The sequence below is a fragment of the Arvicanthis niloticus genome, chromosome 3, assembly GCF_011762505.2.
Source record: "Arvicanthis niloticus isolate mArvNil1 chromosome 3, mArvNil1.pat.X, whole genome shotgun sequence".
Lineage (NCBI taxonomy): Eukaryota > Metazoa > Chordata > Mammalia > Rodentia > Muridae > Arvicanthis > Arvicanthis niloticus.
In genome coordinates, this window is record NC_047660.1 from 17,636,057 (window position 1) to 17,708,145 (window position 72,089).

General features: G+C 39.1%; 1 protein-coding gene across 1 annotated transcript; it reads right to left on the reverse strand.

Moving 5' to 3' along the window:
- Positions 1-10,738: 10,738 nt before the first annotated feature.
- Positions 10,739-52,002, reverse strand: Ndfip2 (Nedd4 family interacting protein 2). The gene is made up of 8 exons (XM_034498899.2): positions 51,612-52,002; positions 26,372-26,543; positions 23,662-23,795; positions 21,631-21,724; positions 19,456-19,580; positions 15,849-15,915; positions 13,065-13,170; positions 10,739-11,727 (listed from the first exon to the last, which is right to left on the reverse strand). Exons 1-7 carry the CDS (start codon positions 51,933-51,935, stop codon positions 13,067-13,069), a joined length of 1,020 nt encoding a protein of 339 aa, XP_034354790.1. The 5' UTR covers positions 51,936-52,002; the 3' UTR covers positions 10,739-11,727; positions 13,065-13,066.
- Between the last annotated feature and the right edge of the window lie 20,087 nt (positions 52,003-72,089).

Consider the following 72,089-nt stretch of genomic DNA (forward strand, 5'->3'; position numbering starts at 1 on the left):
ACAGGCAGGAGGAATCTACGTCTGAAGGACTTCACCATGTCTTCTGCCCTCACTCCTCTCTGAACATAAACTATCCTTGTGAAACAGACTCTTCAGTGGGTAAACATGTTATTTCAAACTTCCATTAAGGAGAGCAAAGCAGCACACGCTGTGGTGGTCATGGCTACCCTTCCGAGAAGCATCGATGTCATACCTCCCAGGTAGGACCTCCACTGAGTCTCAAGGTCATTAATCCTGCAAGGGAGCACGAGGCTTTGGGGACAGGTTTAAGTGGAGGCTGGAGGAGTGAGAGGATGGAAGGGAAAATCCCCCTACTAATAGCAGGGCCTTCACATGGGACCGTCCTTGGTTTAAAGAAACCAAACTTGGTTTTACTTCTGAAAATGAAAACCAAATCTTGTATCTGAGCTGGATTACTATGCAAAGGAGAGTCCATTTCACTCAGCAGAGATTTGAAATGCCATCTATTTATTTGGAAGTGTTTTACTGGTGGTCAGGGTCAGTAGCCCTTTTTTGGAAGCAGGAACTTAGTCATCTGTAGACTTACAGTTGGAGAATAGAAAGCGTCAAACAGGCAAAGCCATAACTTACACACGGCTCATGTAATAAATCATCCGACATGAACCTGGTCCCAGGAATCTGAGTGGTCAGGAAGTCTGAGCGCGTCTACTGTGACATACTCTGATGGCTAGGGAAAGAGCATTATAGTAGCGTCTCTAACACCCTTACTAAGAGTTCCCATGGCATTGTTAGTCATCTACTTGGCCATGGAGATTTTACCTTCAAGCATATCGAAAGAATTCTAAGAGTCAGTATATTTAGTCCACAGCACCCAAACTTGGGCTACAGACGTCACTGAACTCAGGATGGAAGAACTCAGGAAGAAAGCAGCAGGGTGGATTACTTGAGCTAAGGCTTACTTTTCCGGTTCCCTTTCTGTTGTTGTGGTGGTTTAATGAGAATGTCCCCAACAGGCTCTGATATATGAATACCTGGTCCCCAGTTAATGGTACTGTTTGAGTTTTTAAAAAAAAAATGGTACTGCATTATCATTTAGGGTGGGATTTGAGGTCTCAAAACTCATGCCATCCCTAGTTTGTTCTTTCAGCTTCCTACTTGAAGCACAAGATACAAGGTCTTAGGTGTTGTTCCAGCCACTATGCCTGCTTCTGGCAGCCTCTGCTTCACCATCATGGTATTTAACTCATTATCCCAAATAAATTCTCTTTTTACTACATTGCCTTGCATATGGCATTTTTATCCCAGAAATAGAAAGATAACAAATACAGCTTTTATTTCCCGGTCATAGTCCATCAGTGAGGGAAATCAGAGCAAGAACGTAAGCAAGAACTCAAAGCACAAACCAGGGACGAACACTGTTTGCAGCCTCATTCTCTGGCTTTGGTTTACATAGCTTTCCTAGACAGGCCAGGACTATGTGTTGAGGGATGGTGTCACCCAAAGGGCTAGACAATTAATAATCAAGATAGTTCCCCCACAGACAAGCCCATAGGCCCATCTGATCTAAGCAATTCCTCAACTGAGGCTTTCCTCTAAGATGTCTCTAAGCTATGTCACTTTGACAGTTAAAGCTGAGTACCACAGACGCCCAGAGAACCGAGTTCATGATGTGCCTGTAATGATGGTGCATCCAGAAGACATGCACTGAACAAACAGGATGGGTAAACATATGCTCTTCACCCTCCACAATGCCCTCCAACCCTTGGGGTATAGACTGGGAGTTACACCATCATTTCCTTGGTTTTAGGCCATGGAACTCAGGAAGTTACAGCATAGGGCTTTCCTGTTTTTCTAGCCTGTCAATCAATGGGGGACTTTTGATCTTAAAGCAAAAGTAATTCATTTAAATCCAGAATCATTTTGGTCTTTTTTTTTTCCATCAGTATTGAGCTCCTTCTTTCTAACAAGCTGGTTCTAGCAGACTTCTCACCAAATAGAATTCTAACATCATAACGTAGAATACTCGAATGCTGCAAACAGGATCTTCGAATAGTGCTGCGCTCAAAGACTCTGAAACTAGAAGTCCGCCTCTCTAGAGACAAAAGGTGAAAAGGACGCCTGGGTTCTCAGCAGAAGAAAACTATGCAGAAAGAAGCACCGAGACCTTCTAGAATACAAAGAAAAAGGAAGACACTGTAACTGGGATCCTCTCACATGGATGCGGAAACCAAAAGTTATGCCGACAGCATAGAACACAGATCCAATCATCCTAGTAAAACGTTTATGGAGGAAAAAGTCTGTAAAGGTCTGTAATTGTTCCCAGGAGTTAACTCAGGGCAAAGAGGTGGCATTCGGAGATGGGTGAAGGAGTGGCTTGCAATTACTGTTTCTTGTATTAGTGTATTTAGGATAGAGAGATGCCTGTATCAGTGATGACATGTGCAGTTAGGGTTACTGCAGTGGTAAAGACAAGTCACTTCCAAGAATATGGGGACCATCTTGATTTTACTATAATAGATATTTCTTTATATGTATGAAGGTTTCATCTGCATATATAGATATGTACCCTGTGCAGGCCTTGTCAGAAGGCATTTGAGCCCCTGGAACTGGAATTACAGATGGCTGAGAGACATCTTGTAGGTGCTGAGAATCGAAATTAGATCCTCTGCAAGAGCAGTAAGTGTTCTAAACTGCTGGGCCATGTCTCTGGCCCCTTGATTTGATCTTTAAAGATACTGTCTACTAGAAATGTCAGACAGGCTACAATCACGAAATCCAATCAGCATGGTTGCCTAAGTAAGACCTGAACGATGACAACACTAAGGTCATGCTGACATGGAAGGAAGGACCTCAGCCCTAGAAAAGGACTGTAGGCAACTGGGCAATGCTGAGAGTGTGGAAATGGCCTCCCCAAGGAAGAGTCCACAACTGGTTATCCAAGTGGTCAGCACTGAGATTGCATACATACAGGTAACATTATACACATTCAGCAGGCTGTCTTTATATATTTTGGCAACAGTATGTGTGTATATATATATATATATATATATATATATATATATATATATTTATATATTATATATTATATATAATATAATATATATAAATATATATTATATATAATATATATAAATATATATAATATATATTTATAATATATTATATATATTTATATATTTGGCAACAGTATGTATATATACACATACACACACACACTTGTGTAACAACTAAAGAAAAGGGTTATGGATTTGAGAGATCAAGAGAGGTGCATGGGAGCACTGGAGTGAGGAAAAAGCAGGAGGAATGATACAAAATTTCAAAAATAAATTATTAACATTTTTAAAAAGAGAAGACACTATGTTCCAGACACACAGAGGCTATGCTTATACCAGACATCTGACCCCAAGCAAAGTAATGAAGCATAGATATAATGACTGGGACACACGGTGAGGCTCAAGTGAAGTGTGATGAGAATTGGAAAGGTAACTACTTCCTTCTGAAGAAGATCAAGAGAGGCAAACACAAGAGTCTGAAAACTCCTAAAGGGAAAGGGGTGCCATGGATGGGAAGAAGAGGGAAGAGCAACAAAAACAAGCTCTGCATGAAAATGCCAGAATGAAACCTTCTGCTTTGTAAGCAAACTAAAAAAACACTCAAGGGACTGGAGAAACAGCTCGGCTGTTAAGAGGACCTGCTGCTCTTTCAGAGGCCTGGCGTTTAGACCCTAGCACCCTCAGCGGGCAGTAGCTCATAAACACCTGTAACTCCAGCTCCAGGGACTCCAACCCCTCTGCTGGCCTCTGTAGACACTCTCACACACATGTACACACACACACACACACACACACACACACACACACACACACTCATGTAAACATAAAATCTAAAAATGATACCTTTCAAAACTAGAAACATAGGGAAAAGATTTAATGGTTAATAAGCCTCCCACGTATTTCTTTTTACTCTTTAAGACCTAATTTGAGCCCTATTTCAAAAAAGCAAAATGCACCTGAAAATTTCAAGTTCAATTGTTCTAACCCATATATAAACATATAATATAAATAATGTATAAATATTACTTCTACCTTAACATAAACACATTTTCCTGTTTATAAATCTTCCTCTTTTAGATTCAAGAGCTAAAGGTCAGAAAACATCTTTGTATCCACAGGCCTCAGTAGCAGAATTGATTCTACCCATGTATTTGTTGAGTTTTCTGAGCTCTGTAGTAAGCATTGATAGTTGATAATCAAAGCACTATCTTAATCAGACCTTGACAGAAATGATATTTGAACTGAAAGTATCAAGATAGGATGAAAGAGAAGGACTTCCCCCAAAGATACAGTACAGAAACTTCTTTTCTAATGGGTGGGTGTATGTATAAGCACGTGTGTATGGAGATGTGTATGAACATGTTGAATTATTTTTAAAGGTAAAACAGAGGATAGAGTATAAGATAGATTTATACACAAGTAAAAACATCATTCCTCCAAATACCATAAGCAGGTACACGTGCCCGTATTTATAAGACTTGGAGACCAAGGGACTTACCCTCTCATTTCAATGTTTCCTTTTTGACATAAAAACATTCTTGAGGATAAATCCAAAGTTAACCCTCAGTTACAGAAGCTGCAAAGGAAATCCAGCTTGGAATCAGAAACAACCAGTTAATGTCTGTCCTCTTCACCCCTCTAACCAGGACTTCAGGGCACCGTCTCCTTTGTACATAAGAGAGTTACATCGGCATCTACACGAAGTCCCCAGGCTGGCCAGAGGGCCCTCTTTTGAGAAGTATCTGTCAGCTTCCTAATAGCTGAAGCTGGAATGCCCTGTTGCCTCCATGTGTAACTGCAACAAAGCAAAAATGTGACAAGCAACTTCTGCTCTAACTGCTCTTGTAACAAAGAGAAATAAACACTACTTTAACATGATCCTAGGTACCTCGATTTTCAAAAGGACATAAAGATATGATGGTGTCACGCAATAGCTTATTTCAGCTTCTGAGGCCATCTGTTAAGTTAACAGGCAGCTCAGAAAGGTCAGACATTGGATGTACTGATGCGGATCTTGGGTCTCAGGAATCCTCAGGTACCTGACTGTGCTTCCCAATAAACAGGCAAGAAAACGGAGGCTTCGGTTAAGCAATGTGTCTGAACATGTTTGGGAGAACTAAATCCTTTCGGTAACACACAGCTGCCTCTTTATGTGAACTACAAGGATGGGGAAGGGAAGTTGCTAGTAGAAAGGAATCCTATTTGTTCAGTCAGAAAAATCACCGGCGTGAGGGAGATAGACACTCACGTTCTTCTTATCACGATGGAGAAAGTAACTGACATTCTGTCCCAATACTGCCACACTCTGGTCATCTGGCCCTGCAGTCATGTCATAGGTAGTAAGGTATCAAAATCAGAAAGGTGTTCAACACATAAGTCATAAGGCAAGGCCTCAAAAAATGCCTAATTTCTATGACCTGATTTTATATGCCTTGAAATCTTAACATACATGTGCTAATGTTTCCAATTTTCCATTGTATGTGTGCAAAGAGCAAGGGCTGGCAGCAACACGTCAGTTCACAACTTCAACTCAGGAAATCACTGGGGCAGACTTACTGTGCTGAAGCTTCTAGATATTGGGTCTGGGGTGTTAACTTTCCAAAACCTCCAACTGATTATGTATAACACATCACATTGATAGTAACCTCTGCCCTGGAGAGAGGTCCCAGAAGAATCATTCAAACAAGGTTTCATCCCTGGAGTTTCTAAAGATAAGAGAAATGTCTTTTCAGAGACCCCAACTCTTCATAGGCCAATCAATAAAACCTTTTAAGTGTAAAAATGTAAATTGAAAATATCTTTAAGTATTTTAAACACTACTTTTAAAGTTCACAGCTTTTGGTGATGGAGAAACGGCTCAGTCATTGCTGCTCTTCCAGAGAACATGTGTTCAAAAGGTAGCTCACAACCACCTATCAACCACAGCTCCAGAGCGTCCAGCACCTCTGGCCTCTGCAGGCACCTGTATTTATGCAGACTACACATAACTCAAGATAAAATAAATTTTTTTTTATGTTCATAGCTTTCAGTGAACTGATATTATTTTTGTAGTTAAAGTCTTCATCAAACCCCTCTTTTTAGGGCTCAGGAGGCAAAAAAAAAAAAAAAAAAAAAAAAAAAGTAAGATCCAGCAGTGATGGAAGACAGGAAGAAAACAAGGCCTTCTAAACACAGCAGGACTGATGCGTATGCAAACTGGAGAGACCATGACAGCACGCACAGGGTCTGCCCAGAGTCTGCCCAGGGGTCTGCCCAGGGTCCGCCCAAGGGTCTGCCCAGGGGTCTACCCAGGGTCTGCCCAGAATCTGCACAGGGTCTGTACAGGTCCAAGCCACATGTGGTCCAGGTGCTGAGAAGGAAGTGAACACAGCCCTCATCCACACCCCAGAAGCTGACTCCAAATGTCAACCACTTCTCCAATGGAGTCTCACTAGGGTATACTAAATGCACTTAAGGGCAGCCCCATGCTGGTCAACACAAAATGAACTCAATGGTATTTTTGTAGACGTTTTGTTTTAGATTGCTTTGACTGGGCTTTTTTTTTTTTCACCTTACAGGGTTTTTGCTTATATAGTATGGTTTTGGATTTTCTTTTTACAGCGTGTAATGTGTGTGTATCTGTGCATACACATGTTGTTTGTCCTGCTTTTTCTTTTTTCCCCCCATTTATTTTATCTTATTGTTAGGTTTTGCCTGTTTGTTTTCTAAACAGAGGAAAAGGCATGGAGTTGAGTGGGTGGAAGAAAAGACAGAGCTAGATACAGAAGAGAGAGGGGAAACTGACCAGAATACATCACATGAAAATGAAATTATTTTCAATTAAAAAATCTGGACCTAGGACATGATATGTCATACTCCATCACAACGTATTTTGCCATGATGACTGAATACCAATGCTTGCAGCAACAGAGAGTCTTTGGACCTCAATGAAATGAACAGGAATTAGAATTTTACAGCCCAAATCACACAGCCCAACCAAACCACTACTCTAGAATTCAGATGGCTGACAACCTATTTTGTGAGAAATACATTTCCACACATGGCATGTATCTCTGCAGAATCCACATTTCCCAGTATGGTTATTTGCTACTTGCCATATTCTACATGAAGTGGCTGCTCTCCAGACTTCATCTAAGCTCTGCAGGCTAATTTGTTGAACTTACAACTCTTTGGTAAAGGCAAGAGAAGAAACTAGGCCTCTGCATGTCCCAAAGTGATAATTTAATTAAGGTGAACACAGGAGAGGGGTGAGGTGGGAAATGGAAATATGAGAGATGGGGGCATATATGTGTGTGTGACAGAGACAGAGAGACAGACACAGAGAGATGGAGAGTACTAAAGTAGCCCTCTGTAAACAGAACAGCCTCTAGTCCCTGCCTGTCTCCTTTAGTTTCTTGCATGGTTTTCTCTGTTTTCAGGCTTTATTTCCTGGGTGGCAGAGCACATGCAGGTGACTGGCATGCCTCTGCATGCATGTGGAAGTCAGGAGACTATAGCTTATAAAGTGTGGTTCTCTCTCTTTCCACCATGTGGGTTCAGGAGATCAAACCCAAGTCATCAGGCACGACTACCATCAGAGACATCTTGCCAGCGCCTAGACTGGAGTTTTACAAGTGGTTTTCATTGAAATCTGGTGGATTTATTTTTAAGCAGATGGCACAACCCTTCAAAATAAAAGCAAACAAAAACCTACCTAAGCTGAAAGCATCAAGACAGTGGAGCATGGGACTGGAGCTCAATTAGGGCTTGCCCTGCGTATGAAGTGCTGAGTCTCGCTCGACCCAATACTGACAAAAGGAAGGGATGAGGGGCACAGAGAGGGAGAGAAGGGTAGAGAGGCGGGGATGGGAGGGTGTCAATACATGTGTTGAGTTGAAAAATCAACACTTTGCACTTTTATCTGTTGCAATGTAAAAACAAAAACATTACCTTCAAGGTAAGTTGCTTGTATGTACTAAACATCTATGTCCTAGAAAAATAAAGCCTGCAAGTTTAAATAACACTGCACATGCCAACCTCGTTCCGTAGTGGAGTTGTTTCTGTCTCAAATCTTGAAGTCTGGTATATAAACATGTCAGAGAGATCAAGATGATCGTACTTAGACCCCTAACTGGTTTTCAAAAGGATGACATTTCCTTCCATACATTTTATTAACAAACTACACACCATTATGTTTCCTTATATAGGGAAGGACACTGTTGAAATAACGAATGGCAGAATCTCATCTGATGGCTGAAATTTATCAAGAAAGATATCTTACAATGTTAATATTTCATGACTACTTAATGACCAATTCAAATGACACAATTAAACACTAAGTTCCACTGTTTATTAAATATTATAAACTATAATCAAATATAACTTATTTTAAATATAACTATGGCTCTTTTTGTTCAAGAATCTAACACCCTTGGGGCTGGAGAGAAGGCTCAGTGGTTAAGAACACTGACTGACTGCACTTGTGTTTCATTCCTTCCCAGCACCCACATGGCAGCTCCTAACTGTCTGTAACTCCAAGATCTGATACCCTCACACAGACAAAACATCAATGCATATAAAAATATTTTAAAATAATTTTATTTTAAGTAAATATTTTAAAAAATGAAATTGAAAAAAAGAATTTAACCTTTTAGTTCCTGCTCCTTCCCCAGTTCTTTTTCTGACAGGTAGCGAGCTACAGTACCCAGGACATGGAGAGTGAGAGGAAGCACTATCAAGGCTAAACAAAACTGATAACAGCTGTTCTGAGCAGACTCCAGACAGAGGTCAGGAGAGCATCTATCAGTCACTCACACCATGCTTACTACTTTTAAAACAGCAAATACCATTTTGGGGAAAAGTATTAAGAAAATCTGACTTTTTCACCAGACATACTGAAGTCTACTTTCCAGTTAACAAAGGCTTAACTGGAATCTATATGTGGTATAGCTGTGTGATTTCAGCTGTGTGAGCAGCCGAGGCAGGAGGCTGGCCATTCATGGGTTGCTCTGAACTGCAGGGTAAGTTCTGGGACAAGCCTGGGGTACTCTATCTTAGAATAAAAAGAAGAGGGCTGGAGGTATAACCCAGCGATAGATGCTTACCTAGCTTTTACGAGGCCCTAGATGAAAAAAAAATGGGGAGGGGGTAGTAAGAGAAGCAGAAAAAATACTTGTGATTATCACTTTAACAACTGAAATTTATGAACTACTTCAAAGACATATCACAAGGGAGATTTATTTGACAGGCTTAAAGTAATTGGTTAAAGATTAGTGGTTTTCTTTTTTATGAAGTAGAGACTTTCACTTTAAAACTTAGTATAAGAGGACTCATATTTTAACTTTCAATTTTTAGACTCCATCCTAATGCACTACATAAAAATACAAATTTTGCTATAAAAGTCTATTGCATAACTACATCAAAATGGATTATTCAACCCATAACAAGGTTATTTCAAACATAAAAATCCCTTAAGGTATTTTTACATTAATATCTAAGCCCTTGGTCATATTCACTCAAATGGCTTAGGCACTGTGCATTTTGACTGTCTTTAAGGCATCATGTAAAGGTGGTCAAGGGTTCTCCAAAACACACAGCTGTCCAAGCTCACAGGACACATGTGGGGCTCCACACACCCGAAAAGGCATGCGCAGGTTTTTAAATAACACTTCTGTTGGTCCTGCTTGGATGACGCGATGTATGGCTACCATTAAACTATTACAATCACAGAGGGTTGGGTACATTTGTACTTTATAGATTTAAGAGAGAAATAAAAATGAAGTTCTATGTTGAATCCAACGTAGTCCATACATATGCAGCAATAAAGTACGGATTTCTCAAAAGCTAAGATGAAATGTTAACAAGTTGATGTTTGGTAGCCCAGCTTCCTAATATCTTAAGTTACTTCACTCAATCGGCAACATCAATGAACAGTTTATAAAAGGACTTCCCGTAGGAAACGAAGAGAACACTGAACCCAGCATGAGCCCTCTGTGCTAATGCGCTCTCCCAGTGGGGCAATGACGCTCACCACACTGCATTCACCCACACATGTGGGTTACTTCAAGGGGGACAGTGCTGTGTACTCCAATCAACAGGAACGACTCTAGGAAGGAGAGGAGGAGAGTGAACTAGGAAAAACAAGTTAGGAGGCTCAATTAGCAAACAAAACTATATGTTTTGGTTATTAAAACATCAAGAAAAGCATAAAATACAAGAAATACAAGAGGTAATAAAATAATAAATTTTATTTTTCCTTAATATGGGAAAAACGGCCCTGAAGGGTTAAATGTGCTTTTTAGCCATAGTGTCGCAATCAATTTTATATGTTCTTTAGGGCTATGTTAAATTTTTTTTTATGTGTAAGCAGTAATGTAATTACCGTCATCTTTACTATTAGCTTTCATAAGCTAAGATAAAATGAAAACCACAAAAGTCAAAAATGACCTGTAAGATGGCAAGCATTGCAGCTTCTGATGTAAGAGCAGATCCAGCTGGAGTAATGGTATTACGCGCACGCGCTCACACACACACACACGCACGCACGCACACACACACACACACACGCACGCACGCACGCACGCACACGCACACGCACACACACGCACGCACGCACGCACGCACGCACGCACGCACGCACGCACACTCCGCAGCATATATTCATTCCATAGGTGCATTTCAACAACATGAAACCAAGTATTCTGAGTACCTCAATTCAGGTCTTGCAATCACTAAACAAGGCACTATTAACAGAACAAGATTTTATTTGCTAAGCTTAACAAATTAAACATTTAAAGAAAAAATGATTACAGTAATACTGAAAGATACTTTTATTGGCTTTTTAAAAGGCAAATGCAAATGAGAATATTTGGTAAATTAATTTTTTAAATTGTCTTAGATGTAAATAAATATAAGATCTAAAGCAATCTCTTCTTGTAAGAACTGTAAGGTGAGTAATCTTAAAATCTGAGGTTCTCATTTGAAAACCCCCAAAACTGTTGTGGCCCAAGCTTGTTCTTTAAACGGCATTTGGTATACTCAGATCTTCTTAAAGTTCATCCTAAACCACTCCATCTTTAATGAAGTTTATTTCTATGTATTTAGTTTACTTAATTTAAAATTAATGAAAAGATATCTAGACACAATTTAAGAAAACAATGTAAAAAGCAACTTATGCATGGTTATTTACAGATTTCCTAAACAATATCATATTCAAAAATCTGACAAATTCTTTCTAATAATCACGCCGCAAGATTTAATAAACATCATATATAACAAAGAATATTTCATGTGTGGAATTACTAGGTGAATCTAAGAGTCAGAAACTAAAGCATTTGACAAGATTAATAATGTAATTTTTATTACGCTAATGGTCACATCAGAAGCATTTACATGCTGGAAGAGTGTTTATTACTCAATTCTTCCAATTGTATCAAACACTGATTAACCGAGTATGACTGGACTTTGCTGCTACAACTTTACAGATTCTTTCAAGTATATGCATACCCTTAAGACAGGCACATATGCAAATGTGCAAAATAAACGAAATACAGAGAATAAGGAATGAACAGAAATGGCTTTAGCACAAACCACCCTGTCATTTCACTCCGAAGCTCCACCCTTCACTACAGTTCCTTCTGCTCTCAGTAGTCTTCTGTCTTAGCAAAGTTGTAGGTTTACAGATGGTGTGGACATTTCACATTGGGGTAAGAAAGGAATGCTGGGCTGATGCCACCTAGAGACAAAGAAAGGAAGTAGTCTTTAAAAGTACTAAGCTATACTTGTAATTATAATACAATAAAAACACATTTTACAACTCCATTTCACTAACTACATAACAGTAAGTCACATAAGCTACAAGTCTAAACAGCCAAATCAGAAGCCACACAGGCTACTTACAGGAAGGAGTGTAATCTCTCAATAGCTACGGTGGGTGGTTTCAGGGCCTCTCTGCAATCTCACTCCTCAGATGCACATGATGACATGGTGTGGCATGTACACATAACAGCCAAACATCCAGAGTGCATCACCTCAGTTACATCCAATACTTAATACAACTTGAAGCCACACAAAGGATTGCTATACAGAATTGTTTCTGAATAGTGGCAAGAAAAAAAAGTGTACATCTTCGGTATGGACGTAATTCTTTGTCAACTATTTAAAACTCCATGGTTGGTCAGGCACAGAGACACAGGACCCATAAACACAAAGAGCTAAGTAAGAAGACAGGCGTTTATGTGACGATTCCTTGGCTGTTTAATAAATGCAACTACAGTCAGTGTCCAGAAACTCCCCGGGAACTAGAGTTCTCTCCGCTCATTTCCTTCTTCTCTTACCACGGGACAAAGAATTTCTCAATCACAAATCTGTGCTCTTTCTATTTTTTTACTGGATATCTGCATGGACTTTGCATTACCTTTTCAGAATATTCATTCTTCCTAATGTAAGTATTTTGTTATAAAAAAAATCATGCTTTTTAAAGTCTTCAAGTTTTGTGCTACCAATTACTTCAAATGTGCCTGTGGCAAATCATTAAAAAGAAGTTGAAAAGTAGGGTTTAAGTTTCTCTGAGTATAGCCGTGCACACCTGTAATCCCAGCACTTAGGAGGGTCCCAGGTGTGAAGCTAGCTAGGGCTGCATAGCACAAGTCTGTCTCAGAAACATCAAGGACGGAGGTTAAAGTGCTTGCTTGTTCCACATGCAAAGTTCTGGGCTCAATCCCAACACCACAAAAAATGAAGGGGTAACTGGGAAGTGAGATATCATTTGAGATGTAAAGGAATGGAATGATTAATAATTTTAAAAAGATAAAAAAATTAAAAATCACAAAAAATAAATACAGCTTTTGTTTATAATTTTGTATTTTAAATTTTAACTTCATAAAATTCTACTTAAAATGTTTTATCTAAATTATCTAAAAAGGTCAGCAACTTATTAAATTTCAATAAGCTATTAACAGTACAGCCATAATATACTAAGTAAAACTTAGAAGTACATACTAAATATTGAATATGTATCTGGAAAATATGACTGTAACACGAATATACAACCATCACATTACCATTCCTTACCTCTATAGCAGGAAGAAGTATCTTGTTCTATGCGCAGCAGCCATACTTTCTGACATGTTTCTGACTTTTAGGTAATTAACAAATCCTCTGAAGAAAAGGAGCAGACCTGAGAAGAGTGAAATGACAGATACATTCTTACTGTGAGAGAGCAGGACACAATAAGCAAGGATGAATGCGACCCTTCTGCTCAAGGTGTAAATATGCAGATCCCATTTACTCTACAGTATATCTTAAACTACGATGATAGCCCCATCATGATAAAATATGACTTCATTGACATTCTTTCAATTTCTTAATCCTAACTGTAACAAAGTTAAAGCAAATGTAAGCTACAGAAATCCAAAGCTACACAGAAGAGTACAGGCAGTGATAAGTCACACAGCACGGCTAGCACACTCACATGGAGGCAGTGATAAGTCACACAGCACGGCTAGCACACTCACATGGAGGCAGTGATCAGCACACAGCACGGCTAGCACACTCACATGGAGGCAGTGATCAGCACACAGCACGGCTAGCACACTCACATGGAGGCAGTGATCAGCACACAGCACGGCTAGCACACTTACATGGGCCCACTCCTACAAGTCACACAGCACGGCTAGCACACTCACATGGGCCCACTCCTACAAGTCACACAGCACGGCTAGCACACTCACATGGAGGCAGTGATCAGCACACAGCACGGCTAGCACACTTACATGGGCCCACTCCTACAAGTCTCACCTTTTCCCACACTCTCCAATGATTGTAAATACCGAGAAATGAAGGTGTTGGTTTTTAAAGGAATCAGACAAAATGAGTGCACACAGATGTTAGCAGTACAGATAAAAAGATACGACTGTCTGGCAACATAAAGTGCCTGCCACTCATGAAATCTATATAAAGATGGACAAGTTTTTAAGTTTTTATTTTTAACTAATAAAAGACTAGTATCAAAATCTAAGCTGAGTCGGGATGTTCTTTGGGAAGCGGTCCCTCTAGTGAGCTCTCTGAGATTAGACAGCCGATGGAGCTCTCCACGCAAAACCCTGTTCTTAAATAACACCCATTTACACCACATACATCTTTAATAATTTAAAAAGCAATGCCTGTGAAATACTTCAGAGTTTCAGATAAAAAACACTCGGTAAGTTCAGAAACATTAACACTATTAGTATTAGTGCAAGCCTTTAGAATATTTAAGCATACAGTTTTCTGGGAAGCACTTATTAATTCCAGTAAATTTATAACCAGAAATAGTGGGGAGAAGACAAGAGCAGAGGCACGTGTGTGTGTGACTTCTTTCACTGGAGATGAAGCGCTGTGAATAGGAACTAATCCTTACTCCACTATCAGAAAGTAATCCGAGCACACAGAAGAGCCCGTAACAGTCTGGAGAAGAGGAACGCACACGAGAACTAAATGAAGGATTTAGATGTCAGTTAAGTCTCAACCCACCTGCTATCATACCTCAGTCTCTCCATCTGTGAGCCTGTCTCTCCCAAGTCTACCCTCATTCCCTACCAGACACAAGGCAAAAACATAAACACTGTTTTTGTTTTTCAAATACAAAAAGCACTATTGAAAAACAGCAGACATTTTATGAGATCCCTTCTTCTGTCTATGGTGGCTGGTTCTTAGATACAGTTTGTTCTACTTAGGCATTTTCTACATTAAGCCAATTCATCTCTAAAGGCTACTCAGTGGCTCCAGTCTTAGCATCCTACTGGCATTCAGCATTGTGCTACGTATGTGGCAGCAACATTTTTAGTGCTGATGATGTCTGCATATTCCTGTCAGTAAATGCTAGACCTCGGCTCTCTTGTGGAACCAGGATCATCGTGGGCACTGTGCCCCACAGTTACCTTCCTCCAACTGCACTCACCCTAATAAATGGGCATAAAAGCAAATACACGCCCAAGTGTGTTTAAATGCTCTATAGAATTCATAGGGTCTTTTTCTCAACTTTTAAGGTAAGAGACTCAATAAAAAGCAAAGAATTCAAGAAGTTAGGATATAATTAATAATATATAAGCCCATCTTAACCCTTATATAATTATGACTCTTCAACCTAGTTACAACACTAAGGTAATTTTATCACAGTATTATATTAAAAATTTAGTGACCTTAACTGGCCATCAATAATATATTTTCCAAGAAATCTTCAAAGTCCAACAGCATGACTAAAAACCTAGAGAGAAGACTGCCACCTACTGAAATCTAAGAGAATTAAAACGAGTTGACAGTCAAGACATTTGAAATACGGGCCAAGAGTATAATATGATGCTAAAATTAACTTAATCACCACATACTATTGAAAACTCAGAAATGTCACCAACATAATTAAAAACTATGCCTTACAAAAGAGACAACTCAACAGAAGTACTGTGATCATTGGGCATAAAGCCTTTCCCTGCACTGGCGTGTTAATGATTAATAAAAGGCACATTTCCAAAGCACAAAGAATGTTTCTGTGATCCAAGACAAGGGCTACCTTGGCTGCGGAGGCTCCTACATGCTGCATTACCATTATAATTATGCACGTGTGCTTCCTAAGGTAACTAATAAAGAGAACTACGTCAGACGGTAGAAAACTCAAATTCTGTAGCAGGGACTTATCATCCCACCACGTCTGTCCCCCACGGTGATGAGGAGACAGTGGCTGCAAACCTCTCCATTAGCAACTCACTTCTGCACCACTAGTAACACAACTTACTTGCACTTTATGGTTTTAGAAACACCAGTTAAACTGAGTAATAAACTAAAATTACTTAAATTGAACTGCATTAAGAATAAACTTACCAAGTACAAGAAATATCCACCAAAGCCAATACTGTCCATTAAAATAGCCAGTAAAATAGTCGGAAAACTGTGGGGTAAACACAAATATATTAATCATATTTGTATAATTAATGTGAATATTCATATTATCCTAGGTTTCAGAATTATCTCTTTAAATAATCTTTAACGCTTAAAAACAGCAAATAAAAACAGCACAAAAGGAAAGCACAGGAACAATACTCAATGGTAAACACACATATCTGAGAAAAAACCCTTATGTGATTACAAACTTCTGTAAAATACTTTATAAACAGAAACTCTAAATCGCCTGCAGGAAGATAAATGCCTGAATGTTATATATTGGAATTAAACATTGTTTTTCATTGAAAAGTCTGCGTCAGTTTCTTATACTCTCCCCAACCACAACTACAACCCAGCCGGGCTAGCGCAACTTGCTGCTTTGGATATTAACACAAAAGCCATATTAGTTTAATCTTATCAGATGGGGATGTTCTGGTGACCTCTAAAATGAAGAGTTTTTGACCTTCTGTTACACCCCCTACTGTTAATCACTGCCAAAAATACTAGGCACATAAAGACCCCCCAACTCATTAGAGACTTTTTATTTTCAAACTAGATGCCTGGCATTCAGCTCCCAACAGTGAGCTGAGAATAGCTAAATGAACCTTGAAGTGCCATTTCAACAGTTGTTATTTCTGTGTGAGGTGGGAATTCTGCAGGCAGCTGGAGGCAGGGCCTCACAGCAGAGAACTGGTACCTTCTCTAGAGCAGACAGACACTGCACTCATGGAGCCTGACAATTTATCAATCCAGTGTTCTTAAACTATTATGGAAAATTCTTCCCAATTTACTAAGCATCTTAAACTGCCTCAAAATAATTATTTTTAAGTGTTTCACATAACATATTCTAAAAGTTAAAAACAAAAAAGTAAAGATTGTTGTAATTGATTTCTTTCTACTGATTTCCAAATTGAATCTAATTTACCTAAAAATTGTGAAAAATGTAGAATAATGCTTGAATCTGAAATTAACTGAAAGTATTTCCAACTGTTAGGAACTTCCATGAGTGCTCTGGTAATGGTGAAAATACACACTATGCGTGGTGTTGCAGCCTGGGGGGGCAGGTAAGTGAAGCTTACCAAAATCAACATTATCATGTTTTTAAAACCTCTGAAGTACTTTCTTTGGAATAATTTTAAATTAATAAAGAACTATTATCTATATTCTAAGCTAAAAGTTGTAGAAATTCACAAGATTTAGAATATTCCAGCCCTTTGGAATATACTAAAACTGTCATTGCTGCAGACTTCTACACATAAAAGATACACAATGAGAAAAAAATTGATAACTAAAAAATTACTTTTTATTTAAGAGAAGTTTCATAAGAGACCTAATAGCTATAGGAAATAAAAATGAAAGAACCAAAACAACATATCTTCAACACTCTGCATATGTTACCCAATAAGCAGCGAGCAGAAACTCCAATGAGAGACTGCGGTTCTAACACCCTCAAGGTACAGGCTACACAGAATGGATTGACGTTCTTCTTACGTATCAGGAAGGACTCTAGTAAACTATCAACTTACGAAATCGTTTACCATGATGCTCTATGATTTCAATGAGAAATTCCGTGTGAGTAATAGCATCAGTTCTGTTAGCAATACAGCTAAGTCTGGACAAACTTAACTCCAACTCTTGTCAGTTTCTCTGGCAAGAAAATCTGCAAGGGCAGGATTGTAGCTTTATCTTTATGTGTATACAACATCTTGATGATTTAAGCTCATGGTAGAAACTCACAGGACATTATTTGAAGCAAACTTAAAGCAAAAAACTATCAGAGGACCGTTCTAACAATGGTTTAGCCTTCAATCATTTTATAATAGACCCCAATGAATAGTCAAACCCTATAATCTGATATGTACCAGTATAGGATCTGTTAAAAGAATCAAAATCCTGCAAAGCTATAAAACAAATTCAAAACTAAAAAAAAAAAAAAAATCATTCAGAGTATTAATATTTGTACAATGGCTACTTTTAATAAATTAATAAAACAGATAAACTATCAAAACATCTGAAGCATTTAACAGAAGCAAACATTTAGACTTGTGATTCTACTGAAAACTTTAGCAAGATTTAGCTCTTTCAATCAGAATGCAATGTTTAAGTAAATACTGTTTGCATAATTTACATACTCTAACTTAGTAACCGTATAACAACATTTAAAATTCTGTGAATAGACTTGTGACCTCAGTTTCTGCAAACACACAGAACTGTTCTTACAATATGTTTTGTGCTCCTCCCAAGTGTAGTGAATAGGCGTGAGTTTACCTCAGCTGTGGTATTTATATGCCTCTCTGCAGAACCATGCAGCTTGTCTTTGTGACTGTACTTTACTCATCTGACTTTTCTTAATCCTCATAGAAACTGTGTGGTGCACTGAATGACGTTGGCTACTGCATTAAGACTTTCATCACCCTCATGTTCAGGCTCCATTCTCCAGTGTCCACTGGCTTTAGAGTGGTAGACAGACAGCTTCTCAGAAAACTTGACACAATGAATAAAACTACCCTTGATCATCCTTCTAGGGCCATCACATTTGTGAAAAAAAAAAAAGCCCAAAGAAAACCTTCAAGAGGTAAAAGTAAGAAACAAGCTAGATGAATTTGCCTGATAAGAAAAGTTGTTGAGACAGGAGCAAGAAAAGGTTATTTTGTTTTCCCCTAAACACCATCTCGTAAATGATGCAAAGTACAGAAAGTTGTTTTCAGGAACAGGAAATTAAGAAAGGCTTAAAAAGGACACGTGGGACAAGGGATGAGGGTTTTCCAATAAGCCTTCCCCTACCCTCTCTCTCTAATAGGGTCTTAAAATGTACCCTATCTAGCATCAAAATCTTACTGGCTTGACCTCACAGGCCGGGCCGTGGGCGTGACCATATACCCGGCAAGAGTGAGTATTGACAACTGTTTCACAGGCCTTTACTTTTGAGCTTTCAAAGCTTTAAAAAGGGAGAAACTATTTAGTTACTATTTGAAACAGGATTTGTCCAAGACTCTTCTCTTCTTGTATTTTTAAATGCCAGAGTTCTCAGTCAGATTTGAATATAAGTTTTAAAAGTCCTTGGTAACCTCTACATTAGTCTTGGTGCCCTTGATATCTTTCTGGCCAACCTGAAGATCAAGCAGACATTTAAACCACCGTGGAGGACTTTCCATTCACAGTAATGTATCACAAGAACAGAAAGCATTTGTTCAAAACATAAATGCTGTCTATTATTTCTGAATACTCTAGGTAACTGGGCAAGGTACTCAGAACTAATCCTCAGAAATAATACCCTTATGCAGTTTTTAATCAACTTAAGAAGAAACGAAGAAAATGTTGAGAACACTTAAATAACTTAAAATGTGGACACAGATACCAAAATCTGGAAGCATTTTCTTATCACAGTTTCTCCCTAACAATCTTTCACACAGTTATGGCATATACAGTTTACTAAACTATCACAGTCACAGAATCAGAAGTGTAAATCTTTACTCAGTGGAATCTGGGTGCATAAAGCAATAAGGTGATGAACAGATATTTACATAGAAATTATCCAGATGCTCACCCTGACAATCAGGATCCATTTGATCAGTGAAAGGCCAAATCCACAGATAGCACCATATCTTCCAGCTATGGTATTGGTAATACAGAAGGATAAGCAGAATCCAAGCCAGTTGAATATGAACGCCACTAAAAGTAACAGAAATATGTTTTTAAGGTCATGATTTCTATACAAATAAGCAGAAACATGGTAATAGCAATACTTCATTGCTAGAATGAAACATAAGTTTATTTGAACTCTACACATGGGCTGCCCTTGGAGACCACCACAGCTTGCTGTTTGCATATCTATCAGTTATCAGTTACTGTAAGAAGCAAATAACCTTCCACACCACTGGTCATTATGGAAGAGGTCAGGACAGGAACTCAAACAGGGCAGAAACTGAGGCACAGGCTATGGAGGGGTGCTGCTTACGGGCTTGCTTCTGCATGGCTCTCTCATCCTGCTTTCTTATAGAACCCAGGACCACCATATTAGAGGTAGCCCCACCCACAATGGGCTAGGCCCTCCCTATTGATCACTAATTAAGAAAATGACCTACAGGCTGATCTTATGCAGGGATTTTTCTTAATTTAGGCTCCTTCCTCTCAAATAACTTTAGCTTGTGTCAAGTAGACATAAATCCAGCATGCCCTACAAGTCACAGTTCACATTTCAAAACAGTCTTCTGATTCTCCTTTTGGTTTCTGTTGTTGTATAAGTTACATGAACACTGATCTTTCTTTCAGTTTTCCTGTAGTCTAAAGTAAGAATGATCTGGGTAATAAACTGTAATGTCTCATTCTGATACAAAGATTCTGACACACATAGTACAAATGACTAAACCTTGAAGAAAAAGTTTTCTCAAAACGATCTACCACATTTGAAAGCACTAGCATTCAAAATCATTTCCAAGCAGATCAATCATCTATTGGACCAAATCTAGATTGAATTAACTGACAAGCAACTCCTACTCTATTCTCTTAAAAGATTTTTGTTTAAGAGGCACTGTATGATACTATCTGAATGAGATTACTTCTAATATTCTTACTAAACATTATTCAGAGATACACACATTTCTTCCCTTTTATTTTCTGCGCATGAAAATGTAATTATGTCACTAAATTTAACTGCAAATCTTTTCAAACATTACATAAGAAGCAAAAAGATAAATGCTGTAAGTACAAAAGTCAAGAATTCAACCTATTAAATATTTTTATTAAAAGTCATATACTTTCTGTGATGTTGTTTGCGCAAATATAACCTGAAATGCTTAAGTTATAAGCTCTATTAAATCCAGTTTAAGCATGAAATATAAACCAAGTTGTAATCTGAAGGATAACCACTAGATGGCAGTAATCACAAACAAATCTATGTTTATCAAACCAGGCTCTTGCATACCAAAAAAGGGTTTTTTTGTTTTTTTTTTTTTTTACTATTATATGAAGTATCTGCAAAACAGAAATAACTTGTAGAAATATAATTTTACAGAATTTTACTAAAATCTATAAATTTTGTACTATCTCCATGAATATACATATACTTATATAAATCAATATACTGTCACTGACCAAAAATAATCTAGTATATCTAAGTTACCAAACATTTACAACCTTTAAAAGTAAAGTCTTCTTACACCTAAAGACATATTAACTAAAAGCTATTGGGCTACAGGAAATAACATAAGCCCCTCAATCAGCCAGTCCAGATGTGCAGCCTGCTCCAGCATCCCTCCTCTCTTCCTCAAGGGCTGGGATTGCAGGCAGCCACCACGCCTGAGCAACATGGGTTTAGGGGCTCTGAACTCTGGATGGCAAGCTGAGCCATCCGCAAGGCCCCAAGATTTCTTGAAAGATGTTAACTAAGAAAGGAAGTAATGTTCAAGATATTTATGTAAACAAAACATGTGGGGAATTTGATATTAATATAAAAGTTTACTAGTTGAGTAAAAAAAATCAAAGATGCACAACTAATGCTCACTAGACTAACAGTATAAAAAAAGCAGTAAGCAGTTCTTGGTAACCAATGAATTCACTGCCTTTTCATTGGATCTACCTTATCCAATCAAAATTACCCTACAAATGCTTAAGCAATTTACACTTTAAATGAGGTATACTCATGTTAGCAGTATTTTTCTTCAGTTATTTTAAATATTTATACACCAAATATTTCTTAAGACTAACAGGAAAAGTCACTTACTGAAAAAGGCCAGCATGAAGATACCATCATTGCCCACTCTGAGCTGGTCCACGTCACTCAAGTCATCCCTTGGTGTACACTCTTCCTCCTGGGTCTGTAAAATACCAAAATATATCACTCAAATAATCACAATTTTCTCACCTTCAATTTAAGAGTTAGAACATCAGTAACAACTAATGCTCTCACGTAAGACTCTCAACAGCACCTACAGATGAGACATTAGCAAGCAGTACTTTATTGTAGGTGCTGTTGAGAATATCTTTAAAGGCAAACACAAAAAAAGGTAAGTTGAGGGCTGGGAGGCAGCTCAGTCAGTACAAGGGTGAACAAACACCTGAGTGGGGATCCCCACACCACATTACAAAGCATGGCACTGTGGCATGTGCAGTGCCACAGACACCAGCACAGTGGGACAAAGACTGGCGGATTCCTGAAGCTCACTGGCTGGTCAATCTGGTTAAACTGATCAATTTTTGGTTCAGTGAGAGCCTGTCTCAAAAAAGGAAGTGGGGAAGGATAGAGGAATGGTACCCCAACCCCAATAATACACCACCCAATGGTTACCTCAATCCTCCACAGGCAGAGGGAGGGAGAGGGAAGGAAGAGGAAGGGAGGGAGGGAAACATCAACTTCAGGAAATGATATGAAGCAGGCAGATGTGAACTAGAGCATAAATGCCAAGTGGAAACAGGAACACACATAATCAGTGATGGAATGTCCATTTGTACAGCCTCTGGTTAGCAAGTAGACAGTTTTTATTAAAAATAAAATTGAATATGCCATCTGATCCATCAATTTTGATTTTTGAAATAAACTGTATACATATATATCCACTTATAAGAAAGAAAGCGTTAAAAATTTCTTGCAGTAATGGTATGTAAAAGAGCAGACTGGATGCAATTTAAATGACCCTAAATGTGGGCAGTGTTGAAAGACTGCTACATGCACGTTTCCTTCCATTTCTGCAAGTCTTCCATACAGAAATGGTGACTGCCTTTTTCTGGATACCTACACAGTGGAAAGCTCTGAAGTGGAGTGGAATCTCCCAGCAGAGCAAGGGTGTGGGCATTCTTAACCACTGGACGAGTTGGGATCACAGTAACATAATCCATAGCATGTGGGATTTTCTCTCAGTCCCTACTGTTGCCCTGTGGACCTGGCGGGTGATGAACTGCAGGAGCAGGCCACTGCTGCTGCTGGGCACAATGGAGCCTTTACTTCTGACCCAAGTACTTCTTCCTTCTTTCCAAAATTCTGGAAACTAGTAATACGTCTGTAAGCTGCATGCGTTAAAATTCAAGTCAGTTCTTCCTAGGCTAATAATTTATTAGATATATAGCCTATTTAGCATTAAAATATTCAAGTAAATTTAAGCAACTTTTTAATTTTTTACTATTCTAATCTCTAAAATACACTAATAAAATACTGTTTGTATAGTATTCCTTTTGCTTAAAAATAATATACTACCATATAAATGCTTACAAATATACAGAACTCTAAAATTACTTGCAAAATCTGTTATCACTGATGGCTTCTAAGATTTAAGAAATATTACTACACAAGATTCTGCTTCCTTAGCTCTGGGCCCTATCAGTTCACACAGAACAACCCCGCATGCTCTTCTAGAGTCCATACCTGTCAGATGGAATGAGACAATAAAGACAGCCAAGTTATTTACACACATTGTAAAAGGTATAAATGCATGTACAAGAGGGAAAGGCAAAGCCTAAGTGGTGTATCGGGGATGAGAGGAAAAGAAGAAAAAAGGAAGCATGAGGAGACAATAAGACAGCAGCGCTGATGACAGACCATGGAGAAGAGGGTCATAGACAGTAAAGAGAGCAGAGGACATGGGGTCCGCAGGAAAGAGAAGATAAGTCTGGGTGGCGCTGCTCAGAATGAGCTGACTTGGACTGGCTTGGATGAAAAAGTCAGTGTGGGATAAGCCTGAGATCAATAATTGGGAAGTGATAAACAGATTGTAAATATACATTCTAGGACGCCATAAGCTGAGGCAGTGCGCAGACTTACTCTCTGAGGTGCGTCCGCGGCTGCAGCTGCCAGGGCAGCAGCTTTAGCCTTTTCAGCCTCATCATATGTAGGAAGAGAGGTAGCAACACTGTAAGGAGGTGGCACAGGATAAAACTCACTATACACATCAGTATCTGAAGAGAAAGAAGATTAAAGAACAATCATTAAAATAATTTAATGTGATTTTATAGTCATGATCATACTGTAATAACTTATAATAAGACACTTGGTACACAAGGCCTGTCAACAACATTCAAGTCTGGATGCTGTGTGTCGCAGTCTCCTGAGGACTGTGGCCTCAGCAAGTCACTGACACGCCATGGAGCCCAACTTCCCACGCACACAGTGGTATTTCAGAGGGCAGTAGCATCTAACAGCAGTAGCCATGAAACATACAAATGTCACACATGCTACTCAGATAAAAAAAAAAATCATAAACTAATGGGGAATACAATGCCATGGAAAACTAGGAAAGATCATGTTTAACACATAACTAAAAACCAAAACAATTTTCAACAATTTTTCACTAAAGAGATTCCCAATCTAGAATTAATCAGTTCCTGTGGTTAAAGATATGAATATCATGTTAGCCAAAATTGTAAAAGAATGAAGACTCATATCCACAGAGGATACTCTAACAATAAGTGAATACCCAAGTATTAATTTCTGTGTTCTGTAGATCATAGTTTATCTTATACTGCTGAACAGTAAAACTACACAACACATAAAGCTGTAGATCCATTAAGGTGTACAAGCTCTCTAAAGTATTTGCAATTCTAATCTGAAAGATTAAGCCATGGTGGCATAATAATTCATTCCAAAAAGTAAAGGTGGATGTATTTTTGGAAATCTAGTAATATAATTTTATTTCAACAAAAATTATGTAAAAACTATGTGATTTTATGATTAAGTACAAACGAACAACATCAGAGCAGTGGACCCCAACCTTCCTGATGCTGAGACCCTTTAATACAGTTCTTCATGCTGTGGCGGCCTCAACCATAACATTATTGTCATAATTATAGTTTGATGGAGTTATTCATTGTTATATAAATATCTGTGTTTTCTGATGCTTTTAGGAGACCCCTATAAAAGGGTCGTTCAATACCCCAGGGGTCTGGACGCACAGGTTGGGAACTAGCGCTTCAGAGTGTTTCTGGCCAGTGAGAGCCTTTTACTGATCTGGCAAGACTGCACAAGAGGGCTCAGTGAAGAAGGCAGAGCAGGGTGCAGCTGGCAGAGCTTTAGGAGCCTAGAGTCCTGGAGCGTTCTTATGAAGCAGCACTCACCCAGCACCGGATGGCACAGCTGTTGTCTAACAGACAGTCAGCAGACAGCAACCACAGCAGTGCGGGCCTAAGGACGGGACTCTGGGAAGCCGCCTTGAGAAGTGAACAGCAAGTGCTTGACCGTCTCACAGATCACACACACACAAAGGTGGGACTAAACAAAGTTAGCTGAGCCTCTCACAATGGAGTCAGCCTTCACTAGACAAAGAAACTGTAAAAGAATTCAGTGAACTGCATGTCTGTTTGTGTGGTGCTGGGGATCATTCCAGGAGCCTGCAGGCTGCCATACAAACACTCTGTCCATGAGCCACAGCTCCAATTCACAAAGGGGGGTTTCATTCTGTTAAGTTGTTTTTCAGTAACAAATTTCTAAGAATGAATTCTCAGAGTAAGTAGCTAATTTCTAAGAATTCTTCATAATGCATATGAAACAGAGAACTTATAGATACTTTTAGAAAATATTAAACTACTCAAATGATAGTAGAAAAACTCAAATCATACAATTATATAAACAAGAGTATATAAAACGTAAGAATTATCCTATGACCAACTGAACACTGCTGAGGGATTATACATTGTGGTTAGAGAAACAACTCTAAGTAGGACAACCTGACAGAGAGGACAAAGAGCAGCAAGCAGGAACCACTGACTTGTAATACAAGCATTCTTACTACATGTATGGCATCACATATGCACACTGTCCATGTCTGCTCATACCCACCTACCACATTACTCCTCTCACTATAAGCTTTCCATTAAACCTCATGAATACAGAAGCAGAAACATACAAGTGCCCTTCCCCCAGGCCTGAGCAGGCCTGCAAAGTCATTTACCACAATAGACCAAGCAACAGTAGGACCTAGGAGATGCATTGCATTACCAGCCTTGTCCGCCTTGGAGCCTGCTACCTGAGCTAAGAAGAATGGACTGCCTGCTGAGCTAGCCTTGACACCTTCCTGACTTGCTATCTCCTTGCCCAGCCCCTGGGCTGAACCGAAAAGAGACTCTGGGGGGTGGGGCTTCCCCTTTATATGTGAAAGCAAATTATTAAACTTTGAGCCTTGGTCAGAGAACTTTGTCTTGGCTTCATCTCTTTTCGCCCGTTTCCCTATCCTCAGCCTCTCTTTCAGGTGAACCCGGTTCAACTGTTGCTGCTGGCGGCAACACATACATGTATGTATATATATAGACAAGTGCACATACATACATGTGTTTCTTTCAAAGTTCAGTTAACAAGTGCAATGCTGCGTGCCTGCACTCTGAGCACATAGCAGTTGGAAGGCTGACACAGGAAGATTATGAGTTCTAAGTCATCCTGGGCTACACAGTAAGCTCCAGGCCAGCCTGGGTTAGAAACTTGATAATTACACACAATCAGTCTCAGAAGGAAAAGGAAGAAGTGAGTCCCTAGGCCGTGTTACCTGAGGTGGTGGGAACTTCCACAGTGATGCTGCTGTAAGGTGGAGGAGAAGAGTCGGTGTCCAGTGCTGGTGCTGAAGCGGCAGCTTCCACGCTCTGTGTCTGTGCTGCTGAGATGGAGGCCGATGGCTGCTCCACAGCAGATGATTCTGAGTTGTCTTCTTCATTGTGAAGCTAACAAACAAGGAAGAAAATTAATGCAATTAATCTGTTGTTCTCTTTTGACTTCAGCAAATTTTAAATTATTTAAGATGTAAAGTTATTCAGGAAAAGAAAGAAAAATTATATTTTAAAATGTGAACAAAAAATTAATCAGTCTAGGGCAAAGCAAAATCAGGAAATAAATCAATTAGTATCACCCTTCAAGAAAATGTATCTAGTTCTCAGCATCTTGCTTTGACTGTACACTGAAATTTGGCTTCACGTTTATAATGTTAATACATATCTCCTGCAAGTCAAAGTATTTCTTGGTGATCAACAGAACACACGAATATTCTACATGAGTATTCTAAGTATCCCAACACCCCAGCAAATTTGCATACCTGCTTAAAAATCAAGGGTCCAAAGGGACTTTTATCAAACACAACTGAGTTGACTGTTAACAAAAATAGATGTTTTGCTTTCATCTAAAACTGGCTGCCTGAGTTTGTGCTCTATTACTGTAATAAGCACCAGGATCACAAGAGCTGTGTAGGGTGATACTTCATCTGACAGGTTACAGTCAGTCATCAAGGAAGTCGGAGGCAGAGACCATGGGGAATGCTGTACTGACATGTTCTCCAAGGCTTGCTCAGCCTGCTTTCTTAAAGCACCCAAGACCACCTTCCCAGAAGTGGTACCACCCACAGTCAGCTCTCACACATCACTCAATCAAGAAATGCCCTACAGACTTGCTTATAGTCCAGTGTGATGACAGTACCTTCTCTACCTAAGTTCCCTCTTCTCAGACACACACACACGCACACGCACACACACACACACACACGCACACCTAACCAGCACATTGCTGCTGTCTACTCTTATGAATGAAAAGCTACAGAGCAGTGTAGGGTATAACTAGATCTTAAGAGAATGAGGACATAATACCATTGTGTAATACAAATACAAACAATGATCCCAAATCTCTAGAAAGGTACACAAAGAATAAGTGTTTAAGTTAGGAGAAGAAATTTCATTCTTATTATTTGAAATTTTTACTCCATATGTAAATTAATAAGCTTCAACGTTTTGTTTATTTTTTGAGACAGAGATCATGTCTGGAGTACCAGGATTAAAGGCATGCACCACTACACCTGGGCACCTTAATATTTTTAATAAAGTAAGAGGGAAGCTAGAACTTTTAGTTTTGCATGTCTCAGAAACACTATTCCCTATAAGAAAAGGGTTTTTCCAACATAAATTACGGCAGCGATTGTTACAGCAGCTCCATCATTTTTTGTTGAAGGTGGTACAGCACAGAACTCTAACCGGGCAAAAATGTGCCTAAGTGATGCAAATCAGAAAAGGTCCCTATATTTTCAAGAAAAGGAAAGGAAATATATTAAAGTCTACGAAATAATTATAGAATAGACAATCAAATTTATATTACCAGACTAGACTCTTCTAAGCTTCAGGCCTATGTTTCCCTTTACAAATCCACTTTAAAAAAAAAAAACAATAAAACAAACAAACAAACAAACAAAAACAAATAGTGACCAAAAAGAGGACTCTTAATTTATATTCAATTTTTTATCATCTCTCTCAGTGTCCAGCTAATATCTATATGGTGTTGAGAGAGATCTCAGGCCTCGTTGCAGTGACCTGGAGGCAGGGTTCTCTGACATACCTTTTCTAACCTGGAGACAGTGTGCAGCCTGCACTGTCTTAGCACCCAGATCTACCTGCTTCCCACACTTCACGTGTCAGACTACAAGGTTGGGTTTTTCTTGCAGGGATAAGAAACCAAACCCAGGGCCTCCCACAAACTCATCTCTACTAACAGCTTCCATACCATTCCTAACCTCTGTGGTCTTCAAAGGTCTAAGAGCACTTTATTTATGTAATCAATAATTTCCAACAGGGCTCACAACTCCTTTTCACAGGAGAACTTTCTAGGTAACCATGGATATAAGAGGCTATAAAACAAGTATACAAATCAAACACTAGTGACAAGAAATCAAAAGGAAATTTATTGTGTGGAACAATGTAGCCATCAAATTGCTTTCTAAATAACTATGTTTATGCCCAATAGATTAGAGCTGCTGTCAACCCTAATCAGAGGAACTTCTTTATGTAGTGGTCAGTGGAACTGCAGAGATCCATTAAGTGTCAAAATGAGAAGTGACTGTTGAACAGTCAGCCATAAACGGCACACTTATATCAGCCTACCAACCTTCAGGAACACCCTAGGAGAGGCATACGGAATGTAAAAGCTGTGGGGAGGAGGCGATGGTGTGGAAGGAATGATGTCCAGGCATCTCAGGTCTGTTGCACTCCTGAACTCACAGGGCTGTGATAATTAACTAACTACCCATGATCTGCACAAGACTGGCCCCCAACAGCAGTCATAGAAGAGGGAGGGGCTCATGAGACTCTGTCTCTCCTTGGGGATTTATACAGTTACCAAGTGATGGACAAAAGAAAGCCATTTTCTTCAGCAGTGTAGCCACTAGATATCCATAAAAACCCTTACCCATGTTCTTACAAGCAGCCACCATCGACTCACCAAGCCATTAAAACAAAATGACAGTGAATTGGGAAAAGCAGTGGATCCATAGGACAGAAAAGGGAATCAGAGGGTGTGAGTGTTAATATGATTAAAATTGCATAGAACTTGTATGTACTTGTACGAAAATGTCTCAATAAAACTCTTTATTAAGTAAAATTAATATATACTAACAAAAACATTAGAAAATAAATTTATTTTGAAGCAGGTCTTTGATATACATATAATTTAAAGACGAAAGCAAATCTCTATATGTATTAGACAGATGTACTTATTTATAACATAAAGAAACAAATGCTGATTTAATATTTGAAACTGCAAGATACAGAACATCTTCAACATCTATAACTCTGTCTTATTCTTTGAAGACAGGGCCTCTCACTGAACCTGGACTGAGTCTAGTAACCAGCAAGCCTCAGGGATTCTTCTGTCTCTGTCCCCAACAGTGATGAAGCTACAGGTACACATTGGCCATGCCCAGCTTTTTATGTAGGAGCTAAAATCACAACCCAGATCCTCATGTTTGTACACACGCTGTTACTCACTGAGTCAAAGGACCCCTCAAACAGCAAATAGAAAGTTAAACACTGTAACTCAATACAACCCAAGGATATATTAATTTTATACTTACACACTGACAAATAGCAGTGGGAAAAGTAAGTCTGGTTTCTGTAATTAAGCCAGTTTCTCTAAAAGCAAAAACACTTTGTGTGTACAGTAAAACTACCGCAATTTATAACATACAACTAGTCTCGAATCTGAGCTGAGATGTTTTAGGTAGTGTCAGTTGGCATTGCACTGCACAGTACAACAGCATGTGCCAAGTACATGTGTATTCAGAACCAAAACTATGGGGGGGGGGGGTTGTATAATGCAGTATTAGCAAGCACGGCCACCAGAAACATCTTGAATTCAGTACATGTTTCATTTGTACTTAACTTTTGGTTGTTGCACGTGTGTTCTGGCTAGTTTTCTCAACTTGACAGAAACTAGTGTATCCCTCAGAAAGGAGGAACCCTCAACCGAGAAAATGCATCTCCAAGATCTAGCTGTGGACAAACCTGTAGAGTATTTTCTTGATCAATGATTGATGGGGAGGGCCCAGCCCATTATGGATGGTGTCATCCCTGGGCTGCTGGCGTGGTTCTGTAAGAAAGCAGGCTGAGCAAGCCATTAGAGAGCAAGGCAGTAAGCAGCACCCCTCCATGGCTTCTGCATCAGCTCCTGCCTCCAGGGCCCAGCCCTGTTTGAGTTTCTGCCCCGACTTCCTTCAAAGATGGACTAAGATGTGGACATGTAAGCCAAATAAGGCCTTCCCTCTCCACCTTGCTTTTGGATGTAGTGTTATGACCAAAACAAAACCTCAGCAACAGAAACCCTACCTAAGACAATAACCAGAAACCAATATTGTTGCCAAACTTTTGTGCCCCACCATTCAGTTTCAGGACTCCCACAATTTAAGAAGCTATAATCCACAATGTGTTTTACTGACCAAAGATATCTATAAAAGTGAAGGTTATGTCTGTCTTAAATGCAGTGAAAGTAAAAGTAACCTCCAAAAACACTTATTTAACTCTGCTTAAAATGAAAAGAATATACATTACAGGTTACTGTTCACAAAGAGAATATGAAGGAGTGAAATGAAAGAGACCAGTTCCTCACAGCTAGTCACTCGCTTCCTTAAGTTAGATGGTAGGAATCAAAGGTTTTTTTCATCTCAAAGACTTCCAAAGAACAAAGAAATCATGTAGGTGGGGTGAAAATCTTACATATTACCCCTCTGCTTGAGCTCCTTTTCATATGCTACTATTGCAGCATAGATGTCTGGGAGACCTAGGGGTCCCTGCCTCTATACGGCACACCCCTTACGTCCAGTCCCTCGGGTGAATAACTTCCCCTACTTAAGATGTTGTGTCAACAAAACTCCATAAACTATTGAGGAGGGAAGGGTTAAAGGGAGCAGTGGGGACAGAAGATGCAATCAAGGAGGGACACATGCACATGTGTGCAGTGACACTAACACACACAATTAAGGTATGGTAGTAATAATTAAACAGTAGCTCACTTAGACACCTGCTATGAAAACAGTTATAAATCTGCCTTATATTTATTTCTCTTTATCAACTGGGCACTTTAATCTTAAGAAATAATTAGCAGATTGTTTACCTGTTTAGTCTTTAAGAAAGAAAAGGGGGGAACTTGGGGTAACTGGACATTTTAATGTTTCCTCTTGGCAATATGGTCAAATTGAATAAATCTTTTTTGTCTGCTTTATATTACTTGTCTTTTCCATTTGTTTCTTTGGTATGTGACTGAACCCAACTGCCACCACTGCCAAGGCCCACACTCTGATCTAACTACTCCAGGTGCACTGTTTCCAGCTCCTGAGGGCTGGGATCCAGACCTGGTCTACCATGTCAGGCCTGGGTTTGCTTTTAAAAGATGGGAGTTTTTGAAATCTAGTCTCCAGGTTTTGTGTGGTATCTGTCCATGGTACACTATTCTATCTCATCACTTCAACCAGGTTTCTGGATGTATTTCTTCGTGGGTACACTATAGTTTTAAGGAACTAAGGAAAGTGTATAGCTGTTTCCCTCAAAGGCTCTCCTTCCTTGTTCATTACAGATCCACAGCACTTTGGGTGGGCATCAGCCCTTCCCACTCCAGACCTAGAGACTAACTGCATCCCTCATCACATTCCTTTGGCAAAGCAAATGACTCCCAACACTCAGCAAGGCTCTCCTTCTAGGAAGAGTACCTGGGGCAAAGACAGAAGCTAAAATAATGACATCACCTAACTAAAGGACACTCTAAAGTATACAACTTTAAGGACAAGAAAAAAAGGGAAATTCCTACCCAACTAAGGTAACATCAAGGTATATGTCTGCATAAATTAACAGAGCTCACTCATCTTCAAAACAAATATCCTTCGCATAAAATCACATATTAGAAATAACAAATAGCGAAATCATAATTTTTTAAGCTTCCATTCCTTAAATGGCTTGGGAACCAAAATTTAGACTCCCGGATGGAAAAAAATGCTATGAAACATTTTCTTATGCAGAAAAAGAATTAAAAGATAAATGTTTGGCTTCATAAAGCCATTTAAATGTTGAGCTTTAAAAAGATTCCAATGCTGATTTTATACTTCACTGTAGATTCTCTATTCCATACATGACCTCACAATACAACAGTAACAACAATTTGTAATCAAAGCTTTTACTCCTTTCCTGTTCCTGTAACTCAATTAAACAGGAACATTTTGACATATCCTTCAGAAAATTTCTAATTTGCATAATCTAAAATTAAGTCAGCAAACTGGTAGTTGGTAAAGTTTAAAGACTAAAATTGTCTAAGAGCACATGTCCTAATGAAGGACCGAGATATCAAGTTTTCAAGTATAAATAGATAAATATCAAAACAGATGTCACTGTACTTGGAATATGTCCCTTTTAGCTATTAGAATCTGAACATTCTAGAAGATTTTAAAACACAAGTGTTGGGGTAGGGACTACCAAGGCACAAACAGGAAACAGAAGCTAGCAAACTTTAATTACAACCACTCTCTTCCAGGAAGCACCAAGTCGGTGCTGCTTCATGACACTCTAGGGATGTGGCTCTAAACCTTCACGATGCTTCGAGCCTTTAACACAGTTCCTCAATGTTGTGGTGACCCCCAACCACAAAATTATTTTGTTGCTACTTCATGACCATAATTTTGCTACTGTTATGAATTATAATGTAAATTTCTGATAGGCAGGATATCTGATATGCAGGATATCTGATATGCAGGATATCTGATATGCAACCCCCAAAGGGCCATAGCCTACAGGCTGAGAAACTGGCTTAGAGACTGGCTGCTCTTCTAAGAATACCAAGTGTGATTCCACAGACACTCGGAAGCTCAGAGGATAACTTGCAAAGCTGCTTTTCTCCCTTTCCTTCTGTGTGGGTGCTGGACTGAATGCAGGCCCCCAGGCTTTCACAGTAGACACATTACTGTTGAGCCCTCTCACCAGGCCCCATTATTCCAATTTTAAATAAAAGAAAGGGTTATTTCTAAATGACTATTCCATCTCCATTATTTCAATTTTAAATAAGACAAAAGGTTGTTTCAGAATGACTGCTAATAAACAAAATGGGTAAAATGAATTCTTGCAAATTGTAAATTCTTTTTCTTTTATACTTGGTTGTACTTTCCCACGATCTCTACAAGAGAGATAAAAGTAGGAACCACTCTTTGTTTCTAACATAGGACAAAATGATGTAATAAAGAGATTTCTGTAAGTTGGAAAACAAGCCTTGAGAGAAGGGGGATAACATTTAAAATGTAAACAAATAAGATGATTAATAAAAAAAAGAAAAAAAAACAAGAAAGGAAGTCTTACATCTGTAAAATCTCTCCATGACACTGACCAAGATTACCACAGACTCTACATAATATTTAAACCCTTTAGTAGCCATCATCAGGAGACAAGTCGAGTCCATAAATCCATACATGATGCAGTTGTCTCCCTCAACCATCTGACAGTATTTAAAGCCTGTACTATCAGCATGCATCTCCTTCCATGGGATAATTTGCTAATGAAATTCAGCTTAAAGGTCAAAAGATGAATGTCTTAAGGGCTTCATGTTGCTCTGCCACCTGTAATTGCATTTTTCCTTCTTAGTGTCCCTTTCCCACACTGTATATAAACCACATATAGGATATATAATATATAAACCACCTAGGGAATCTAAAAAGGCATGCTGAAGCCACGCTCCTCGGTTAGAAAGACCCTGGCTCAAAACAAAAGACAAAGAAAATAAAAACAAGAAAGGTGTTCTGTTTTCAGTTTTGAACTAGCACTAGCTGTTCCTCAGAATGATGCACATTGCACACGGCCCTACGAGAAATGCTCATTGAGTTGCATCAGCAAGGAAGAAAACAGGTTTCTGTCTACTGTCCTACCTACGAGTGCAAACTGCCTTTCAATCCTACTACATTCAAGAACTCAAACCCAATGCCTTATTTAAACACTATATGGTAAGGAAGTGCCAAGATCATGAGCATTTATAACTCATAGAATAAAATATGAATCTGTGAATTCAATCTGATATAAGTGAATAAACAAATTGGACCATGGGAAAATTCCTCATTGTAGAATGAAAATTACCAAGTTCTTGAGGAAATAATGAACTGGGGAACCACCATTTGTCTACCACTATACTTATTATTTCAGTCAACACCAGTCAATGAACCCTAAAGCTAGTAGGTAAAGGAGCATGTTTTGTAGGCTGTGCTACAAAGGATCTGACCTGACTTTTTCCGAAACTGTCAAGAGAGACTACACTTCCCACGCTGTCTCTGGAAACCCTATGACCACTGCCTCCTCTCCTCTACACTCAGCACCACACAGCCTCTTCTACATGGGAGATGGACTCCACCTTTGCCTGGATGGGGCTAGTTCTGCACCCTCTTAGATAACAATGTTATTCCTATGCCCACTTGCCTAAGTAGAACAACACTATCTGGGATACTACAGATGTACATCACAGACCTCTCTTCATCAAGTTCCTACAGTCCACGCAGCCTAGCAGACCCCTTTGAGGGAAGGTAGAGAGATAAGGAAAATGAAGAAATAAAGAGAAATGTGAGAAATAAAGAGAAATCACTCTCCTGCTTTTGGTTTAAGTCTCACCAAGTCAAGAATTTCAACACAAAGGACCAAAATTACAAGACAATGCGACTACACTCTTGGTTTTGTTTTGGGTTTTGGGGGAAAGGGGGTGTTAAGAAATATTTTAAACATGAGCACTAAAACAGCTAATGAACAATGGTAAGGTCAAAACAGTCTTAAACCCTTGTGACTTTTAATTGTTTAATCTTATCTTAATCCTTTATAATCTATAAACATGGATAATACCATGTATAAACCATGTCTCAATCCCATAGAGGAAATCTTTACATAAACATTTGTTCCTTATTTTTAAATTTTATTGTTTAAACTTTACTCTTTAAACTTAGTTACAGATTATATCTCTAGAACAAAGTATTTTAAAAGACACAAAAATTACACATGTTGTTATGGCATTTTAGTGCTGTTTTTTGTTTTGTTTTGTTTTGTTTATTTCATGTATGTCTGTGTGAGGGTATTGAATGCCCTGAACTGGGGCCACAGCCAGCCATGAGCTACCATGTGGGCTCTGGGAACCAAACCCAGGTCCTTTGCAAGAGAGACTAGAGCTCTGACCACTGAGCCACCTCTGCAGGCCCTAGTGCCCTCTCTTTAGGCTCTCCACACTGTGTGTAGTCTCCCGATTAATAAACTTCATTTTGTTTCACAATGACTTGCTTTGAATTTCTTTATTGCAGTGAGCCAAGATCTCTGATATACCTGAGTAGAAAGGTCTGTGTGGATATTAGGATCAAGTTTTATTTCCCACTGTTGGAAACATTTTTCATGGTCTTCTTGTTAGTACTCACGTAAGTCCAAAATTATTCTCAACTGTCAGCCACCTTTCCCAATATCATTGGCCTGACTTTAAATCCTACTTTGGCCAAAACAGCCAAATCATCTCTAACCTTTCTATGTAGAGTGCAGCAGCCAGTGACTGCGATCTCTGCTCCCAAGGCAGAGAGAGGCCTAGTCTGATCAATACTGAGCTTTTGAGAAGAGGTACTGAACTTCCAATCCCAGCCTCTGAGCCCTCACAGCTCCCGTCTTTTATCTGCACAGAGTGTATTCCCCAGTCTACTACCTTCTATCCTGTATCCTCTGGAAGATAATACAAAAAAAGAAAGCGAAGGTTCCACCAACCCCTAGTCCCCTGTCTTGGGCCACAGCTACTCTGCCCAGACCCATCAGTGAGCCTGTTGCCTTCTGACAGAGGAAGGGAAACAAATCAGAAAACCATGTGGACTGCCATGATTTAGTCCTTCACCCAGCAGGGCTGACAGCATCTGTCCTCTCATTTCCAGATGGAGGTAGGGGTTTAACTCCTTCTTTCTGCTTACCCACTTACAACTAGAAAATTTATGGTCAAAAACTTTGCCTCCTACTTCACACAGGGAATAAAAAAAGCTCTTAACTTTTGTTTAAAAACAAAATCCTTCAACTTCTCTCTCCTGCATCCTGCATCCTGCATCCTGCATCCTGCATCCTGCATCCTGCATCGCTAACCGTCGTCTCATGCACCTATCCTAGCTCATATTTGTCACTCCCAAATACCAGGCAAATACGCCGAGAGGACCCTGTCTCCCGTAGAGTTTCTCTTTATTTGAATTATTCCTCAGACTTATGGCTGTCTACCTACATCACCCACATGTGTTTTATTTATATCATACTAACAACAGCACACAGAAACCTGCTCTGCTTAAAATTACTCTTCTCTTGCTTTTTGAACTGTCTCATCCTTCATTCACAAACATCATGAAAAAGAAAAAGAAATAAACTAAAAGACGTCAAATTTCATTCTCTGTGATTCCACTTTTCATTTCTTCCCCAAATCATTCCCTGTCTTTCACTTCCCCATGGTCTTTCACTCAAACATCTCTGGCTAAGAATGATGACCTCTAACTGTTAAATGTGAAATTCATTTCCAGCCCTCAGCCTCACAAAGGCCTTCAACACTTTTTAACACACTGACCAGCAAGGACTCCAGTCCCTTCCTCTTTTCTTCACTGACCATGTGTTCTGTTGTTTTTGAGGGAGCCAGACTTTCCTTTCCAAAGTATGGTGGTCTGAATGAAAATGGGCCCCTAGGCTCATATACTTGAACACCTGGTCCCTAGATAGAAACACTGTTTGGAAAGGATTAGCAGGTGCTGTTGGTGGAGGTGTGTCACTGAGGGCAGGTTGATGCTCTACCATTCTCAGTGTGCTTTCTACTTCCTGTTTGTAGATTTGGATGGCAGGTCTCATCTGCTGCTTCAGTGCCAGCCTGAAGCCATTATCCTCAGAAAAATGCCATGATGGGGATACAGTCCTACCCCTCTGGATCCATAAATCCCACATAAGCCCTCCCTTCTATATGTTGCCTTGGTCATGGTTTTTCATCACAGCAATAGAAAAGTAGCTGAAGCAAAGACTCTTGGCTAAAACTGAATGCTGAGCAACAGATACTGTCTCCTACCTATGAGTTGGACAGAGGCTAGATAATACATTGGTTGGGCTAAGTTTACTGTCAAAGGCATTAAAGCCCCTAACCTAGTGTGTCAGTACTGTCAGTGTACTGTCACAAGCATTCATCTGACATTTAGAAGTCACTTTCCTATCTCATATGCTACAGTGGTACTCAACCTTCCTAATGCTGACACCACATAATACACTTCCTCATGCTATGGTGTCCCAACCATAAAATTATGTTCACTGCTACTTCATAACTGTAATTTTGCTGCTTTGAACCATAATGTAAATATTTGTGTTTTCTGATGGTCTTTGGTGGCCCCTGTGAAAAGGTCATTTGACCCCCAAAGGGATTGAGACCGACAGGCTAAAGAAGCATTGTTCTAGAAGATAGGATAGTTGCTAACTAAATAAACTAACAGAGAACATGATTTGGTGTTGGGAGATTTAAATTTAAGATACAGAGCCTACTAGCTAAGTTGCTTGACTACATTATTAATCTTAGTTTATTTCTGTGATTCATGTAGCTTTATTTATTCAGCCAACCAGTCATTCATTAGTTTTACAACCAACACTTACTAAACCTAATAAGCTCCTAGTATAATCCTGGGCACAGTAATAGATTCAGTCCCACTGACACCCAGAACCTACAGAACCTAAGGAGCTCTAGGGAGCGGTGTGACCGAGTAGAGCTGGTGGTGCAGGAGAATAAAGGAGACTGCTGTATGCAATCATACAGCAAGGCTACCAAGGACCAGGCCAAAATGCCAACTTCTTCATAGAAAGCTTTATTCTTCTCTTTACAAACGGAAAGAAACTAAGAATAAAATTCTCAAGCAAAACTAAATACAGTGACATAAGTTACTAAGGCGTGCTGCTGCTGCTGGTGCATTCAGGAAGTAGCACGTGCCAAGATACCACTATAGACACTATTAAAAGGCTGATCCACCAAGGGGTTACAGTCAAAACCAAAATCTCTCCAAAGTTGTCAAGGTATAAACACATAAACTGAGTACTGTTAGAAGACAAAAACCTGTGAAAACATATAAAACAAATTTCAATCACCTCTCCCTTCCCCTCTCTATCCAAGTTAGCAATAATATATCCCTAAACTTATTTACCATATAACAAGTCTTAGTAAGTTTTTAGATTTTAAACTCACAGCACATGTCAATCTCAAGTGTAGCAACTTCCCATATAACCCTGCCCCAGAGACACAAGGCCCCTCCACATTATCTTCATGCCCTCCAAACCGGTACACTTGTTAAAACTGATGGACCCACCATGACATATGTCATTATCACTCAAAGTTCAGTCTTGCTGTTAATTTCCTGGCTGAAGACAAATGTCAGAGGACCTCAATCCTTCCTCACAGTATCAAACAGACGATTCACTATACTAAAACTTCTCTTGTACACTCAGCCTAAGCGCCTTCCTCACCAGGACATAGAAAGCATTGATAATGTTTTAACTGTCTCCAAAAATAATGTCTCCAGAATGTCACACAGTTGAAATCATACAGTACCTAGATTTGTCACACTGGCTTCTTTCAGTTGGTAATATGCACAGGCATTTATTCCATGTTGTTTGATATCGAAATCACTCATTTTAGGTCTAAATAAATGTCACTTACTGAAAGGTATATTAGTGGTTTCCATTTGGGAAATTACAATTAAAGCTACTCTAAACATGTATGTGAATTTGGTATGCGAGCCGAAAGTTTTTACAACTTCTGACTTTATTCATTCACTGGTTACATAGAAACTGACTTTTCAATTATTAATGTCATATTCTTATTGTAATCCTTATAAGTTGCAAGAGTTTTGTTTGTTTTTCTATATTTTACACAGACTCTGCCAACAAAGACTTGTTATTTCCTTACCTGTACCTTTTATTTCCTTTTTTGTAGTAAAATACGCAAAATTATTTTGCTATTTTGAAATATACATTATTAACAATAGCTATATAACTAAGCAACAAAACCCCAGAACTTATTCTTAGCTAACTGTAGGTGTGTATCAACTGACCAACTTTCCAACTCACCCTCCAAACCACTTTCAACTTCACTAAGCTATGGCCATAATTTCCTAAATGGCAGACACTGGCTTTGGAGGCCCCCAGTTAAAAGAAATTTCTGGCTCTCCAAGAAATGACACAACTCTAAAACCAAAGAACATGAGCTCAGCTTACAGGAGTATGAACAGACACAAAGGGGCAAAGAGCAACTAAAGAAGTCTAAGGCCTCCAACATTAAACAAAAACAAAAGAAAGCTTACTACACGGACTGAAAAATCGCAAAAACTTGTTGGTTCTTGTTTCAACATGGTAGTGGCCACCTACAGGCCAACCTTCTCACTGCAAGATATACTCTTGCTTACTATAACTATAAACTCAGGAAAAACTATTAGTAACAACAAACCTCTAGACAATTCTCTATACTAAACAAAATTTTCTGGAATGTAAAGGAAAACACACACGCACACACACACACACACACACACACACACGGCTGGGGTTACATCCTGCAGTGTTCACTGTGGCTGGTATTCATTAGGAGTGACTACCTGGCATTGATAACCAGCTGAAGGACTCATTTCTGAGGAAAACTATTTTCCCACTTGCAGCAGTTACTAATTGCCTGCAGTGCTCATCTAAGCTGGAGACAAGCTGGAGACCTGTTGAAATTTCCTTGACCACCTTGGAATGTCAATTTGTGTTGGCATTGTTCAGGTCTTGTTCAGGTAGCCATATTAAGATTTCAGAGTATGGCTTCCTTGTACTCTCTAGAAGGCACATCCTTGTTGCAGACTTCCTACAATCTTTCCACCCTCTCTTTGATGTTCCCCGAGGCTTAGGGTGTACTGTAGAGGCACCATACCAATTGACTCCAAGGTCAGATTTCTCTGCATTTTGGCTAGCCATGGCTCTCAGTAATGTAATCTTCATCTACTGCAACAGGAAGCTTTTTTGATCAGGTAAGTATTTTGAATGCAGTTAGCAAATATAATGGCTCAGTAAAGTGGCATCGGTAGATTCTCCTCCAAGATCCATGACCTCACTCACCACAGACAACTAACTAGGTTTATGGTATCAGGCATGACTGTTCTCCTGTTAAAGTAGACTTTAAGTCCAACTAGACAACTGCTAGTTACCACCAAAAAATGACTACCACTATTTCCCATGCTGGTCATCGTAGCTCATCGGCGTCCCAGCTGGCTCTTGGCAGCATGCATAACACCTTTAGAATGGTGAAGGCTGCTTCTTAGAGGAGGCTTCCAGATGAGTTCCAGCTCAAACCCTCCTAATCCTGTGTCAGAAGTGAGTGGTGTCTCAGCAACAGCAACAGCAACAGCAACAGCCTATATTGTTTAGGGAGTTTCCCAGATACCCCAGACCAAAACCTTAGAAGGGAGTTTCTCATGCATGGTACTAGAGTTTTTGTTAGATGGTCTATGGCTCCTGGGGGAAGTATTAATATGCCAAGTGGAATAACTTCATTTAAGTTATTTATTACACAAACCCACACATATTTATACTTCAAATGTGTATTATATGCAATTTTAGGCAAATAATTCCCTATGCTGTTTTCAATCATCCTTAGAATTATTTATCCATCTTCCCTCCTTGTCCTTCTGTATTGTTTTGGTACAATTTTCATACTACAGTTCATAACAAGTAATGAAATTAGTCTTCCAAGTTTTACTGTATAGCCTCAAACAGAAGCTCCTGTAGACAGACTTCCATCAAATGAGATGGCTGAAGAAATGAATTAAGTACTCCTTACTTACAAAATACCTAGGAACAATTATTCTCCTCTCATGGATAGAACAATCTACCCATGGTTACTATCTTACAAATGTAAGCTGCTAAACAGAAAAGACATTATGTAAAAATATCAGGATTAAATAGCAAAGTACATAAACACAGCACCTATCCTAATGTTGAACATTAATGTTATATTATATAGGTTGTACAGTGTACTTTACTTTTCTAGTACAGAACTCTATAATACACTCATATATCTTTATTTATACTTCCAATTACTCAGAAAAAAAAAAACAGTCAGCTATTCATTTTCATTTTCTCTCATGTATATTTGCCTGCTGTGATTTTCAGAGCTAGTATCATGATATGTAACCCAGACAAGCCTCAACACATAATCCTCTGGCCTTAGCTTCCTAAGTACTGAGACTGCAGGTGTGGATCACCACATCTGGCTCACATTTCTTCCAGAAGTTACTTATTTTATCCCTTCGATAAAGAGGCCCACACACACTGTACTAGCCTATAATATACTATTATAATCAAGACAGAGTTAGTTCTTCCTTGCTATAGATTTACTCCAGTGAGCAAATGGTGTTTAAAAAGCATGCATAACTTGAAAACACAAAGCGAAAGCACTCTCCAAAGAAAAGAACATCGAAATGCACACAAATCAAGATTAGAAATTATTCCTGACTGAAGGGGCTCAAGGGGTTTGCAACCCCATAGGATGAACAACACTATCAACCAACTAGACTCCCAGAGTTCTCAGGGACTAAACCACCAACCAAGTACACATGAAGGGACCCATGACTCCAGCCACATATATAGCAGAGAATGGCCTTGTCAGGCATTGATGAGAGGAGAGGCCCTTGGTCCTGTGAAGGCTGGATGCCCCAGTGTAGGGGAATTCAAGGGTAGGGAGGTGGGAGTGGGTGGGGGGAAACACCCTTATAGAAGCAAGGGAGGGGGGATGGGATGGGGGTTTCTGGGGGTGGGGGGAGAACCAGGAAAGGAGATAACATTTGAAATGTAAATAAAGAAAATATACAATTTTAAAAAATAAATAAATTTGTCCTGAGAAGGAAGGAAAGCAGAGAAAAGGAAAATAGTATATTTAAACATGAGAAGGCCAAGACCAGCTTGGTGATTACAAAGGAGAGAAAACAAGAGAATTAAGGATGTAGAGATGGCTGAGAGTGTACTAATGCAGTAACTACACAGAGATGAGCTAAGCTTGTCTAAGGTTACAAGCAAATCCACTAAAGTCTCCAATTTTATCTCAATACCCTGGCTCTTGGAGGAAATTACACAAAATGTCATCTGACTTCAATAAAAGCTCTCCTGAGGTAAAACAGATGACCTTTAAAAGCTGCCATTAAGACTTCATTCCAATAGACATCCTACATGTCTATTAGTAAAGAGGTTAACACTGTCACACTAAAAGACACACTTATAAAATGAATTCTAGTTTATTTACTTATTTTCAAATCTGCTGTCCAAGTGGCATGATTTCTCTACATAATTTTAGGGATTATATTCTGGAGAGACATCACAGGTGAATGAAACGCAGCACATTCCTGAACTTAAAATTATTAAGTTGTTCGTGTTCAAACACATCTTAAAAGTAAGCAAGTCAAAACAATGAAATAATCTGAGAATAAATCTTAAACTACTGCAACACTTCCCAACTTGCACTTGGCATGTCTTTAACAAGAATTTTACCCACACCTTAATTCCAGTTAAGTAATCAAGTAATCAAACTTCTAAATGAAACCATAAAAACATGGCCAGAAAGCATAGCCAATAATGATGACTTAAAATCACATAGTAGATAGGACTAGCCTTAATTATAATGATCACATCATTAAACTCACATTAATGTCAACAAACTATATGCCTTATTTAAATGCATGTCAAGACTATCTATATAGAGTTCAAACAGAATTGCAAGATAATATGTTACCAATACATATACAACTAGGCAATATTTTAGAATGTAAACTGGATACCAAGAAAAGAATAAAGAGAATATAACTGCTAACTAATCAATATAAAACAAGTGATGACAAGCTAGAGGAATGACTCAGTGTTTAAGAGCATTTAACTCTCTTGCAGAAATGTACAATCAGTTATCAACACTCATATTCTGTAGCTCATAATGTCTTTAACTCTAGCCTCCACCAACACTGCACTTTTGTATATAAATCCACATAGACATACATATACACATGTAATTTAAAAGTGTTTAATATAATTTGTGGTCACTGTCTGGAAATTCTTAGCAATCTTATCTTTGAATCTAGGTTTGGTGTTCTCCAGGAGACTACCATGGAACATTGCTGGGGACTTGCAATCTTAGCTCACAGTTTATCTGTCCTGCAAGAGTTGAATCAGCTTCACCTTCTCACTCAGTTTGTCTCCCAGCTTCATACAGATCCATAGGTAGTAGCCATGTACTGTAGGCTGGCATCACCTTAGAACTTTAAGCAGTCAGCAGATGAGCAGAGCCTCTACACTACTGCTGGTTCAGATAATGGCCTGTCCTAGCACGGGGATGGCAAACCCTTGGGCCTGAGTTCTGTCTGCCGTGAGCTGAAGCAGCAGACTACTGAAGGCTGAGCTAGTTTGTTTTTACTTCAGGTCAGTCTCACTTCTTTATTTGACTCTATGTCTTGTTACTTACCCAAACCTGGATATTCTCATGAAATAAAATTTAGAAACTAGAGTTACCAATGGAGTTCCATTTGCCTATCAAATTCAGATACAAGTTATTCTGAGTTTGGCCAATGCCCACCCCACCTCTCAGAAGCCTCATGGCATTCTATGTCTCAAAGCAACAAATTCATGTAGGCCTATTATGATATTATCATGTCATATTATCATACCTGTACCCTCACCCATTTGATCTTCCTACCTCTGTCTAGTTGAAGCCTGATTACTACACCTTCATAGTGGATGTTGTCCCAAATATCCTGGGATTTATTTACAGAGGGGTCAAAATGTCTAATTAAAAGTTAACATCATTCTTCCCTCAACATAATTGTATCCTCTATGCCATTAAAAGATGAGAGTTGAACCAGTATAGTGGCTCATGCCTATAACTGCAGAACTTCAGAGGCAGAGGCAGGATAACTGCTGAGAGTTCAAGGTCTAGCCTGAGCTACAGTGTGTGACTCTGTCCCATAACAAACGTGACACTGAGATAGGGAAGTTTATTTATTCCCTTTCCTTTCCAATCTGGGCTGGTCTTACCATTGTTTTGACAAAAAAAGAAGAAAAAGAAAAGAAAAAAAGAAAAAGAAGAAAAGATAGCAAGAGAAACTGAATTCTAAACTTTCAAGTCTGGATCTCACAAACAATAGCAGCAGCTTCCTCCTCCTACGATGTCAGAAGCCAAGGCCATACTGAGAAAGCAGGCATGTTAAGAAGACATAAGAAAACACACAGAGAATTGAGGTGTTCCTATCAACATATTTTGCATTTTCTTTAAAAGATTGTTATTATTTTTAACTATGTATATGTCTGTGTGGGGGTATATGCACATGTGAGCAGGTGACCTTGAAGGTAGACACCACACAACATGGATGCTGGGAATTGAACTCAGGTCTGTTGCAATAGTATACACCTTTAACCCCTGAGCCACCTCTTCAGTGTCCATGGATTGTCAGCTGATGGATTGTCTGTACCACAGCGTTTTCACAATATAAATCATATAACTATTACTGCATATATTACACTAGTACTAGAATACATACATCTCAAACATACGTCACAATGGCCTGCACTTGACTCAGCACTGCTCATGAACGCTGCGGTAACTGACTCACGCACACAGATGTTTTAATGAATACACTCAAGTCAAACACACAGGTACAAGTCTTATGACAAGCATAAAACAACAAGAGCGCTTTAAGATACTGGAAAACAATCTGCCCTTGCAACACAAAGGGACTGAATACAACACATCAGAGGGTCGCTCTACACCTTAGCAAAGGACTTGGTACACAAAGACCTGAATGTAAACTTTCTCAGGTACAGAGTTTCTAAATGCTAAGTCTGTTTTAAAGATGGAAAAAAAAAAAAAAAATCACAGCCCTTTACAGAACCACTGAAGTGTCTCTGAGGAAAACACCAGACTGCATGGTAGAAAGACAATTAAGCATGTAATTCAAGACAACTTTTCTAATACTGAGATTCTCAACTTTTCTCAGGTATAAATCGTAGCTCCAAAAACGTTTAATTATAGATTTAAGGGGATTCCTATATTTAAGAATATGATTTTAGTGGCTGGAGAGATGGATGGCTCAGTGTTAAGAGCACTGACTGTTCTTCCAGAGGACACGAGATCAATTCCCAGCAACCACATGGCAGCCCACAACTGTCTGTAACTCCAGGATTCAATACTCTCACACAGACATAATACAGGCAAAACACCAATACACATAAAACAAAAATAAATTTCTAAAAATACGATTTTATGAGCCAAATAAAGGAAATTATGACTTAATATAAAGAGAAGTGGAAGAGAACAGACTATGGTTGAAGAAGTAACAAGAAAGCTGTCCTGCTGGACATCAGCAGTCATTACGTAAAATGAAGAGGGAAGGCTGCCGAGAGAGGCGTCTACACAGGTGTGAAAGGCCCATGCTAGGAACTTGTATGCTAAGAATTCAAACAGTAAAAGAATTCATCAGAGTAGAAAAAAAATTTAAAGACCAAAATGGCCCAAACTTTAAAGATCAAATATTTATTATCTTTAAAAAGAAAAAAAAAGATTAATATAGAGACATTTAAAAAAAAAAAAAAAACTATTTCAGGGAAAAAAAAGTCTAGGTTTGGTGGTTTCTCATGTAACTCTACATCCATGCTATTACCCAGTAATTCTTACCAAAAGAAGTGCACGCCCACACGAAGGCTTTATAATACCCAAAAGCTAAAACATACCAACTGTCTATAGCAAAGCAATAGATAAGAAAAGTACATTCACAAAACTTGTATCAGGTAAAATTATTCAATTGTTAACTGACATGTATAGTAATCGGGGTCCATCTCAGACCTTCTCACTGCATGAGAGAGGCGGTCTCTTCTATATGCTACACTATGTAAAGCGGGAAATCGTCTGGGACAAAGGAACTGACTGGCAACAGTTACAGAAAAACCTTCTGGAGTTAAAGAACATTCTACATGAGTTTTATTTGTAAACGACAATGATACACACAGGCATTTGTGTTTCTCAGTGCTGCAGAGTGAGACTTTGTCTCAAATTTTAAAAATTAAAAAGAGGGGCTAGACACACACCTTTTTTAAAACACTTGGAAGGCAGACTCAGGTGGATCTCCAAGTTCCAGGCCAGCCTGGTCTACAAAGTGAGTCCCTATCTTGAAAAACCGAAAGAAAGAAAGAAAGAAAGAAAGAAAGAAAGAAAGAAAGAAAGGGAGGGAGGGAGGAAGAAAGGAAGAAAGATTAAAAAGAGAACACTAAGTCAGGAGGAAATCGGGTGAAAGTAGATCAGAGAAAGGATTAAGCGTGGTAATAGGGATGACTGTGATCAAAATACACTGTATGCACATATGAAATGCTCACAGAATAAAAAATATTCCAATTGTAAAATGACATTGAAGACACACAACAACAGAAATGTAACAACTGTCAAAAACTACTCTTCCAGTTTTTATATATTTCTACATATTTGAAAATTTTAATAGCCACTGAATGGTGGGATGGAGTTTTAAAAGGAAACCACTGAAGGTTTTTGAGAAAATAAAAGAAACAAAAAGGAAGAAAGGAAGGAAAGAAGGAAGAGAATCTATCTAGTTTATGATAAAAAAGAACATGACTCATGCCAGGCAAACAATAAACTAAAGGGCAGCCAAGCAACAGAAGAAAGTAGTAATTATTTCATAGCATGGAAAGCAGGGCATTCAAGGAACCGGGAAGAATTCACGGGAGAATAAAAGACAAAGATGTAAAAAAAAAAAAAAAAAAAAAAAAAAAAAATCAGGAATAAAAAAAAAAAAAAGGAGTTTTGAGGACAAAATTCAATCTCAGTATGATAGAGACCTAATGTAGACAAGAGCCTAGAAGTATCAGATTATGCAACTGGGCAAGCTTGAGAATGTAAAAAGTGGTAATACAAGACAGATAACGTATACTGATAAATTCAAAAGAAACAAATGAAGGTCATGGGAATCAGGAGACAGCTAGAAAACAATATAAAATATGACTATAGTGTTTCTTTAGAACGGAAAATGAAAGCAAGCAACTACACCTAAAATCCACCTTCTACTGGACACCTACAACAGTCTACTGAGGGAGGCAGTGATCCTGGGTCTGAAAGCATTCTTCTTAGGGGGCTGTCCTAGGCACAGCTGTCAGCTTCCTGGTGACAGAATCTTCCTTGGAGTAAGTTACACAGACAACGAAGAGAACTAAGGCTAGTGCAGAAGCTGCCTTTGAAGGCAACTAAACCAGCATTGTTGTTTTCTACAGTGTGAGCTGCTCCCTACGAAGTAGACAGATAAAGATAAACAGCAGGTCCTTGACTCTGGTTGCCTCAGAGGTGTGGCAATCTCCTTGCTGTGTCTCTCCAAACACTCATTAACCTCACAGGACTTTGGAACAAGGAAAACTACTCAGCTGTGCTGTGTTCCTGCTGCTTGCTGTACTATGAGTAATGCCATTTGTTCTGACTTAGGAGTCTTCTGTTGTCTGCCAACAACCATGAAACATTAACAGACTAATTCATTAGCTTATGAAAACAGCAGTTATTTCCATGTGACAGTCTCTACATCAGTGATTCCCAACATTCCTAAAACTGCAAACTTCCAGTTCTTCATGTTTTGGTGACACTCAAACCCCCAAACATAAAATTGTTCTTGTGGCTACTTCAAAACTGCAATTTTGCTACCATAATCAATAATGTAAATGTGAAAGATACCTGATTATATGACTGTCAGTGAAATGGTCATTTGACCCCAGAGGGGTTGAAACCCACAGGTTGAGAACCACTGTTCTATGTTTTCCCTGTATTATGGTATTTCAAGTCTCATAATAAATAATAACTATGAGGTTGTACTAATATGAGGAAATGATGCTTTAAGGTATGAAGTAACTCATCTCATGTTTGAAAACTTGCACACAGAAGGCAAACAGGATGGCTCAGTGGTTAAGAGTATTTGATGCTCTTCATATGACCAGAGTTCAGTTCCCAGCACTCAAACCATCAGATGGCTTACATCCATCTGAAACTAAAGCTCCAGGGGGTCTGGCTTCCTTGGGCAGCAGCACATGCATGACATACTCATATAAAAAAAAAGAAAAGAAAAAAATTAGGTTTTCTTATTCACTGTAAACAGAACCTAAATATAAGTCTAGATGACATTAATGTTTATTTTGTTTTGTTTTATTTTGTAGTGCTGGAGATAGAACCAGAGCTAAGCTCCTGGGCTACATCCCGGCTCCCTAACTTGATTTTAGCAGTTCAAACCCCCTTCTTTCCTCCCTCCCTCCCTCCCTTCTTCCTTCCCTCCCTCCCTCCCTCCCTCCCTCCCTCCCTTCCTTCCTTCCTTCCTTCCTTCCCTGATTTACCAGGTGCAGCTTTTAATTCTCCAGATATAGAAGTAAAGTACTCAGAACTCTACAGCACAAGTGCTTCAAAATTTTGTTTCATAGAAATCTTATATTGTAGAATTGTTAATATTATCTTAAAATGTAAAAGAAGCAAAAACACTTTGCAGTCAGATATCAGAAATAACTATGGTAAACTAATGTAAGCTACTCTCTTTACTAAAGAACATTTCACTATGTTAGTATGCTAGATGTGGTCCAAGAACTGCTATTGTTAACATTCTAGTACACAGTTCAGTAAACTGCTGCTACAATTAACACTGCCAATTTAATTGTTCAAAGAATACCTTTTAAACCATGGTAGTCACTTTATTGCAGGTACACCAAGCCTTCAAAACAGCCAACATCAAAGTCAGAACCTAAGCTGCAACAGCAGCTGCAGAACAAGGTAACTTAACAGTTTGGCTCGCTCTTTTTACTATCAAGCACAACTCAGTTTCCCAAAGCACACTGAACATAAATATCATGCCTCATCTTTTTTTTTTTTCTGAAATTAGAAAATTACTGAGACATGGTAACTGTACATTTTACCTATTGTGATGTATCCCTTTAACAATGGACAGGAAATGGGGGAGGGACCATTATTACAGTCAGGAATGGTGATGTGTGGCTGGTATCCTAGTAGGACACTGAGGCAGGAGGATCATGAGTTCCTTGGCTACTCAGTGGTTGAATGGTTACCCAGAATGTACAAAGGCAGTGTAGCAAAAAGTAATAGTAATCAAGATGTGGGACCAGCCTGAAGGCCCAGCAACAGATAAATGGACAAAGAAAATGTATACACGCGTGAGGACGCTTTATTCAGCTAAAAAGAATGAAACTACAATCTCAGGAAACAGGAAAACAGATGGAACTTGGGGGTTGCAGTATGTTAAGTGAAATAAGCCAGAGGAAAAAAAGATGTGTTTTCTATCGTAAGAGGAAATGTAGATTTAAATTTATATATACATATATATGTATATGTAGGACACAAAGTACAAAAAGGACTTATAAAATTCAATACTTAATATGTTAGCTAAAGCAATAATAAAAATAAATAAATAAATAAACCCTTTGGATATCCTAAAGAAAAAAAGGTCCTGGATAAGTTATATACATGGGATAAAGACAGTAAGCCATGCTGACCACCAGGCATCACCAGCATGCAGAGCTGAGTTCTAGCTCTTTAAATAAGAGTAGCTACACACAACCCAGCCTATCTCACCCCTACGTATAGTTCCTATCTCCTGACCTCATCCTCGCTAACAGGTGTTTACTGCTCCAGTTTATTAACCATTCTAGAGTTTCAAAACAAGGCCTGAACTAAAGGCAGCCAGAAAATAGGCATGCCCATTACATAAGCTAGGCTTGCAGACTGAACACTAGCTACAGAGTCTACTCAAAGCTGAAGTTCAGTTGTTGCTACGCCATGTTCCCAGACAAGCTACTGTCAACAAACCAAGAGTTATCATCCTTACACACATCCTTACACACAAACTTACTATGTAACCACAAAAGTAAAAGAGTGAAAATACAGATTTAGTTAATGCTTCTCCCTATAAAGAAAAAGAATAGTCTATCTAAAAATAATAATAATAATAATTTATTTAAAATGACTGATTTTTTGCCCTCTGAACTTACAGAGTGGCTCCACCCACTCAAAGTCTCTATAGGAAACAGCTTCAGTTTTGAAGGTGGAAAAATGCAGTATTTTATACCTATATTGAAAGTTTAGACAAAAGTAAACTCCAACATTATCTGAGGAGAGTTTAAAAGAGAAAAGTCTCAACTAGTTACCTCTATCGAAGGCAAAAGAGACAATATAATAAATTATTTACTATTAAAACTATTTTAAGTAGCGTCCATGGTTGAGCCCAATAAGAAAAAGAAACCCGAAGAAAGAATTCAAATCAAATTATATCACTTATGGGAAAGATTTGAGAAAACAAGTTATCAATGATAAAAGTATCCAAGATGTATCTGTGGCATATCATTGCAAACAGAAATAGAAAAGAAAAAAATGTCTTTACAAGTATAAAGTCATAAAAAACTAACAACTTGAACCCTCAATAAATTGGAGAGATTTTTTTTCTTAAGCCATTCTGAAAATGTTGATAATTTTCAGAAAATTCATAATCCGAATCACCTACTCAAATGATGGAGAACTCTTGCCAAAGAAAAATGAAAAATTAAGTCTCTTCTACAATCCTTCAGATTTGTCAAAAGGCACAACACACATGCAGATAGACAGGAAAGGTGACATATAAGACTAACTGTACAACCTTATAAACTCGAAATGCAACAGCAACAATATTCACAAAATGCTTTTCTGCTCTCCCCCCCAGTAAATATGTTCCACTAAAACGCAACAAAGTAAATATTGCTGACAATGATATTTATAATAGTAATCTCCAATGACATCACTAGAACACACAGTGAGGAAAATACAGATATTCTGACAAAGAAAACACAGGGTGCATTTCGCTCATTTAAACACAGCTAGTGATTTACCCACTTAAAATTCTGTATTAAATGAAAACTATTTTTTTCAAACAAGATTCGAATTTTTTTTTTCTAATAAAGCGCTGTACCTCCCACCAAAACCCACACAGGCACACACTTACACACGCGAAGTAGAGACAGATTTTTTTTTTTTTTTAACAAACGATCACTGTAATACTAACACAATGGAAAAGGGGCAAAATGACAAGGTTAGCTAGAAGAGGGGCACCTTCCCCATCCATCACAGCTCTTCTCTGCTGATCCCCAGCCCCTCACGCCGGTTTTAGCCCCGCTGCACCCCACTCTACACACTGGTCGCCTCCCTGACAGGTACGTGCACCCAGCCCCGCCGCCGGGGACACCACTCATGGCTCACGGGTGTCTGAGTCAGGGGAGAAGGAAACGACGGGAGGGGAAATAAAGCCGGGGCGAGTTGGGGAGCGCCGGGGAGGGGGGCTTGGTGGGGTGCAGGCCGTCGGCTGCGGCCGGGGGCTGGGCGGGAAGGGGCCCGCCGGGACGCCGCACGACGATCGTCCTCCCCGGGGCCCGCGCACTCACCACCTGGTAGCGGCCAGTCCCCAGCTGGTGGTGATCCATCCTGCCCGTCTCGGGGTCGGGCTTCCGAGCGGGCGTGTCCCCTCGGCGCTCAGCTCCCTTGGCCTCCCCGGTCGACGACGTCGTCGCCGCAGAGCCCCTTCCGCCGCCTCGGGTTCCGCCGCCGCGGTCGCCCGGCGGGGCCGCTTTACTTCCTGTCGCTCCCTCGGCTACGGCGGAGACCTCCGCGTCGCTCGCCGATCGGCGCCGGAGCTCCGGGGAGCCGCGTGCGCTACTGAGCATGCTCGGGGCGGACGCGCATGCTCTCTGGCTCCGCCGGCGTCCCATCCGCGGCGCGGCTGCGAAGGTGTCCCTAGGTGGGAGGAGATGGAAAAGTCAAGCAAGTCCCGGGGAGCCCTCGAGGTTGTCATCCAGTCGGGAGTGGGCGGTGGCAACAGAAGCGGAAAAGAAAAAAAAAAAAATCGCTCCACTTGATTGGATTTTCCGGTGAGGGCAGGTTTCATTGTAGGGCGAGGGAATGCATCGTCACTGCTGAGACCGGCGTTGAGGAGAATGGAGGCGCCGCATTCCTATTGCACCTGAGGACAGGTCGCCCTTTCACTAGTCCCCAGCCTAGGGCAACTCAAAGAGATCCATCTCAGGGCAGTCCTAAAAACGCTCATTCGAAATCATTAATGAGGTAATGAATTACCAAATTTCAGAGACATATACATATATAAAGCCACATATACATATATAAAATCAGCTTTAAAGTCACAGTAAAATTTCGAGGAAGGAAAAAAACAGTCTTGCTTCTGAGTACTGAGCCTTCCTCAGTAGAACAGCACATTTGTTACAAATGTTAAACCCAAGGCAATAATATACCAGTATCAATCACCTAGAGTCCACAGAAAGCCAGAGTCCAAAGGAAGCCAGATGAGACTGGTTCAACTAGCCAGATACAACAAAGTTCAATAAACTTTGGATAATTGTTAGCTTAAAAAAAAAGTTGTCTTTCTGATATTTTTATTTTTCAAATGATTTATCAGATCTCTATTAGGCTCATCTTAAAATATCTAATATTAGCATTGCCAGTCCAGCAATAATAAAAAGCAATTTGTATTGTCATACCTAATTTTCTTCGTGTGTTCCAATGTAGTATATTTTAGATCCTAAGATAATAACTCTGCCATTTGATATTATTAGCATAAGTATTAACTCCTTACAGTATTATCCTGAACAGAATTACCTTTCATGAGCTAAACAACACCTAGTGTTAGCAAAGAAAATTTATTTTCCTATATCTATAAAGGTAATTTAGAATTGAATTCCTGTGTCCTTTTATTTTCATTAGATGCTTAGGTTCACTTGTCTCTAAATTTTATTACTTCTAAGAAAAAGAGCCCATTGAAAATCAGAGACCTGACTCAAAGTAGACACCCTGAATCCTGTTGATATATCAACTCTTCCGTTTTATCCACACCCAGGTTCTCTGAATGTTTCTACTCTCACAGAGCAGATGACGCGATTCGATGGCACGATATATTTTCAGTGAGGAAGTTTGACAGAACGACGAGACAATGTGATCTGGATCTAGTCACTGCGCATGCGTTACTTTAGCCTCCGTACGACTCTGTGACGAAGGTAGGCATGACTGTAGTCCGTGTTTAACAGAGAGAGGAAAGTAAGGGACAAGGAGAGAAGCAACGTTTCCAATGCTCAAGTCACCAGTAAGTGCTGATAGACACTTCGGCCTCCAATGTTAGGCACCATGCTAAATATTACACCCTAAAAACAGGGCAGGTCCCTGTCTCCTTTCCCCTTCCTGGCCATCTGTACTGTGGTACTGTGAAGAACAGATAAAGAAATGATTGATCCTAAGTAGCCAGTCTGACTCTCTTCAATCCCACCCTTTTCATTCATATTAAATCATGAGCTCTCCATTGCAGAAGAGGCATCCTGTTCACCAACCTATGACCTTAGCAAAGCAAGATGCTCACATGACCCCTGGAAGCTGTCCCTTGGGGATGAAAAAGAAATCTTCTTAAGAGAACTGAGTCCAAAAAGTGACAATATTCTCTAGAGGTCTTAAACAGTATCTGGTAATATTTTCAACACTTGAGCTTTTAGTGACAACTCTACTTACAAAAAAACAAAACCCTGATGGTGTTATGTGTTATACTGTCCTAAGCCACCTCAAGTAGAACTGTGGGATTTCACTGGAGTTGACTAACACTTCTTGCTAACCCAATCAAATTCCATCTCCAAATTCTGCCACCCAGATGTTTACAGGTGCCACACTGCCGTACTGGGTAGAACTGCCCCAGATTCTCTTCCAGGAAAGTTCAGTTGCTCATCTGTAAGGAATGTGGGCAACCAGCACCTTCCAGCTGTAGGCTTTGAAGCATTGGGTCAGCAGTGATGCTCTTTTCTGAACAGCATCCAGCCATTGGCTGAGCGAGGCAGCTGGACAATACTTAATCTGTTCTTTTGTAACACCAGACCACTTTAAGGCAAACTCACCAAACCTTTGAGCAGGTACTTTGTCAAATCTGCTTTTTATGACAGCTGCTCTCCCTGCCCAACCCCTTTTCTCTTCAAACATTGTTACTCCTTCAGTGAACCCCTCACACTCTTAATTTTAAGTCAGCATCTGCTTTCTGGAAAACCCTGCTGAGGCAAAGTACCAAGATGAAAAATGATAGAATATTAATGACACTATACAAATTGTGCTAAAATGACCACAGCTATCACTTTGTGTTGTTAGTTTTTCATGCCCACGGTAACTTTCAGTACTTTAAGTTAGCATTTTCTCACACAGTTACAATATGTCTTCAACCTTCGCATTAAAGGTAACTTTGATGTTGTTCTATAGAACAAAACATGAGGTCATAGGTAACTCTTTGCATCGGGCTTACTTTTCAGTGGGAACCACTCCCACCTTCCCGGAGGCAGAGCCATTCCCTCCAGGGGAATCTCGTTCACCATCATCTCTCCTAACCAGGTCTGTTGAGCTGTACATATAGATTCCAAATTCTCCATTAAGAGTCTCATAAGTTTGCGAGCAGTAGAGATAGACGTTTGTGGCTCGCAGAGATCCACAGGTCTAAGTCACAAGCTGGCAAGGGAGCCAAGGTCTCCTGGAGAATTTCAGTCTGGGTTGCTGTCCTCACACTGTCTCACATGTAAATACATGTTATCCTCAAAGTAGCTTCTAGTTTTTGGTGGGTAGTGGGACCCAAATCCTGACAATGAACTGACAGACTGTATGTGGCTTTGTACATTTAGCTACCAAAAAGTGACTGAAAAGAAGTATATTACCATCTCCTGGAGACGTCTATCTATAGCTAACCAAAATCCATTGTCACTTTCTGAACTTTAACGTTTTAGAATGTATTTCCGAGCGTACAAAAAAAAGACTGCTTTTCACTTTAGTAAATGAAAATAAACGCATTTATCAATCCAAACTTTCTCAGTATTGCTGTGTCTGTCCTTAAGGCAGTTATAGGCTTGAACCTCAATTAGCATTGTACCTTGCTCCATATTTAGCTGGCTATGGGATTTCTGTCATCTGTTCAGCTCTACAATTTTAGAGAGAAAATGTAAAGCAAGCGATTTGATGATGGGGCACGTGATTTTTGCCTTCTAGTTATTCTCTTCCAGTAGAAAGGGCAAATCTAAAGGGAAGCTAGTCTTCCATGAATCAGACTTCCACTACAGAAACAGACCTAGAAGGAAATCTATATTAAGTCTGTATTTGAGAGGGCTAGAGAGATGGCTCACCATTAAAGGCGAAGCTTACAACCCCAAAGATTGTAATTTTTTGGCTTTGGGTTTGTTGTTTTTCCCTTTGTTTGCTTTGAGGGTGTTTCGTGCGGCCTTGTTGTGCGTAGACTACTGCTTGTAGCTGTAAGTGCTGGCTAAGCAACTGAAGATCCACTCTGGCAGGAGCTAAAGGTTCTGTCTTAGACAGAAAAATCTTAGGGAAGTCAAGTTCTGCTTTTAAATACACTTAAGTGATCGAATCAGGCCCATTCAGATTCAGAGGATAACCTTCCGTTAAAGTCAGCTGATTGTGAACTTCCACCGTACTTTAGATCGCCATCCCGGCAACCCTGCTTCTGAGTGATTCATAGCCCTACCGATGTGCCGAGCTGGTTAAACATAAGCTAAAGTGGTTTCTGGGGAATCAAGATAAAGCTTGAATAGACAGAAGAGATATAAAGGAAAGGCACGAAAGAGGTAGCTTATAAATTAAAATAAGTTTTGATATTTGTTTCCCATCAGTTTAATCTCATATAAAGTACTTAGGTGTTGTTACGTATGGAGGTCTTACTAGGCAACAACTCAAGAAGACCTGCAGTAGGATTAGCTGTCTTTCAGTCCTGACAACATAATTAGCATTTGCATTTTTCCCTGTTGTTTGGCTTTGGACAGCAAATGGGGACAAATTAATAGATGCTTTGCATTAGGGAGTTTAAGCTTGAATGTTAGCAACACATAAGTTATTAAAATATTCTCTGCTGTGCCCTGAATCCTTTTTCTTCTTTGGGCACACTAAAGCAGAGCTTTATGTGATTATTTTGTCGTCTTTTTTTTTTTTTTCTGTGCTAAGCAATCCCTGTCGTAAGAAAGCAGGTGTGACCCTGAGCTTTATTGCCTGTTGTTGACGAGTTTCCTTTAACTGATTAATATGTCATCTCTGTGTAAGAAAATGATTATAGTGGTGGAAAAATACTAGGACAAGGGCTGTCTACTGCATATCAGTCCTGAATGAGCACTGTCATTAACATGTTGGTGAGCCCGGCCTTCTTTCCTCTACAGAGAATCTGTGTTTCTCCTTATGAAGATGTCAAGTCACCATCTCACTGCTAACAGTGTGACAATAATGTCACCATATGAGGCTGCTTTATTTTCAGTGCTGAGAATAAAGGACATCTAACATCCAAAAAGATAAATAAAGATAATAATCAGGCTGTTTTTTTCCAAAGCAAGAAGCAACTCAAACCAATTTCCTGTCCTTAACTTTCAAGTAGAGGAAAGGCTGGCAGGCTCAGAGAGCCAGAGAAACATAGGAAACAAAAGGATGTTCCTTTGAGATCTCACTTCACAGTTGTTAATATATAACATTTCCTTACCTGTAAACTTGGGTAGCTAAGATCTGCCAAGCCAGGCATGGTGGCACACACCTATATCCCAGCTCCTGGGAGGAGGTAGTTATCTGTAACTTTAAGACCTTCCGGTCCACATAGCACATTCCAGGCTAGCCAGAGCTACATAATAAGACCCTTTTCTCAAAATAAGCAAACAAGAAAATTTTGGCCGTGAGTTCCTCTAAATCAAAGACGTCAAGTTTACTCATTTTTCTCCAGGTATCCTTAAAAACAAACACAAGTGAGCCAGATACATGTGTGCACATACATATTCAGCATAAAAAGTAGCAAACCAAATTACTTCACTTCGAATGGAGCAGATGATATGAATAACAATGACACTTGGCTAGAGCCCAACAGTCTAGAAGATAGAATCATAAAACTCTATGTACTTACCACCAAAACTACAAGAGCACCCAAGCCAACACCTTTATTTAAAAAACAAAACAAACAAACAAACAAACAAACAAAAACCTGAGGTTCCAGGTGCTGGGGAGATTGTTCAGTCTGTTAAGTTTGATCCCCAGAGTCCAGGCTTAAAAGCCAAGCATAGTGGCACACGTGTAACTGCAGCAGCATTGAGACAGACACAGGTGAATTCCTGAAGCCCAGTGGCCAGCCAGCCAGGGTCTGTTTAGGTATCTCCAAGTCAGGGAGACCCCGCCTAAAGCAGTAACTGCAAAGTGTCTGCGGAATAACGCCTGTGGTGTTCTTTGCTTCATGCCACATGTTCACATGCCAAACATGCATGTGTACACACACACACACACACTAAAGCTGAGAGCGGAAAGTTCAGACATTTAGGCTATATCTATAGTCAACTACCACTTCCCTCCCAGCTTTGCACAAAAAAAAAAAAAAAAAAAAAAAAAAAAAAAAAAAACCTTGAAACTTAAAAAAAAAAATCCAAAATACTTTTGACTCTTTCCACCTCATCCAACTAGAAGTAATCCTCTAAAACACAACTACCATTGTGAATCATGAACTCAGTGTGTCAAATGCTTTGAGAAGAGATAAGACAGCTAAATCAGTAGCCAAGAAATAAAAAAAGGAAGTCTAAATTGGCATAAATTCTCTTCAGGTTTATGCTCTGGGAGACATTAGACAAATGCAATAAAATATGTTCCCCACAAGTCATTTCTTTGCAAATATATTAGGTAACATCAATTGCACATATTCAGGCTTGGAAGCAAACAATCCTTTTCATTTACATAGAGTTGAGGGTGTAAGAAAAACTAAAAGCAGTGATAAAGTAAATAGATTCTCTCTCTCTCTTGACTAAACCTCCCCTCTATGGCCATGGCCATTTTGAAGTTTCCTAAGGTAATACAACTACACTGTCCAATATGATAGGCCCTACACTGTCCAATATGATAGGCCCTACACTGTCCAATAAGATAGGCCCTACACTGTCCAATAAGATAGGCCCTACACTGTCCAATAAGATAGGCCCTACACTGTCCAATAAGATAGGCCCTACACTGTCCAATAAGATAGGCCCTACACTGTCCAATAAGATAGGCCCTACACTGTACAATATGAAAGGCCCTACAATGTACAATATGAAAGGCCCTAGTCACATATGGTCATTTACATACAAACTCACTAATACTACAAATTATTTTTTTGCTCACCCAAGACACATTTTAAATATTCAGTCGCCACAGGTAGGTCTAGTGGCTACCATACTGGTCACCATAGATATAGGACACTTACATCATAGAAAAGTCCACTGTACATTATTGCTCAATAAACATTCTCTTATGCACCTTAAACTATCCCCACCTTCCTTCCTGAATGAGCCAACTAAGTCTGTAACCACCTTGTTCTCAGCTTTGCCCTGTCTTAGCAATGGAGCTCCTGGGGAAATCAACCTGCTGAGCTGGTTTGCATATGTTTAAATCATAATAATCCCTTCTCTCTGTCTCTCAGATTGTTGTGAAACTCAAGGTAAAAATGTAACCTACAAATACAAAGGACTATTATTCCAGAAGACCCTGTTCCTATCATGAATGTTCCAGTGGCTGTCAGGGTATTAAAAAAAAAAAAAAAAAAAAAGCTATAAAATGTTTGCACTTAAATTATCTCTGTGTAATACTGAAGTGAGTGAAGTCTTCCAGCTTTACCACGTCACGTGTTTTTCTAGTATGACTGGGCTTATACTGTACATGCCAAGTCATCATAAAATAATAGACTTCACTGTGTGTAACCATAGAAAATAGGTCTGAAGTGGATTATTCAGTAGTAAAATTATGACATGGTAGATTACTCATCAGAGTTATGGTAATAACTTGTAATGGTTCCTGAATAATGTTGCTAGCAGATTTGCTGAATGTTTCATGCATACTGTCTCACTTTATTCTCAAAGTCAACACATGGAGTGGGCACTATTGCTGCTAGCTTTTCACAGAAAAGAAAACTTACAGCCTGAAGAAATTTACCAAAGGATATAAGCAAGTCAGGAAAGAGGGATGTAATACACTATGGTTTTACTTTAACAATATTTTATTTTGATATAATCACATGTAAGAAAGTATACAACTCATAAGTCTATATCTTGATGATTCTTATAAACTCCATAATACCATATTGTCAGAATCTGAATTAATTGATAATTCTATGTTTATACAATTATTTCCAGAACACCCAAAATACCAGAGACTTGTTTCCTATCTTTTCCCTTGTGTACAAAATAACAATTGTGTACGGAGTAACAATTACTTGTAGCACTAAAAATTGGTTTCAGCTATTTAAAGATGTACACTAAATTTACTGTTTGATTTGTTATATTGTTCAGATTTATTCATATTAAGTGTGGTTGTGTATTTATTTTGTCACTGTATATCTACTGGTGAATGTAGCATTCATTTATTACTTACATGTTTTACTGAGAAAGCATGGTTCTTATTCCTTCCCTGGAGTGCCACTGGAAACTGCCATAAATTGTGTGGCTTAAGAAACAGAAATGGAGCTGGAGAGATGGCTCAGTGGTTAAGAGCACTGGCTGCTCTTCCAAAGGTCCTGAGTTCAATTCCCAGCAACCACATAGTGGCTCACAACCATCTGTCATGGGATCTGATGCCCTCTTCTCCTCTGTCTGAAGACAGCTACAGTGTACCCATATATATATATATAATAAGTAAACAAATCTTTAAAAACAAAAGAAATAAAGGAAGAAAGAGAAATGTATTCTTTCATAGTGCTATAGGTTAGAAATTCAAGATTGGGTGTCAGCAGGGCCACTTCCTTCAGATAGCCATGAGAATCTTGGCTCCATGCCGTGCCCCACAGCCCAGCTTACTTATCATCTGTGTTCAGTGGTGTGTATATGTATCACTCATTCTGTCTTCATCGCCTCATGTTATTCTCCATGTGCCTGTGGGTACCAAAGTTTCCTTTCTACCTGGTTTCAAGATAGTGGATTAGGGTCCAAAGTGCTGCCTGACTTCATCCTCTCTATCTACAGCAACATCATTTCCTGATAAATTCAAGTTCACAGGGAACTTTAAACATAGAAATGGAAGAGATGCAAAAAAAAAAAAAAAAAAAATCAAACCCTAAGACAGACATTGGAACTACACTGCTAAAAACCTTCACATATTTTGATGGACAGATACAGTCATGTTTTTAACTGTATGTCCCTACAAGTACATATGCTGGATTGTAAGTCTGTGTATAATAAATGTTTGTATAAATAAATGTATGTTTCTATGTTTATTTATTTCCGCTTTAGGTGATGCTGTAAAATTGTTTTCCAAAATGGTTATAAGATTTTATTTTCTCTCCTAGTCAGTATATGTGAATTAAAATAGACCCACAGCTTTCCAAACATTTGGGCTTTTTTTTTTCCCTTAAGTTTTAACCATTCAGGGGCTGAAGAAATGTCTCAGCAGTTGTGAAGACCTCAGTTCAATTCCCAGCACCCACATGTAGCTCCCAGCCACCGGTAACTCTAGTTCCATGGGCTCCAACACCCTCTTCTTGCAAGAAGTGCACAGATATACATACAGGTGAAACACCCATATATGCAAGAAACATTTTTAAAATTTAATTTTAGCCAATTTTTTGAGTCTTGCTTCTCTTAGTGGTAATAAATTTGAATTCATGTAGATGCACCTTGATCATCTTATCTAAGCTGGTCATTTGTCTACTGTTTATTGCATTAATTTTCTTTTCGTATTGGATTTGGCACCATTTGAAAATGAGTCCTTTGCTAGATATAGCTTTGGAGTTAGCAATAGACACAGATTCCATTTTCATTCTTCTTGGTCTTAGGAGGCAAACTTCAAGAGGTAGGCATATGGTTGATTTCTCTCCTTTTCTGCATTATTCTCTAGTGTCTTTTAAATGCCTGCTTTAATTAGTGTTTCTATAGTTATGAGAAAACACCATGAGAAAAACCATCTCGGAGAGTAAAGAGTTTATTTCATATTCATTTGGATAACAGTCCATCACTGAGGGAAGTCAGTGCAGGACTTTAAGAGGGCAGGAACCTGGAGGCGGGAACTGATGCAGAAGCCATGGAGGAGTGCTGCTTATTAGATTGTTCCTTGTGGCTTGCTCAGCCTGCTTTCTCATGCCATGCAGGACCACCTGCATAGGGATGTCAGTACCCACTGTGATCTGGGCCGTCCTATATCAACCACTAATCAAGAAAATGTAGTTGAGGCAAATCTTATAAAGGCATTCTCTCCATTGAGATTCTGTCTTCCCAGATGGCCTTAGCTTGTGTCATCTTGACATCAAAATCAGCCAGGACAATGCCACTCAGTGATGGACGAGAAAAACCATCCTATAAAGCAGAGAGAGGAGCTGTAAACTGTAAAGAACCATCCAACAGTAGATAGCCTATGTGAAGATTTCTGTTTTCCTTCACTACTCAACCTCTGTGTTGGAAACGAATGTGTATACCTTTGTCTCTGTGAGCATCAAACTCAGTTGCTTCTGAAGCTCTCTTGAGAAGCTGCAGCTGTTTTGCCTCCTGGCCTTTCTTCTTCACAGGCTGGGCTTGACTCTCCTTACCTCAGCTCTGCTTTCACGAGGACCAGGCGTGCCCTCTCTCAAAACATACTATAGGTCCCGCACAGAGTAGTCCACCCTTATTACTTTATAGACGCTAATTGGTTGATGGTTCCTATTCAATCACAATGTTGATATGATCATAAAATGCTATTTCCTGAAATATGATTTTTCATTCTCAACAAAGAAATATTTCAAGAAATAACAGAAGTGTCCCACTGCACAAGTGAAGTTTATGAAGCCTCTAATGGTCCTTGGATCCCTCTAAATGTAAATGGGGTCTGACCACTTAACTGCCTGTCCTTTCTACTTTTATCTATTATTGTAGATAGAGTCTCTTAGGATCCTCAACTAAGTATTGCTTCTATAATTAGTTAAAATGTAACTGAGGTTTTCAAACGTCACCATATTGTTATGGTAAAATAAACATAATAGAAACTTTACCATATTAATCATTTTAAATGCTCACTGGCGTTAAGCACAGTTGCCTTTTCTTGTCTCCACCACCATCATCCACATCCAGAATTTTCACCTCTGCATCCTGTAATTGTGACTACTGAACACTAACTGTTGCTTTCTCCTCCTTGTCTCTGGTACTTGGTCACCTTTCTGCTTTCTGCCGTTCTGTCTATAAAAGGACTTCATCTTTGTGAAATTGTATATTTGGGTTTTTTTTCTTTGACTTATTTTAATTACCAAAAAGTCTTCAAAATTCACCCATGTTGGGCTGGTGAGATGGCTCATTGGAGGATGGAACCTGCTATCAAGCCCCATGACCTAAGTTCAATTGCCAGAATCAACATGATGGACAGAGAGAGCTGTGCTCTCTCTCTCTCTCTCTCGCTCTCTCTCTCTCTCTCTCTCTCTCTCACACACACACACACACACACAAATGAAAACGATGTCTTCAAACCATATTCCAATTAATATCAGAATTTCATCCATGTTAACAACATGTGTTAGGGTTGTTTATTTGGCTAAATAATATTCTATTGCATAATAAACTATAATTTATTTATATAATTAATTATTTTTAATGGACACCTGAAGGTTTCCACTTGATATATTTTAATTTAATCTCTCTTACTATAGTCCAAGGCAAACCGATGCTTAAAGCTGGCTATGACACTAGGTATCAGGTGACCTTAGCTAAGTTGATTATTATTTTCCTTAGATCTTAATTTTCTCAATAAAAATAAAAAATGAACATATCCACCTCACTATGTAGTGGAGTGAAGATTCAATAAGAAATCAAACTATCTAGTATCTAGAGCCCATCAAATAATTGGATATCTCTCAACTGGCAGCTAGACACAGTTCACGTTGACAATTGACGAGTTTGTGCCACACATCTGAGAAGACATCCAGACTGATGTATGCAATACATACCTTGTTTTATGAAAAGTCATCTTAGGTCAAATATATATGGCTCACGCCCAAGATACTTTTAGCTTCTACAGTATGCTAAAATCAATGAAGGAAGACAAGGATAATTTATGAAACATGTACTTTGTCTTCCACCCATAATCTATTTGCCAACCTCAGAGAGGTTAAAAATGTCAATTTAAAAGTCTGGTTTAAGCAGCATCAACTTTTGTTTCTCAGAAAAATAAAATCATACCTTTAAAGAAAATAGACTTGGAAAACATCTTCAGAGTCAGCTGAAGATAAACTAATTCCCAGGGTGAGAAGTGATGAGACTTTTCAGAAAAATTCTTAAATTAAAAAGTTTTAAAGTCATGTGTGTGTGCACACTTCTGTGGGTGTGGTAGCCAAAGGTCAGCTCTGGGCAACTTTCCTTTATTGCTCCCCAGCTTTTTTTTTTTTTTTTTTAGATTTATTTATTTATTAAGGGTGGAGGTTCTGCCTATGTGTCACAGTACATATGTGATATGTGGAGTCAGAGGGCAGCTGTGGAAGTCAGTTCTCCTTGTCAACCTTGGAGCTTCTTGGGATGGAACTTGAGTCATCAGGCTTGGCGGCCATCTTGCTGACCCATCCTTCCTGGCTCTCTACCTTATTTTGTGAAAACTTCTACCAACACCTGAACTCCTTTGTTTCAGCTCTACTAGCTGGCCAGTGAGATCTGTCTATCTCTGCCTGCCCCATACCCTCTGTCAACAGCACCCCACCCCCAGCACTGGGGTCACAGATGCATACCATCACACCTACATTTTATGTTGATTTTATTTCAAACTCTAACTCAGGTTGTTCCCATGTAGAGAGCACTTAATCACTGAGCCATCTTTACTACCCACCTAGAAAATACTTTGAGTGGATTTTATAAAAAAAAAATTTAACTTTTATACTAATATAAATCATAGAGAACCTTTAAGTATGCTTTATGATTTTAATAGCTAGAGTTGTATAATAAACATTTTCTGATTAAAGAAATTAAATTTCCAAAAAGGAAGACAAATGATTGGATTTTGGCCTTTTTTTTCCCCCCAAACATAGCTTTTGAGGAAGACTGAGTCGAATAATTTTCTATATTTGCTTTTGCTTTTGCTTTTGCTTTTGCTTTTGCTTTTGCTTTTGCTTTTGCTTTTGCTTTTGCTTTTGCTTTTGCTTTTGCTTTTGCGTTGCCTTGCGTTGCGTTTTGTTTTGTTTGGTTTGTTGTAGCCCAGGATTGCCTCTAGCTGTCAGTCATCGCATTGCCTTGGCCTCACTCCGAGTTCTGGGATTAAAGGTCTGAGCCCCCATGCCAGACTATAGTCTCAATCTTCCTCTCTTTTTAAAGCAATACCATACACATATTTTTTAAAATGATGAGAAATTTTGTGAGCATGCTTTAGAATTTAATAATTTTCTTTTAATTCTTCTGTAAGCAAATTATTTCAAGAGAGGTAATGATAGCAGAGCAATTAAGAGTAAACTTGCATATATTTATTGGTTCAAATCCCAGACCTCCCAATGCCAGATGATAGCAGAACATTGAGAAGTTGCTTTCTCTATTCAGATTTTTAACTAAAAATATAAAATTCTTAGCTACTTGATGAAGCTGGTATCAGAGTTTAATATGATGATATATTTAAAATACTTACAGTGGTGCCCCTTTTATTAGCAACTTAAAACCTAGATATGGTATTCTAAAGACTGAAATGTTAAGACACACACACACACACACACACACACATATGTGAAGTAATTACATTTAAAACCTATAACATTATTGTTTAGGCCTAAACTTGGACCTGAAACCCTAACTGCCATGTTACTTTATTTGAAGATAGTATCTTTAATAGAGAGGAGTGAGTGAAGTTCAGTGAGGTCACCAGTAGTCCTAATCTCATAAACTTAGAATCTTTTATAAGAGGAGGAAGAGAAACCAGAAACTCTCTCTCTACTCTGCACAGAAGTCCCATTGGGATACTAAAGTGAGAGCATCCCACGCCACAAGAGAGGCTTCCACAGGCGTCAACACTCACCCCTTCTGCCTAAACTCCTAGCCTCAGAGCCATGAGAAAGTAGATCCAGTTGCTTTAAGCTACTCAGTCTGGGGTATTTTGTTAGGGCAACCTTGGCAGATTGAGATTTATCTATATATTCATATTGAATATTCATATCTATAGATATCTATATCTATTGAGATAGAGATGTATCTATATATAGTCGTATAGATTGAATTCTATAGATAGATATAGATATTCAATATGAATATATATAGTATATGTGAGTATGGTGTGAGTGCCTGTGTGGATACATGCTCACACTTGTGGGTGCAAATTTGTGTGTGTGTGTAGAGAGAGAGAGAGGGAAAGAGAGAGCGAGAGAGAGCATAGAGAGAAGTATGTGTATGTATGAAGAGAGGGAGTGTGCAAAGTATGTTTGTCTTTGTGTGTGTGTGAAGAGAGAGATTGTGTGTATGTGTGTCTGTGTGTGTAGAGAGTGTATGTATATGTGTGTGTGGAGAGAAAAGAATGTGTGTGAGTGTGTATTTGTGTATAGAGAGGAGATTGTGTGTATGTATGTGTCTGTGTTGATACATATGTGTATGCATGCATGTGAAGTCTGAGGGTCTTCCTTGATTGCTCTTCCATGTGATTCTTTGTGATATGTCTCCCCTTCAAACCTCAGAGTTTGGTGTCTCCCACACTAGTTTGCTCAGAGACCCACCCTCTTCCTCCACCTCTGAGGCTGAAACTACAAGTAGGCCTGCCCTTTCTCCCAGCATTTACATGGGTTCTGCAGACCCAAACTCCTTGACTACATGGCAAATATTTTACCTACTGAGTAGTCTTCCCAGCCTCTGATTTAACTGTTTAGAGACACTGTATCTATAATGCATTTTCAGTTTCAAGTTTAATAATTTGAAGTCAAATAATACAACAGAATATAATCCTCAATTTTTCATTTTGGTAATAATCTTGTGATTCTATTTGCTTGTTTTCCTGAGGGAAATATTTACTGTAAAACTGTGTCCTTGAAGAATGTTCTAAGCAGTATGCAAGCCAAGCCAGAGCTTCCAGCCTTCAGCACTGTGAGAAAAATATTTCTGTTGTCTGAGCCACCTACTCTATAGGACTTACTATAGGACCCTGAACAAAGACACGTGTATCACTGTAAGGACTCTTTTTAACATATAAGAACATATCTGTTATCAAAGCTTGAAAAAATAAAGCCCCATCAGAAGTTCTTACTCTCGCTGGGTGGTGGTGGTGCACTCCTTTAATCCCAGCACTTGGGAGGCAGAGGCAGGCGGATTTCTGTAGTCTACAGGCCAGCCTGGTCTACAGAGTGAGTTCCAGGACAGCCAGAACTACACAGAGAAACCCTGTCTCGAAAAACAAACAAACAAAAAACCCAAAACAAACAAAGAAGTTCTTACTCTCATGTATATGGTAATTAAGTTTGTCTTTTCAAAAACAAAGTTCAGACTTTAACCACAGAAAATGTGAAACTGTTATCAATGTAAGGTCATTGATGCACTGCTATGAGAGGTACCATAGGTCAGTAGCTCTTATCCTCCCTAGTGCTGTGACCCTTTAATAGAGTTGCTCATGTTCTGGTGACCCACACCTAGAAAATTATTTTTGTTGCTACTTCATAACTGTAATTGTGCTGCTGTAATGTATACATCATAATATAAAAATGAAAGGGATCCTGACCCACAGGTTGAGAACCACTGCCATAGATCAATAATCAGAAAATAAAAGATCAATGTTCTATGTGTTCTTTGCTAACACCCTCCCCCCCACAAAAAAAAAAAACCTCTTTACAAACAAGTTTAAAAATCATCACTAGAAAAAATAGTGTTTATATAGCTTTAAGTAATAAGTTGAACAATTATAATGAAAAAACAAAATAAAGGTACTCATTAGTATGGCTACTATCAAAATAAGACCAAAAAAGAAGGCAAAACTAACAAATATTAGCAAGGATGTAAGAAAATTGAACTTTGTGTGCACTGCTTCTGAGACTGGACAATATACAGCTACTGCAGAGGATAGGGAACAGTGTTTCAGAAACTAAAAATTGAATTGTCCTATAATCCAACAACTTCATTTCTAGGTATACGTCAAATATAACTAAAAAAAATTAAAAGAATATTTTCATACCTGTATTCAGTGCAGCATAATTCAAATATATATTCATATATGTATATAATTGTATGTATATGGTGGGATAATATGCAGCCTAAAAAGGTGAGAAATTCTGTGACAGCAGAACTCTGTTACAATGTGTATAAACTCTGAGGAAAATCAGGCAAAACTCTGCTACAATGTGTATAAACCCTGAGGGAAATCAGGCAATCACAAAGTAAGTACTCCACATTGCAGTTGCAAGAGGCAGAATAATCAAATCATAGAGACAGAGTAGGGTGAAGGTTGCCAGGGTTTACAAGGAGTTGGCGAAGGGGTTTACCATCGTATGATACAAGACTTGAGCTTTGCAAGATGAAGCACCCTGGAGAAGGACAGATGATGGTTGTACACTTAAAATGGCTAACATGGTGTATTTTCTTATGTATATTTTGCTATAATAGTACAAAACATTAAAAAATATATTATCTTTATCCTATTTGCAACAGAAAGCAAACATACTTACAGAGTGAGACAAAGTATTTAGCTCATTGGTTGGTAAATCCAGCATGCACATACATACAACTGATCCCAGCACACCTGGAAACAAGGTTCTACTTGATTGCTGCAGAAAGACTTTTATCATTTTTAGTTCATGTGAGGGCAGTGACTAATAATTAAAATGATTATAAAAACATAAAGGGCCAATGATAAATGTCAGCAGAGGTAGGAAGAAAGAAGCTGATTCACTCAGTTAAAACACTCTTCGTGGTAAGAAGCAGGGGTGAACCACGGATTCTGACATGTTTGACCTACTTTCCATCGATGTTCAAAAATGGGCATGAAAGGACAGGACACATGAGCAGTTGAATTGAGACTGTTGGTTGGATTTACAAGGTGCATCAGGAAACTCAGTAGCCCTTGCAGGGAAGAGACATGAAAGTCCAGAAAGCCAATATACAAAACCAAACAAAAGCAAAAGGAAGCAGCGCAAGGAGCAGCTGAATATAGATCAGTTAGTTTGGTAGAGTGTAGACACAAATCTGAGTCACAATCTATATTTTACTTTTTTAAATCACTAAACATTTGTAAAATGGACTGTGTGAACTCTGAAATTCTGTTCACTCTTCACATTTCAGTTGAGCGAGGCATGGTGACTCAGACGCATGCCTTTTAACACAGCGCTGGGAAATAGGAGGTGGATCTCTGAGTTAGAGGCTAGGCTGATCTACAGAGTGCATTCCAGGACAGGCAGGGCTACACAGAGAAACCCTGTCTCAGCAAGGGGGGTTGGTGTGGAGATGACAGCTGAAACTTACAATATTAAACCTAAAAGTGACCCTTTGAAATGTTAATTTGTATCTAATACTTCTTTCCAGAATCAACCTTGTTGAGTTAATAGTCCTATTTCCATCATTCAATGATTTATACAGACAGAATGAACTCCAATGATATCTCTGTAGACTTTGGAGAACATTTTTTTTAATTGTGTATTATGGTTTCCGTGTGTGTGTGTGTGTGTGTGTGTGTGTGTGTGTGTGTGTGTGTGTGTGTGTATTTCTTGTGGTTTTTCTTTCTTTTTTTGATGTTTTTGCCTTTTTAGTTTGGTATGTTTGCTTTTTTTTTCTAAAGAGAACAAGAACAAAGGTGTAGAGTTGGGTGGGTGGCGAGATAAGGAGTGTCTGAGAGGAGTTGGGGTAGAGAAACCGTGATCAGAATATATTGTATGAAAAATATTTTTAATTAAAAAGGAAAAAGAACACCTGTAACAATCTATTATGGGCTGTGATATACTGTGAGGGCCAAAAAAAAAAAAAAAAAAAAAATGAATCTGATCCCCACCCTTTAAGGAACTTGGCATCAATAGCTAAAACGGAAAGGTACCCCTGTAATCCCTTCCTTTTAAGGAGTAAGGAACAGGCTACAGTGTTCCAAGGAGCAAAGCTTCAGAGCTGTACAAATAAAATCTGGAAAACAAGAATGAACCGTACATAGAGGGTGGTAGGCATCCTTCTGGGAAGAGTGATGAACGATTTGTCTGTGTGGGTAGCAGAGGGGGACATAAGTAAGAGCTCCATTTGGCATGCTAAAGTTCTGGATTTCGTCCTGAAAGCAAGGAGATTCATTGAATCCCTCTAAAATATGAATTCACAACTGTCTGTCTGAGGTTGGTATCGTACTGTAAGAGAGTGGGGACACAAAGAGCATCTAGAGCGAGCGACCCTTTTCCTGTTATCCCTGCGGACACTCAGAGACAGGGACAGAGAGCAAGGCTGGAGCAGCACAGAGGAAAGATGTAATCACATCTGTCAGTGGCCAGCCTGAGGTTGCAGTGTTCCTGGAGAAGAGTCTCAAAAGCAAACGTTTAAATAAAAATTCTCATATCAAACCAGATGTGGTGACCCAGCCACTCAGGAGTTCAGACCAGCCAGGGATACATAGTGAGAGTCTGTCTTGGAGGAAAAAAGAAAAGAAAAGAAAAGAAAAGAAAAGAAAAGAAAAGAAAAGAAAAGAAAAGAAAAGAAAAATGTCAATGATTAGTCAAGGTTGTGGCCCATCATTCCCGCACTCAGTATCAAAGAGCTTGACCATCAAAAGGGGAGAGGGAATGACACCAAAAAGCCAAGGAAAAGCCTTTGATTAAACATCAAAGTGTCTTAATTGTTCCAAGGCAATCAAGACACTGAAGGAAAAAAAAATCAATAGCCAGTGGGAAGTGGAGACGGGGACTAGATAGAACTGCTTGTGAGTAAACTTCCCAGAGCTGGGATAATGCTGCTTACTCAGGGAAAAGCCTTCAACATGAACAAAGCACAAAAAAAAAAAAAAAAAAAAAAAAACAGGCCAAAGGGGTGGACACATGGGTCAGTGAATCTGGTACTGAGAGGCCAAGTTCTCATCGAAGTCACAAGCGCTAGGAGGTAGCGGTAATGGTACACGGGCACTGGCTGGTGGGAGATTGTCGAAAGCCCCGGCCCCACTGGGTTAGGTTGCTGCAATCAGATGGACGCCACTGGGCACAATGGTGTTCTTTCCTTCACGAAAGCCTGCCCACATAAAACTAAACTTGAAAAGGTAATGGATACATTTTTTAAAAAAATAAATACGCTTTATGTGATGTGGGAAACATAAACTCAGTTTCTTAATCATTTGAAATGCAAATTTATCTGACCATATATTTGAGTTGGCAAGCTTCTAGGTCGTGAGAACTCGAGCAAATCAGGATTATGATGTAATACTTTTAGTGAAGTTGGGAACTCACTACACAAGTCATCTTCATTTATTAATAGTTATTCTCTTTGCAAGCATGACTCACTGTTAGCCCCATGGGGGGGGGGGAACCTGCTCCCAACATTTAAAATTTCTGTCTTACATAAATTGGGAGATGTTACCAAGGTATGTTTGTCATATCACTTTACAGCTTAGCTCTTAGAACAACTTTCTTATGAGAATAAGAAAAGCAGGTCAGATTATATAAATATAAAATTATATTTTAGGCTAATTATTAGTGCTACAGTTTTAAAATCATTGGGCCGAGGAAAGAGTTGGTCCTTATATATAGGCTGATATCCTAAAACTTGGAGATATTCTATGATCCATGAATTAAATGTATAAAATGACAAAGTATATAGCTCTATCTGTATGTTTTCGTCTTTAGCACCAAACACAAATGGCTAGCAACCTACCTTATTCTCAGAACTGGAAAATCTAAGTTATGTAGCTTCAAGTAATTTACAACCATATAAACAAACTTCAAGGAGACCTACATTCTACTGGTTCAGGTGTACCATTAATTACTACAGGGCGAAAACGAAGACATGATTTGGGAATCAAGCTTTGATCAACTCAGGCCTTCCTTATAAGGGCAATGTTCGTGTCCTGATTCTTCTTAGGAAACAGAGCTTTGGCTTTTATTGAAGGTACACATGACAGCTAAAAGGAAATTTTCACAGCCTCCTCTCAAGCGGAGCAGCCATGAAAAAGGCTAGTCAAGAGAACAGCCAACATGCATGAATCTTTTCCTTTCCTTTCCTTTGCTTCGTGTCTGGAGATCTAGCATGGTATCTGGACACCAGCAGCACTCTGCTGGGCCATGAGAAACCTTGAAAGTAACAGCCAACAACGACACAGTAAGATCCAAGAAGCCGGGCCTAAGAAGACTATGGTGACTCTGAGACCTAGGCCACTCACCCAAGTTCCTTTTATTTGAAAGGAAAAAAAATTAAAAGATTGTTATTTTTATTGTTAATAGCTATTAAATGTCAATCTTAGCCAATAAAACTGTTAGTTGGGAATATTAATAATCATGAATATTTCTTGGATTAGTAACAACTGCAAATTTTTTCAGTGCTTACTATATTCTAATCTCTGAAATACTTTCTGAATATTATCTTATTTAACCCTTATGCTACTCTACTAATCTATGAGGTACTATAATTAGCTTTTCTTTTTTATATTAATTTATTTACTTTACTCCTGATTAAAGGCAGCTTCCCCTCCGTCCCTTTCTCCCTGTCCCCTACCCTTACCCCACCTCCCTTTCTCTTCAGAGAAGAGTAGGCCTCCTGTGGATATCAACATCCCTTAGCTTATCCAACTGCAGTAAGACTAGGTGCAGCTTCTTATACTGAGGCTAGACGAGACAACCCAGTTAAGAGATGGGTCCTAAAGGCAGCCAGCAGAGTCAGAGAGTCCCTGCTCCAGCTCTTAGGGATACCACATGAAGACCAAGCTGCACATGTTATATATGTATAGCAGGCCTAGGTCCATCCCATGCATACTCTTCTCTGGTTGGTGGTTCAGTCTCA

What these genes read in the sequence shown, in the direction of transcription:
- Ndfip2 (XM_034498899.2), bottom strand. Translation starts at nt 51,935, where the DNA reads ATGGGACGCCGGCGGAGCCAGAGAGCATGCGCGTCCGCCCCGAGCATG. An exon ending in GGAAGTTCCCACCACCTCAG is followed by an intron (nt 23,796 to 26,371) that starts GTAACACGGCCT and finishes CTTTCTCTTCAG; the next exon opens with ATACTGATGTGTATAGTGAG. An exon ending in CCGCGGACGCACCTCAGAGA is followed by an intron (nt 21,725 to 23,661) that starts GTAAGTCTGCGC and finishes GGTATTTTACAG; the next exon opens with ACCCAGGAGGAAGAGTGTAC.